Genomic DNA, 60,088 nt, shown 5'->3' with positions numbered 1-60,088 from the left:
GCAATCTTTTTAAATAAGAGATATTGTTATGATTATTATTTTTTTCTATTTGAAATGGAAGTTTTAATGGAATTATTTTTTCAGCTGTGTAATATGTATATGACTATATGAGTATATCACCAGTCACTAGAAAATAAAAGTATGAAAGCTTAGGATAAAAAATAACTATTTTTAAAATGAATAAAAATGTTATTTTTGATTCTCAAATTTATTGATTACTACTAATAAGTTACAAGAGATTAATGAATATTATGATTAAAAAATATGTATTAAATTTTTGCACTTTATTTTTATTTTTATTATTATTATTATTATTATTATTATTATTATTATTATTATTATTATTATTGTTATTATTATTATTATTATTATTATTATTATTATTATTATTATTATTATTATTATTATTATTATTATTATTATTATTATTTTGTTTCAAATTCAATCACTCATTTCAAGAATTTGAATTTTCAGATTTTATTTGTTCCGAATGAGTAATATGTAATATTTTGAACTTAGAATGATTTTTTTTCCATAAAATATTAATATTTGATGAATAATAACTTTTAAATTTTTTTTATCAATAAACATATATCTGATTGTAACTTAAAATTTATTTTCGTGTCGACATAATCATTTGCTAAAATTCAAAATAACAACCTCTCCATATGACAGGTAGAGTATGCCAACGTTGACTTCACGTTCCCATTTGCTAAGTCATCCTTAGAATCTGCACTCTTATTTGAACTTATCTTTTTCAATATATATATATATATATATATATATATATATATATATATTTTCATGGGATTAAATTATATATGGAAGACGAGATTCCTAAAGATTGTGTTTAAACTGAATCTTCCACGGTTAGATGATGAGTACCCATTGTATGCGACTTTACAAAAATGTCACGCTAAAAAAAAATTAAAAATAGAGGGTAATTAACTCAATTTTATAAATTTTTAATAAAATATACGTGTAATTAACTCAATTTTATAAATGTTTAATAAAATATACGCGTAATTTACAAATTTCTCTTTTTAACTATATAGAAAATACACATGTAATTTGTATGGTGCAAGGGAGTTTATATTCATAGTTTGCGTAATTTCACGGGAATTCAAGTTAGTCAAACACACACACATACACACACATAATTGCAAGACAAGAAGACTTGACTTTAGGAGTCAACCATTTTGCAAGCAATTTTGATTATTACTATTATTAAAATCTTCTTGCCAAATACATAATAGTTATCATCGACCGAATGATTTATTGGGTAGATAGATTTTGCATCAAATATATTATAGCAAATTGTAAAATAAATTATGATTTATATTCTTTTCTATACGATTTGTAATATAAGTGATTTTTTTGAAATTTATTTATATAAAAAAAGGAGGGTTCGCTATTGGCTTCACTGCTTTAAATTCTTTACGATTCCCACTTCAATGGCACGTTCTCAATCAATTCACACTAAGTGGAATAAAATGTAGTTGGAGTTTAGCAGGTGATGTTTATTTAAAGATGGAATTGATTGCTGGGATTGGAATTTAGTTGTGAACTTATTCAAAAAAGAATACGAGTTTTGGAAATTTGTACTTGATTTATTATGGTATTGTAGTCTAATCGTGACATCATTTGTATGAAAATGAAACTTTTGATTAGTCAAAAGAAGTTGATTCCGTGACCATTTAAAAATAATGCTGCCATATATTATTATTATTTTTTTGCTAGCATATATCTTAAGAATTATGTCAAATAAATAAACCCCAACTTATTATTCTATACTCTATTACCGAGCTATTGTATCATTAAAATAACTAACTTTTAGGCACTATTTGGTACACGGGGATAAGGGTGGGATTGATAAATATATCCCACGTTTGGTACGTTTTTAAAAAGCCCATCCTTGATAAATACATTTTTAGAAGGATAAAACATCTTTAGTAAGAGGTGTAATAGTTTTAATCCAATGATAAAATATACTACAAATTACTTAATTACCCCCATTTATTTAAATGCATTTAAGTTAATGTTAAATGTTTATTAAATACATACATATATACAAATATATAGATGTATATATATACACACACAAATAGTTACTAGGCCCCTTCGATATGAAAAAGATTATAAAAAAATAAAAAAAGGCAAAAATCAAATTTGATCGATGATCACCTTTGAAAAAGGAAAAAAAAAATGGTTTAAATAATTTCCAAAATAAGACAAAAGAAACGAAAATCATATATATATATATATATATATATCGTAATTTAAGAATTGAGATATGCAATTACAAGATCTTAATTAGGGTTAATTTTGTCATTACATGTCAATATATAAATTTAATCACTCTTGTTAAAATCATACCAAACATTCAACATATTATTTTATCATTATATTTATCCTTGATTTATCCTTAGACTGTATATCCCTTACTTATCATATCCTATGTACCAAACTGTACCTTAGAATATATCTAATAGATGAGTATTCACCTCATCGATGTTCAAAATTTATCATATTTTAACATGTTGACAAATTAAAATAAAATTATTAAATGAAAATTTAAAAAAAATACCAAGTACGGATCATCGAGTTCTACAATTCGTTTCTGAATCCAAATGGTCCATTTAATCGGGGCTTAATCTTTAATGGGCCGGAGAAGTGTTTCGAGAAAACATCCCGTATTCGGCCCAATCATAATATCTCTCATCCTCAGTCCACGAGCACCTCCTAAAGTAAATTTTAGCATGGAATGTCATTTTAGTTTATTTTTACAAGGGGATTTACTATTTAGCAAGATTGTTTATATTAAATTTGTTATATTTTTTTACATATTTTTTTATAAGGAGTGACAAACTATCTATATTTTTTAAAATATAGATAAAAATAAGATTGATTTATAGATAAATAAGTTGCATAATTAAAATTTAGTTAATATAGGACCTTAACTTTAATTAAATATAGTTAATATGGTGGGGGGTGTGCATTTTATGAAATCTACTGGTGTTAAAAACGTGCGATAAGTAACAGACTCAAAGTTGCTAGTTGCATGGATAACAACTATGGTTTTTACATGACAAAATTTAGTAAAATTTTAGTTTACAGGATAAGAGGCTAAACTCTGAATATACCATTCAAATTTCAAAAGGTGCATTTTTGCTCACCATAAAGTGCGCAACACTGGTTAATTTCAACAAACAAACAACACATCTCATCATCAACACGCATATTTATCTCCGAATTCTGTACATATGTTTGTTATAAGTTATAACATCAGCAGCTTTCATATCCCTGATCAAGATGTTGTGGAGACAGTTCTTTCATAAACATCGTATGGCGTATGTGGAACAGCCACGCGAGGCTCGAAGGAACGTCTTGGAGCACCAAAGCACAAGTACTGATTCGTCAACCTCTTGTTGACGGAACCATGTTTGTGGATCGAGTTTTTCGTCCCCACGGTCAGTTTCGAAATAGCATTATCAATCTGGCCTTCTTTTGCTTCATCGACAGAACTTTGTGAAGCTGATGACAATTTAGAGAACAAACTTGAATGCGGTCTAAGAGAAACAGCCTGCATTTCACCATTCACCATCCCTGAAGCTAGTTTCTTCCTTGCTGTTGGGCTCGGTACGCTGCTCCTCACAGAAAGTGCTCGTTTGTTGTTAGGAAGTGATGATGGCTTCGAAAATCTTTGCCTCAACGGGGTTGGGACCCCTTCTGAAGCACTTGCATAGGTTGCATCCACCAATTTCTTGAGCCGGTCTGATGTTTTCTTTCTTTTCAACTTGGACCAATAGAGGAAACACTTCACCTTTTCAGCTGAGCCATGATTTACAGCCTTCGAGTTTTGTAGACTTACTTCAGACAAATACGTGTTTCGTTCCACACTGCGGCTACCACCATCTGATGCACTGTCCATGCCTGTGTACAAGAACATTTCAGTGTCACTAATGGTGAAGGAAGTGCCTGGACTGTTGCCAATACTTTGCCTCTTTATGTGGGATGCAATCGCTTTTCTTGCAGAGTAATCTTGAGAACTAAAAATCCCACCAACTGATACCAAATGCCTGTTTATTAGTTCAGTCGACGCAGAACAAGGCCGTTGCCGCAGAATATCAAGGGGAGTCATGCCATTATTATCACGAATATTTACGTCAATGCAGCTCACATTCATTAACAACTCCACAAGATCAGAATCAATGTTCCCTGTAATGGACAGATGAAGAGCAGTACTACCATCATTACTAACGGCGTTAATTATCTGTTCAATCTTGAAAATATTCCCACTTAACAAGTGTTTCATGAGTTCCATCTGGCGATCTAATCTCCGAAATCCAGGAGTTTGAAAACCCGTGACAACCGAGTGAAGAAATGTTTCACCGGCATTGTTTCTGGCTTCGATTAGTGATGGCGATGAAAGAATTAAAGCTTCAACCACAGCTAAATGACCTGTGTGCGCCGCCAGGTGCAACGCTGTATTGCCGTGGTTGTCTGTGGAGTTGGTGATATCCAGGTACGATGATGTAAGATTCTTAACTACCTGAATTCATATTTAGACTCAGTTTTTAGCACAAGACAGGAAATCGCCACCAAGGATTCAAGAAAAATGTATCCAAATCACAAAAACCTAAAGAAAGACAGAATCAAAATCGAATTCTTACCTCAACTTGACCTCTGGCTGCTGCAGCATGTAAGATGGTTGCTCCATGAATATCTCGATAGGCCAATGGGTCATCCGAGGAATTGCAAAGAATCTCCTGCATCAGCTTCAAATTCCCTCCTCTTGCTGCAGCGTGAAGAGCTCTATTCATGATTTCCAACTTATAAGCAGAAGGGATCTCCCCAGCTTGTTCCTCCGCCACCCCGGAGAACCTCGGGAACGCAGCAAAATCATAAACAACCTTAAAAACCTCAGAATCCTTGCTTCTTGCAGCAGCGTATAAGATATCAGTCACGCCATATTCGCCCTCTCCGAACACCAAAAGGGGGTCCCTTTGAAGCAATTCTTGAACAAACACCAAGTCTCCCGCGGAGGCAGCGGTGTACAAAAGCCATCCTCCATAACCAGCTCCTATCAGAGAGTTTTTCCCTTTCTTGATTTCACACTCGGAAAGAAGCTTTCTCGCAACCTGGGACCGGCACTTTGCGACATCGTGGAACTGCTCTTCATCGTCCCATACTGTCTCAAGGCGGCGGATCCTGCGAAGGGAGGTGAGTTTGATAAAGTGGTTGCCGTCCAGGAGGAGAAGTTCCCGGACCACGTCGTAGTGTCCATTGGCAGCCGCCCAATCAATCGGAGAAGCGTACCACCAGTGATCTCCGGTGCTTTCCCACCGTAGAGGGAAGAACGAGGGAGGAGGCATTTTAGAGGGAAAAAAAAGGGATTTCAACTTTTCAACAACAAAGAGCTGAGAGCAGTAAAGCCTCACCCCACCTCTTTGTTTTCAACACCAAGATTCCTTGGTCAAATCGGAGAATTCAGCTTTTTTAGTTTTTGATACAAAAATAATGATATCCAGATTCTACGGTCAAAATCATTTCAGTGAGACAAAAACTGAAAAAACACCCATTGTTTTTCAGAGTTTAATATAGAAAATAGTGAATTGCTTAAGAAATTCACTATTTTCTTATGAAGTCCTCCCGGATTATATGCATAAATTTGGCGTATATTATATTAGATGATATGGTATTTTTACGAGAGTAAAGTCTTATTATCAAGATTCTAACACCATAATAGAAATAGCATAAATAAAAGCCAACCATTATTGTGAGCAACCTAAAACACAATTACATACAGTTAAACTACCAGCGGTAGCAATTATTACAAGTTAGAATGGAATCAGAGAGATGTAAACAATAATTAACTATATCAACATTGGCGATTCGAGGGAGACAATAAAGAATGAAACATTATTGTTCTAATTAAAGAAGCACGACCCACGTACGGAAAAACCATCAAAAGAATTATTATTATTTAAAAAAAAAAATTAGACAGTTCACAGTGGAATGGACAGAAGACAAAAATCTTGTAGGAGAATGATTCCTTGTTGCAATCGATTATTCTTTTGGTGCTTAATTAATTAATAAAGTTTTGATATAGTGGGAAATTTCAATTATTTTTACGCTTCATGCGCAATATCCTGATTAAAGATCAATCTAAAATCATGTGATCTCCACTCAAATAAAAAAAAGTGTTTTTTTAAAAGTTAAAATTTATGTTTTCTAAGTTTCTGTTTCTAATTTTTAAAACAATGTTTTTTAAAGTTACGTATCCAAACTAGACCTAAATATTTAATCTCTATTTAACTAATAGCGTAGACATAACAGCAAAATTTATTATAAGAAACTAGGTATCTGTTGAAGATAACGAATAAGGCCTAATCACTTAATTATAGTAAAAGTAGCACGTTACAAAAGGACAGGGCGGTGACAGATCTCAATAGATATATTCATCCTCCACCGGTTAAAGAATTATTTACTAGTTTGTCGACTCCTTCGACCACCTCAAATTTCGTTTTTAATCTATTTTATCAAATTTCAATTTTATTTTAATGTTGCTCAAATGTTCTCATCGCCACGGATAAATTTTCTGATGCCAAGTAAAACTCAGATATCTGTTTGTCATGCATGCGCAATGTTTTCAAGGGTATTAATTCCTTTTGGAGACATTAAAGAAGGAATATATAATTAGAATTCACAAGTTACCTCCTGGAAAGTTTGTCGCATATATATATATATATGAATGTGTCATTTTAATGTCATAACTGCGATATGGAAGCACGTGAAAGACCAGACCACCTTTTGACTTTGCAGTGATGAAATGAAATATGATGCATGCCACTAAAATGCATGTGATCCTCTCAAAAACTATGTACTACCACTACACGGTCTTGTGTTTTCTAATTTCAGCTCATAGTTGAAAGGTAAAAAGTAAGTCTAACACCACCCTTTGTTCAGATTTCATGAATATCACCAACTCGTCTCTCAAAAAGAATTACTAACTCGGCGTGTTACATTCAGTATCGTAGACAATCAGGGCTGTAAAAATTATATTGTTTATTCCTCACAAATTTTAGTATTTTATCAAAATAATATAAATATATTTCTAACTTTTATTTTCGAATTATGCGCCAATATGTTGAATATTTCGAGCCAACCTCGTTTATGGTACATCAATATAGAGATATGGCAAATCAACCCCAACCGAACTGGGCTTGGTTGATGAGAAATTGAAACAAAAACAAAATAAACTTGTACTAACAAAGTAGCCATTGTCGAAGAAAGTTATTCCAGTATTTCCATATGTAATTATTCATTTCGGGAACATAAATGAAACATAATTCTGGAACATAACATTCACTGACTGTTATAAAAAAAATTGAAAATTTGATCATCTACAGGACACACTCCTCAGTCCTCCCCCTGATAATAACTCACATCACGCATCTATGCCACATCCTCCATTCTTGACGCCTTCACTTCCGACAACACCTTCTCCACAATCGCCTTCAAGGCGGGAGCACTTACATGACATTTACCATCATCAAAGCAAGATCTTCCTTCTTCTGCAGCTTTACACAGCTGAGGGTCCAAGGGTACCTTTCCAAGAAAGGGAACCCCCATGTCTCGACACATTTTTGCGCCACCACCAGCACTACTGTCAAAAACTTCACTAAAAGCGAACAAATTCAGCATTTCTGGTGCCTTCTCCTTCAAGTACATCATAGCCCACTCAGTCATGTCTTTTTGCTCGCCAGCATCTGTCAGGCTCAAGAATCTGAGATCCGACAATGGTTGACACAAACCACTCATATTCTCCACGACTCCAATAATCGGTAGCTCAACTTTCCTGCAGAAGCTGACTTCTTTCCTCACATCTATAAGAGATACCTGTTGTGGAGTGGTAACTATAATGGCACCATCTATTCCGGTTGCCTTAAGGAACTGGACAACTGAAATATGCTCATCTGAGGTCCCAGGTGGTGCATCGACTACAAGAAAATCAAGCTCACCCCAGTACACATCCTTCAGGAATTGCTTGATGAGTCCATTCTTTCGTGGCCCTCTCCATACGACAGCCTCATCAGCGTCGGGGAGCATGAAACCGATAGACATGACCCCAAGGTTAGACTCAACGTAAACAGGAGACCAACCAAGGTTACTCTGATGAATCTGTTGCCCTTCAAGACCGAGCATCTTCGGGGTGCTTGGACCGCAAATATCAATATCAAGAAGACCTACCTGATAATCCATACCAGCTAAGGCAAAAGAAAGTTGAGCTGAGAATGTACTCTTCCCAACTCCACCCTTGCCGGATAACACCAGAATTTTGTGTTTTACTGTTGCCATTCTTTCTGCTATAGAAACCAAGTCTGCAGATAAAATGTCAAGAGTAAATTAAAAGCACAAATTCGATAACTACAGGAATATATAACTAACCAGTCAGAACACAACACAAAAAGGATGGTCTTTTTCATATTTTAGCATCTCTATGATTATGGAGAAAACCCAGACATTGATTTTAATGGTACTCACTATTAAAAGAGATCCAATACCACAAAAATCAGATCCAACAAATTAGATACAACTTATAAACTCAAATAAATAATTTATACCTGGGTCGGGTCCTTTCGGAGCAGTAGCGCAAGCCTCCTGATTAGGGCATCCTTCACAAGAATCAGATTTTCCAGCTGATTCAGATTGAGGCCCTGGGCAATCTGAAATTTTCACCAGAAAAAGATTGATTAAAAAATAAGCAATCTCAACAAAATATAAACGGCTAAAATCTGAAATTGCATGTGTAAACAACAGCTAAGAAGATTCACATACGTTCATTGGCGTTTTCAGGTATTTCGTTGCCTCCGTTTTCCATCTCTCTTACTCTTCTTGTCTGAAAAATCAACCCCTTGAACCCTAGAAAGAAATAGCACCTTAGATAACCGGGTAGAGTCGGTGGTTGTTCTTAGTGGACTGGGCCTTAAACAAGTCCCTCAGTTTCGAAGCCCAAATAATAATAGGCCCATATTTTAAAACATCATAGGGCCAGATCAACTAATGTAAAACCACCTTAATGTGCATGTAAGTGATCCTATCTCAACATGACCTATGATTTCCAATTTGATGTGGAAACATTCATGCAAGTGTTGGAACAAATGGCGAAGTCATTACACCAAGTTGTATAGATTCACTGAGTGACTATATGATTGGGTGGATTAGAACTCAACAACCTGCGAGAATAACCCTGAGAGCCACATAAGACAATGTGCATGGTAAACTTTTTTACAATCGAAGTAAGCGTGCATGTGCCGCCTGTCGGCAATTTACGACTTCGCAAAAAAAAAAAAATCAAACTGTTTTTATGACTTTGTAAAAACTACTTTCCATTTTATTAAGTTTCACTTCCTTCTGTTGAACTTTGTCAAAAATTTGTTACAATTATTTATTCAGTTCTTATAAATTATCAAATATAAATTCACATAATCAACTATATTTCTAATAAATTATTACAATCAGCATCAATCAATATATAAAAGCAAATTTTATAATTTAAATAAAAGTGTTGTTGCTGCTGCTGTTAATGATTGTTTGATTTTTGATTTACTATGTAGGGGGTAATGACAGGCCTCATATCAGGCGATTATCATTTCTAGATTAGTTTTATACTTATAATTTTCTCTATATTATTGGTTCTAATATCTGGTAATTAAAATCTTCTCTGCTTTGTGATGTTGTTTAAACATCTTCTTCTTCATCGTCTTTTTTTTTTCCTGTAATAGTAGAATCTCAGACGTTATTTCAGTTATGCAATTCTCTTATTCATTGCCCATTATCTTGTAAAATTGTATGTATCTTTTGCTAATTAACTTATTCTTGCTCAGTATTTGGTGAATTCATACATCTTTCGAAGAAAGAACAACAGAGTGGACATGGACGGATCCAGGAATAAGAGTTTGGGGGGCTTGAAAGGCAATGCTTTCCTGGACAGTGTGACCCAAATCTTCCAAGAAAGTTGAATCTTTCAAGAATCTTAAGTGCTTAATTAAGTTTGCCAGAAATTACAAATGAACAAGGTGATGAGGTAAGTTATCAACAAGCACAATTTTCAGTCTTCAATTCTTGGTCCAAATCACAGTTGAAATAATATTCTTCCAAAGACCAAGTGAAGGCAAGACGGCAAGAAAAGTATGACATTTTGTGGATTTACTCCCAGAAAAACAGAAAGAAAACACTACTAATACCACACAAGGAACAAAATACAGGACAATGATGTTGTCTTATAGGCAATCTGTTGGTATGCAATTCTTTTAGGCCAATGAGCTTCTAGACATTGCGCTCTTATTCTGTTCGTTAACCACCAATTATGCTATTGAGCAAAACTGGAAAACATTCAACACTTTGACTTTCCGCACCTGTGATAAATATAATTTACAGTCACAATGCTCGACTTACCATATCTCTCGGTTATTTGTTGGCAGGAAAATAGCAAGAATTTACATCCAACAATTATTGTGTCCGTTATAGTAAAAAAAAATCCAGTATCTAAATAACAGAAGCCAAGTTTACACAACAGCCAACAATTCCGTTACGCGACTGCAAGACACGTGCTCATCTAATCCAATATACGCGTATCACACAAATCAAATTTCAATAGCACAATAAGAAGGGTGATCGGCATTTCATCAAACAAGTCATGGCCAACAGAGAAAAAAAGCAACCAAAAAACCACAAATCACGCACAGAGAAACCATCAGAAACAAAATCAAACATGTATAGCCGATTCTTACCTGGATTGTTGCCCTGCCGGATGAGCAATTCGATTTCTTGGTGAGTCCTATTGCGCCTTGTTTCTCTCGCTAAAGGAGTTGGAGAGATTATGTAGAATTGATGTTGGCTGAAATTTTGTATAACTGGGCTGCTGGGCTGGGCTGGACTATTTTAACTAAGTATTAAAAAATGGGCTGGGCTACAGCCCACTATTTTTGAATCCGTTGCTTCATACTATTTGATTCCAAGTTTTGCGTCAATATTAGTAGCATCTGGGCTGTGTATGGGAGTAATTTATACACTAGTTCATCAGTTCATGTGTATTTGTTTGAGCTTTTATTAAAAATAAAATAAAATGTAAAACTTAGACTCTTTGGTTCGTCTTTAAATGAAGTGAGATGTTGTACATTTTGGCCCAAGTGCTTTGTGATTCAAAGTATAGGTGGTCGAATGTGATGGTAAGGGACAGTGTTTGTGGCTTGATTAGAACCCAAGCCTGTTTAGAAGTAATGGATTATCATATACTTCAATCAACCCCATTTTACTGATCGTTATCGATCGAGAAGCTATGTTTCGCAAAAATAAGATGTGCTTCATTGTAAAGAAAACAAACAATTTGGTACTAGAAAGTGGAACATACAGACTTTTTGTGCAGAGGACAATTTGCTTACTAATTGGAAAATAAACTATTTTCGCTTGGCAGTTCTCAATAAGTCACCGAGTTTATTATTTGAGGCAGCCTCTGGATAACTTCATCAAACATACAAGAAATTAACATTATCCTTGTGGTGAGATACCATACTCTAAAATGTTATAAAAATTATTTCATATTGCTCATGCAGCATAGACCATAAACAAATAGTTTCTATTTGTTGTATTCTACTGTTGACTGCATATGCGTATGAGTATCGAAGACGATGAATCGACCTATAAATATGCCCATAAGGAGATCCATGCAGCTTAAAAGTTCATAAACCTAACAGTTGGAGCTTTGAGGTGGTTGAGGTGACAAAACTTGCGTCGTTGATTTGAATGCGTGGACTTGTCCTTGTGATGCATAGAGATTTTCATTGCATGCATCGCTATGACGCTATTGAGTCGATGTCTTTATAACTGATACTCTAAGGTCGAAATACATCAACAAATATGTCTAGAAATTGTCAGCTTGTTCCGACTTTTGACATGCATGAGTCATATCCCTAAGAGAAGAAATGCCATTTATGGTCATGATGTAGATAGCCAGCGTAGCTGTAGAAGGAAGCAAAGTTCCCACGACAAGGACTGAATGTGATACTCATGCAAGCTTCGCATACATAACAATCCATCAAGCTTTCCCATTTTATCGCATTTCCGGGATAAAAACATTCATCACATTTTAGTATAGATAGGCCGAGCTTTGAGTATTACTCAATTCAACAAGTAAAAAGCGCCAAAATCACACATAATAATACATTACAGATACATTCCAAGTGAATCGACGACAAGGACCCGAAAATGTGATCCTCACTGGTTGTGCTTGGAAACTTGGTTACAAGGTTGGGGGAATCCATATATAGCCATGTGTTTGAACGTAGCCTGCCTTTTCTAGCAGCTTGTCTGCTTCAGCGGGGCCTCTGCTCCCGGGCTTGTATGGAAGTGACTTGATCTCTCCATCATCTACTCGGTGCAGAAGTGGCGTAAAAATCTCCCAAGCAGCCTGAAAACGGACAAGAATTCTCAATATGGTTGTGCTAAAAAAGTTGGGTGAAGTATTTTATTGTTACCTTCAGCTCATCTCTGCGGACAAAATGCTGTTGATCACCTTTAATTCTGTCAAACATAAACATGTGCCCGGTTATTACTTATTATTTAACCGAATTTTAAAAAACGTGTTCAGTTTCTTTCTCATAATATTCATAGTGTTTATCTTATTTAACCGTACGTGTCAAGTATCAGACGTTCATAAGCCTCGGGAATGACAACCCCTTGGTACCGTTGGTTATAGGACAAATCTAATTCGCTCTGAGCAGTGGACATTTCCAACCCGGGCTGCTTCACCTAGACAAGAAAAAACAAAAAGCATGATTCAGTGAGCGTTCCATGAAACTCAATACCAAGTTACACTTACAGTTAGTTTCATGTATATGGCCTCGGAAGGTTGTAAGCGAATTACAAATTCATTCCTTCCTTGCTTTTGACCTATTACAATTAAAGTTTCCCATCAGGTTTATTCAAACAGAAGATGGCGATCAATGGGGGTATGGGTTTAAGTACTTACATTTAAATATGTCCCCTGGAACGTCCTTGAACTGAACCCGTATCTCCGCTTTTCTTGAATTTAAAGCTTTCCCAGCCTTTAGTATAAAGGGCACACCTACAGCGAGTCATTTCACAACAGATCAGATTAAATGTTGTAAACTTCTAATCTTACGAAAGATGTAAAATGATGTCAAAAGTAACTCTCTGTCTCACCTTCCCATCGTTCATTGTGAATATGTAGAATGACTGAAGCAAAAGTAGGAGTATTTGAGTTGTCTGGAACCGTTGGATCATCCTTATAGCCTTCATATTGTCCAAGCACCACCTCTTCATCTTTGATCGGAACAACAGATTGAAGAACCTGAGTTCCAACTAAAACATAAGTGACACTGAAACTCTGAAAAGACCCGCCAAATCGAGGTTCAAGAACAAAAGTCTAAAGCAGTGTCTTGTGGATTCTTTCTTGTGTAGAAAGGTTAAGGCAGTCAAGCAAATAATAGTTGTATACAAGGCATCTTACAAGAGCCAATAATAACCCTACACACCTTCACTTTCTCATCTCGGATATGCTCAGGCTTCGTGGAAACAGGTTTCTCCATGGCAACAAGGCAAAGAACCTTAAAATTGAAAGAGAATCAGTCATACCAGAAAAATCTTCCCGTCTTATTAATGAAAATGCAAAATCAAGTGAGATTTGATAAATTGGAAGACACTATTAAATGAGAAAAACATAATGATTGACACATTTGAGGTCAACAATTTAGAAAAGAAAAATACAATTTTACAAAGAATTAGTACTCAAGAGGATACGATCAGTATTAACAAGACTCGCCTGCAATAGGTGGTTCTGAATAATGTCACGGATAATGCTGCCAAGTTCAAACGAGCAAAACAGGTAACAAACACAAATTAGTCATTTTTTATGGAAGTGGGTACAAACTGAAAGAATAATGCTTATTATACAACATTATTGTAACCAATAACAAAAAAATACATTTATCAAGATTTAATTTCACAATTAAAGCACTCAGAATTTCAAAGCATACCCGTACTGATCAAAATATCCACCACGACCCTCAGTTCCGAAATCTTCTCTAAACACTATCTGCATAAAAAAAAGTGAATTTTTAATCTGTGTGAATTGGGAATAACCACAAAAATTCCCAACCATCTAGTCTAAGACACTAACCTGAACATTAGCAATGTTGTCGCGATTCCAAAGAGGTAAAAAGAAACGATTCGCAAAACGAAGCACCAGCTGAAAAATTTAAAAGACAAGTGGATATAAAATGTTTCCTTTTTGGTGTCATGCAGTATATGTGTACTGAGTAACAGGGTGATAATAACATGAGACGATTTAGGTAAGAAATTACCAAATTTTGCACCAATTCCTTTCCCAAATAATGATCAATACGATAAATTTGTGATTCCTCAAATAATTCTCCAATCTGTGAGCTCAGTTCCTCAGCTGATGCCAAATCCTTTCCAAATGGTTTCTCAACAACTATACGAGTCCATCCGCCAAGATGAGCTGCACATAAATATATATACAGGAGTCACATGAATTTGTACTTAGTATATCATACATTAATCAAATATTAAGAAGTTGCCTAAACTTGTACAGATATATTGCACAAATCGCATGGCCACGTCATTCATAGTAACACCCTAAATCAAACTATTTTTATGCAAAAAATTCTTACATTTATTCATGGCATACTTCTTGATCATTTTACAGACTGGTGGATACACAGATGGAGGAAGTGCAAGATAGAAAAGCCTCCTAGATGATCCATCCGTACTGTTTTTTGATATTTCATGCTCAGATATAGCTACATCTAACACTTGAAAGCCTTCTGGAGCATCATAAGTGCCACTCACATATTTAATCTACATTGTCAAACAAAGATTCGCATGTGGTAAGAATACATACTTCAAGGATGCGCATATGAATATGTAGCAAGCGGCAATCACTTACCAACTGCAGAAAGTTTGAAACATCTTCTGTTCTTTCTTTGCCTCCAGGAAGATATCTATAGAAAAAGGTATATTTATTGGCAGCAGAATAAAATACAAGCAGGAACGAGATAAAATGTTTATAGTAGAATTATCAACGACTCGAATCAGGCAAAAAAGTGCAAGGTTTTCAATCCTCAGCTTCAGACTTGCCAAGTATACATGCAACGAACCAGAGCACAAATGTTCTGAAACAAAAATTATGTCCTTCAGTAATTAATGCAGATGTCGTACCCTTGAATTCGATCTCTCAATTCTTCATCAGAAATCTTGGTCCTTGCATAGCCAAAAATGTGAACTTCATTTGATTGCAAAAATCCCTGAATATTCCAGTCAGTTAAGTCCAAAATCACCATGAGTGAAATAATAATAATAGTAATAACCAAACACCAGCATGCTTTTGATTTGCTGCCTAAGCAATTTTATTGGAAAAAAAGCAAATATCAAACCATGTATTAAGTATATACATTCATGAGAAAATTAAAAACAGAACCAAGATCTCAATTGCAGTAACCTGCCGGTAAAGGTTAAAGAGTGCAGGAAATGTCTTTTTTTTCGCAAGATCACCAGAAGCACCCAGAACAATGATTGAGAGGCATCCACTCTCGAGCACACTCTCATTCTCTCTCGGAAAAGATTCATACTTAGAAAGAGTTCTTTTTTCACAGTGCCACTCACCGGCCATTTTCCCAATTCACAGGAGCTAAAAAAAGCTGAATTATAGCTTCCAACCTGCACGGCACATTCAGAAAGTTGATCATTCAATTTTCAAAATAACAATTCACTGTCCTATAAGAGAGTCAAGGTTGCAAGTTTTGGAACCTGATAACTAGATCACTATCCTTAAAACATTAAATAATATTAAAAATAAACAAAAACTTCAATATCACACCATCTTGATGAATGCAAACGATTAAGAAAAAACCCACCAAAAACAATGGCATACTCAAGCAATTACATGCCTCAAATCCAATAACCAAGGAAATTCAGATCATGATCACAAGTAGCCAAATTCAAAAATCTAAAACTTTACTCAACTGTGATCAACTGAACACTCGTCAGTGATTCAAAGAGAGAACCATTTTTTGGATCCAACGAGAGCAACAGATGAATGCCAAAATTACAGAAAGAAAAGGAAAAGGAAAGAAAAAATGATCAACGAAATCGAAAAAAGGTTAGTATACCTAACAAAATCAACAGCAATTGGGATATCTTTTTTTTTCTTTCTACAACAAATAATTAGGTAACCGAAAATGAAACAAGGGAGTGTAACTAGAAGCAGTCGGGGAAACAAATTTACAACAATTTGAATCTATAAGGAACTTCTTGATGCTAAGTAAAAGAGACAGCAAAAAGTACCTTTCTTGATACAATCTTTTGACAGAAATGAGGAGATCATATGTGGGTTGGTGACCAAATTTGTAGATATTATGTGTGAAAACTCTCGGTGCCAACCAAACTATACAACGTTGTCTGGTGCTACCGAAATTTGACTCAACAATGGGGGCTGTGTTGAGTATCAGAGTCTGTCAACTTGACTTTTTCTTCTTTTAAATACAATTTTATTTTATTTTTAATTAACGATAATATCCGTACAAAAAATCGGTTTTTTTTTTTAAAAAATATTTAATCTGAGATAACAACAAATCTACTAAACTTTTACATTATCGACCGTATGTCTGAACTGTATTTTGAGCTATTTTGTTTGTGTAAATCCAATGCTAAGATTTTTTAATAATTTTTTTAGTAAGTTTTTATTCAAAAGAATAGTGTGCTTGTATGAGATACAGCATGTATTTGCCCCCAGTTGTTGGAAAAGGCAAGATCTTGATTAAAAATGGTTAATGATTCTTTAATCCCAATGTTGACCACGCATGGTGTCAGCCGTGTTTACCGTTATTAAATAAAAGCAAATTAGAGTGGGTCTTGTGAGATCGTCTCACAAATCTTAATCTTTGAGATGAGTCAATCCTACAGATATTCACAATAAAAGTAATACTTTCTCTCATGGATAATCTAAATAAGAGATCTGTCTCACAAATACGATCCGTGAGACCGTCTCACACAAGTTTTTGCCAGCAAACAATTATGCTTATTCTTTTTCCACATATTGTTGCTGGAGCATATAAATTTTTCATGTGCTTAACATTTTATTTATATTATTCAATATATCATTTGATTTTCATGTAACTTGAATGTCATTAAAATAACTAAATACGATTATTATTTATTATACTTTAAACATAGTGAAATTAATGATTAATAACAGTAACATGCATCATTTGCTTTTTTCTAACGCCTTAGGATTGTATACATGGCTTTATGAATTGATTTAGTGATTTTATACAATATTTGTCGGAAATATCATCCTTATCATTCTTTTTCTACTTTTCGGTATAAAGGCCAAAAATTGGCAGTAGCTAGGATATCACAATGCATGAAACAATATATTTAACCAGGAACATCACACGGCAAAATAAATTATCAACCATATCTGTACTCATCGTCCATGTAAAACAAGTAATAACATTTTTCACATTTTCAACCACTTTGGCTTCATCTTCTTTTTGTCAGCAGGTTTTTGTTCCATATCAACTGATAGACTGGGTAGATTCTATTTGCTCTGGTGAGATCGATTCTAAACCTAGAAAGGACATGAGACTTCCTCTTGAAGCAAGGGTCCGGAGGCTGAAATACCATTGTTACCTGAGAGAATATAAAAATGAAAATAAAGTTATGTACATGATTGAATGATGTATAAAGGAAGATGCTGCTTGTAAATATTAGCTCAAACATAGAGCTAAGAGGAACATAATTATGTATGTCATTTGTCAAAATGCCACTTCTTAACTATACTTCAGATTTTAACAAGCTTTACGAGCATTATTATGGTCCACCCTTAAAATAGATGATAACGAGAACAATCTTATTATTGCTGAGAACCTCAATCCAAATGTTTAACTAATTTGCTGCATTCGAGAAAGAAGACCTCAACTAGTCACCTTGTGTGTCATTAAATATATAATGATTCAAATTTATAAACACAATCAAGACAAATTTTGAGATCTCCATAACTTGGAGGAGAGAACGTCGTTCACATCTTTTGAACCCATGATACTCTTTATCATCAACAAATGCTGCCTTTCACCGCTCAATCTCATATGGGAGACAAAATCCCCACGTCTGAGTTGTAATTATTAAAATAGAAAACAAATATCAATGGGCTTTTCCAAGCTCAAAAATTCATCATCAAATGGTCCACTGACATTTCATTCCGGCCCAATTCCAATTTCAAGTGACGTATCTGACCCGTTTTATCGGGTTTCTCGCCCAAACCCAACAAGGGTCCAACAACTATACTTCAACACAGTTCCATTAATTAAGAATCGAATCAACGCTACGATTTCCGCGATATATTCTCACATCTTCGATTTCTCCCACTTTTAGTCTCTTCGTTTTTCTCTCACCTGAAGGTACGTTACTTTTTCTTACCTTTTCTACTGTTGCGATTGGTTTTTTCCGTTTTTGAGCTTCTAGTAATGTGATTTCCGCCGTTATTTTGATTCCATTTCTGCTTATTTGTTTCATTTTTTTTCAGATTAATGGCATAATTTATCTCTGTGAACTGATTCGCATCTCTTTGCTAAGACTTCCAGTTAACTGTTGTGGACTAGATGTACATGTCGGCATTTCAATGGTTGAGCTTCTACAGCTTATTATAATATTTTTCTACTGACATTTTTTTTACTTTTTGTTTGATTTGTTTCGCTTGGTGTAAGATGATATTTGCCACGTCTGATTTACTTGTTTCATCTTGAATCTTTGGTTGTTTACATAGTTGGGAGCGTCTGCGTGCAGCCGGTGATTGGACAATAGTTTTTTGAGTGGGAATCAGAAGTGTATTCCAGATATGAAAGATTTTAAACCTAAAGTTAGAGTAGCAGTTGCTGCTATCTTTGCTGTATCGATAGGTCTTACTGGTCTTTATGGTTTATTGAAACCAATATCAAATGGTTGTGTAATGACATACATGTATCCTACATACATTCCCATATCAATGCCAGAAAATGTGTCTTCTACAAAATACGGCTTGTATCTATACCACGAAGGGTGGAAAAAGATTGATTTTTATGAGCATCTTAAAAATCTTAATGGCATTCCAGTTCTTTTCATCCCTGGAAATGGTGGAAGCTACAAACAGGTATGCATCTCTCTTTATGTGGAGTTTTGATGCTATCCTGACTCTCATTAGTATTTCCTTTTTATCAGGTGAAAATTTGGACAATATAATGATTTTGACATAGTTGTTGCATTTATTGATGGGCATATATTAGGAAGCTTTTGGTCTATATTATACTATACAACATGGATTTTGAAATATCGGTCAAGTGGTTGACATGCAGCCGCATGAAGGGCAAAAATTTTGAGTAGCCATGTAGCCACTCTTACGATGCTGTCGTTGATTTGAATGAAATGGTGTATCATGATTGGATTGCTTCAAGAGGCCGGAATGTTAGATTTCATATTCACTGTTGGACACACTTGCTTATATGTTTGCCTGCTCTGATGCAGGTCAGATCCCTGGGTGCCGAGTCTGACAGAGCTTATCAAAATGGTCCACTTGAACTGGATTTTTACCAAGATTTCCCATATTTGGAAGATGAATTAGATGCTAATTTGACTGGAAATATGCTACCAAATCAATACACTTCTATGCTTGATTGGTTTGCGGTGGATCTTGAAGGTGAACATTCTGCTATGGATGGTCGGATACTTCAAGAGCATTCAGAATATGTTGTATATGCCATACACAGGGTATCATTTTGTCACTTTTGCATGAAATCCGATAAGCTTGTGTTGTGAATGGCAAATTCAAAATACATGGCAGGTAGTTACGCAGAAGAAAACTTAGTAAAAGAAATAAGTCTAGTAAAGATGAAGTAATCTATCTTCTTCGTTGGCATAAACCATGTTGTTGTTGGGGAATTACCCGAAGTGAAAATGCGGAATAAAACAACCAACAAGAACACAAAGATTTACGTGGTTCACCCAATATAGGCTACATCCACGGAGCACTGCAACTTTTATAACCGAGAGAAATATTACAACAAGTGTATACACCAATACACTCAATATCTCACGATCCCAACCCCGAGTATACCGAGAAAATATTTTCTCTAACTCACAAAAGAGAATTCCTGCACTCAAGAAAAAAATACACTCCTTTTTTCTATGCACTCTCTTTTTATCAAAGCTGAAAAGCTTTTGATTTTGGGATACAATAACTGAAGGAATTGAGCTCTATTTATAACTAAAACCTTCAATCATTTTTCTAAGTTTTTCGATGTGGGATTCGTTATTACGGAATATAAAATTCAGCGTGGGCCCTACATTATTTAAAAACTCACCTAACAATTCTCCCACTTGAAGACTTGATTCCAATCATGTCTTCACACCATCAGTGCAGCAGCTCATACCTCCTTTGTGTTAGTCCAGGAGACCAACTGAAGTCAAACACAACTTCAGTTTTTCCATGATAACAGCCTTCGTGAGCATCTCAGCTGGATTCTTGCTTTCAGGAATCTTCTCAAACTTCAAGACTCCATTCACTCGATCTCTAAGGATCCTCATTCCAAGGATTTGTTTTGCAGCACCCAAATCCTTCAAAGCAAATTCCTTTGATAACTCTTTCTCGAGTTTATCAATCTCCTCCAGACAAGCTCTTGCTATCAACATATCATTTACATATATCAGTAGTATGATATAATAACCATCAAGCTTCACATAACAACAGTGATCAGCCTGATACCTCAGAAAACCATCATTATTCATTACACCATCAAACTTCTTGTACCACTGTCTTGGAGCTTGTTTGAGACCATACAAGCTCTTCTGAAGTTTGCACACCATTTTCTCTTTCCCTCGTACTTCAAATCCCTGTGATTGATTCATTTCTTCATCTAGCTCACCATGAAGAAACATCGTCTTTACATCTAACTGTTCAAGATGTAAATCTTCTTTTACCATCAATCCAAGTACAGTCCTGATAGTAGTTAACTTTACCATCAGAGAGAAAATATCAGTGTAACCAATGACTTTCTTTTCACCTTTTACAACAAGTATTTCTTTGTACCGCTTGCTACCGTCATTTTCTAACCGGTACTCCCACTTGCTCTGTAAAACCTTTTTACCTTCAGGAAGTTCTGACAACCTCCACATGTGATTGGATGACAGCAAATCCATCACATCTTCCATGGCTAACTCCCACTGTTTAAAGGTCTCATAAACATCCGATTTATTTTTCACAAAATAAACCCAAAATCTCCTGCTCGAATCGTCAACAGTAGTGCCATAATATCTTGAGTGATCTCCAAGGAATGTCACAGGAGATGGTCCACATACATCAGTATGTACCAGCTCCAAATCCGCCGATATCGGTTCTCTGACCTCTTTTGAAAAGCTCACCTTTTTCTGCTTTCCAAAAAATACAGCTTCACACAGCTTGTGCTCAACGATCTTTAATCCCGGTAGCTTTCCGTTTGAAACAAGCATCTTCATTCCCTTTTCACTCGTATCCCCAAGCCTACTATGCCATAGACTTGAATTAGCTCCAGCATCCACAGCCGCTAATTTATTTCTCAAACTGGAAGTCATATAAAATGTTCCAGTTTTCTTTCCTCGAGCAACAATCATGGCTCCTTTTTTCACTTTCCAAGAACCATCACCAAAGGTCACCTTATGACCTTCGTCGTCAAGCTGTCCCACTGAAATCAGATTGTGTGTCAACTTTGGTACATGCCTTACTTTGTTGATTTTCCAGACAGATCCATTTGTCATCTTCATCCGAATATCACCCATACCAATTATTTCCAAAGATTTTCCATCAGCCAGGAAAACTTTTCCGTAATCTCCCGCAATGTAATTATCGAATACATCACGATTACCAGTGGTATGAAACGAAGCTCCCGAGTCCATAACCCAAGAATCAACAGGGCTTTCCATGGATAATAGCAGAGCATCATGTACCTCCTCAGTAACAACATTAGCGTTGTTCTTTGTTGATTTGCAATTCTTTTTCAAGTGACCAGTCTCACCACAGCTCCAGCACTTCACATTCTTTTCAAAGTTGCTTTTGTCTTTTCCATTTCTTGACTTGGACCCACCATGCCATTGGTTAAAACTCTTTTCGCCACTCCTGCCCTTTCCTCTATTCTCGAGATTTAGAGCAGAACTTGATGATGTTCCTTCACCAGAATCCATCTTGCGAACTTCCTCGGCAAGAATTTGATCTCTGACATCATTAAATTGTAGCTTTCTTTTTCCAACAGAGTTGCTAACCGCTGCCCGCATTGGTTCCCAATTGTCTGGTAAAGACGCCAAAAGAATAAGTACCCGAATCTCATCATCAAATTTAATTTCAACAGATGTTAGCTGTGAAACAATCGTGTTGAACTCATTGATGTGTTTAGCCACCGAAGCACCTTCTCTCATCTTCAAGTTAAATAACTTCTTCATGAGATGGACTTTATTGCTTGCTGATGGCTTCTCGTACATGTCCGATAAAATGGACATCATCTCCTCCGTTGTTTTTGCCTCCGCCACGTTATGTGCCACGTTCTTCGTTAGGGTCAATCGTATTACTCCTAACACTTGTCGGTCAAGAAGCTTCCAGTCATCATCCTCCAGCTTTTCTGGCTTCTTTCCAGATAGAGGTTGATGCAACTTCCTGCTATACAGATAATCTCTAATCTGTAACCGCCAGAACGAAAAATCTGTTCCGTCGAACTTGTTGATTCCCGGTCCCGATCCATCATCTCCGGCCATCACTTCTCTAGCCTTAACAGAAAATCAAAAAATCTTTTCTGATGTGGAAGATCAGACAAAGCTGCAACCACAGAGCATACTCAGAATTTTTAAGAATTTTCACAACAAGGCTCTGATACCAGTTGTTGGGGAATTACCCCGAAGTGATGCCGATCACGATGATAATAGTACCCAAAAAAATGCGGAATAAAACAACCAACAAGAACACAAAGATTTACGTGGTTCACCCAATATAGGCTACATCCACGGAGCACTGCAACTTTTATAACCGAGAGAAATATTACAACAAGTGTATACACCAATACACTCAATATCTCACGATCCCAACCTCGAGTATACCGAGAAAATATTTTCTCTAACTCACAAAAGAGAATTCCTGCACTCAAGAAAAAAATACACTCCTTTTTCTATGCACTCTCTTTTTATCAAAGCTGAAAAGCTTTTGATTTTGGGATACAATAACTGAAGGAATTGAGCTCTATTTATAACTAAAACCTTCAATCATTTTTCTAAGTTTTCGATGTGGGATTCGTTATTACGGAATATAAAAATTCAGCGTGGGCCCTACATTATTTAAAACTCACCTAACAGTTGTTTAGGCTGATGATGAAGTAGTCTATATGTATAACAATTTTTCTCAATGTTGGGGGTATGAAGTTGGTTATTATTTTTCTAAAATGAGATATGAGTTCTTAAGTTTCCTCATTTCTCTTGTCCTCTTGCAATGTTTCACTATTTCTGGTAGATACTAGATCAATATAAAGAATCTCAAGATGCACGGGCTAAAGAAGGGGCTGCTCTCTCTGGAAGTCTGCCCAAAAGTGTTATTTTGGTTGGTCATTCAATGGGAGGTTTTGTTGCTAGGGCTGCAGTTGTGCATCCCCGTTTGAGGAAGTCTACTGTTGAAACTGTCTTGACACTTTCGACCCCGCACCAGTAAACTATGTTTTTCTTTTTGTTTTTTAGAGTTGGTTTAATCACTGTTTATAGCTATCAGATACATATGAAATATCATATTTTTCCCAGATCACCTCCTGTGGCATTGCAGCCATCCTTGGGTCACTATTACTCTCATGTGAATCACGAGTGGAGAAAAGGGTATGAGGTCCAAACCTCTCAATCTGGAATAGCAGATCCTTTGCTCTCGCATGTTGTTGTTGTATCCATTTCCGGTGGTTATAATGATTACCAGGCAAGGTTAACATTTAAGATTAATTATTGAAAAGTCTAGATATTTGTTTTAAAGAAACAACTAGAAATTTGGATCAAGGCAAATTCATGAAGTTTTTATGTGATAGCGAACACAATGATTTGTGATATCGCATAAACTTTCTTATTACTTTCTTGCTTCCCCAGAAATCCAGCATCAGCATTTGCATTGATGAATGGTGAAGGGAAATTTATTCCGTAGTTTGTCTATTTGTGTCAGTATTGCTGTTCCTTACCGGCTCTCTTAAGATGTTTATGATATAGTTTGTTTTTTCAAGAACACCACAGCATCTAGACGTGCTAGCCATTGTGCAGTAGATTTTGGATACCCATCGATTTAATTATTATCTTTTGACTGATATTTTACTTTGCTCTTCTTGCTTTGCCCAATGCTTTATGCATGACTTACTCTGTTAATTTTAGGTCCGCTCAAAGTTGGAGTCTCTTGATGGTATAGTGCCTCCGTCACATGGCTTTATGATAAGTAGCACTGCTATGAAGAATGTTTGGTTGTCAATGGAACATCAGGTTATCTTATGGTGTAATCAGCTGGTTGTGCAAGTGAGTCACGTTGTTCCATTGGATCTATTAATGCTCGAGGATGTATTGCCCTGAAATATGTCCACTTTTCAGGTGTCACACACTCTTCTCAGTCTGGTACACACGAGGACCGGGAAACCTTTTCATAATGTAAGAAGCAGACTTGCAGTATTCACTAAAATGCTTCATAGTGGAATACATCATAACATTATTCCATCGAGACATTCAACACCGACACAAAAGTCTGACCAACTACATAATCAAGACAGAAACGTTCATTCTGGTATTTTACTGATATTTTTTTTTCCTGTATAGAATTAGAAGCTGGCCTATTCATTTTCAAATTATGCTTAGAAATTGACAGTTTTTTCCTAGAGGCAAATAAACTCCGGTCACTGCTCTGAGCAACCTGCATATTTGTCTGTAAAATGATTTCTTGACCTTTTTCCTATTTCGAGATGCAGCTAATTAAATAGGCAGATAATATACTATTGATATTTTTCATAGAGAGCAGTAATCTACGTCTGTGCTTGATTTCTATACTTGTAGCAGATAGAGGTTTTTTTGGCTTAGTAGTTGATAAGCTTTTTAATAACTCAAAACTACGGACAGAAGCAAAAGCTCTTGGCGTATCTGGTTGCCCAAGTAATCTAAAGTGGAGTGAAGATGGACTTGAAAAGGACCTTTACATTCAAACTAGTACTGTCACAGTTTTAGCCATGGATGGGAGAAGACGGTGGTTGGACATTCAGAAACTGGTTAGCTTTATTTTTCAGTTCAAAAACCTTTCCTTGCTCTTTTTCATCAGGGTGAGATTGTACAGTAAAGTTTACTGGTCAACATATCTTCTTATAGCTCTACTATATCTTCTTCTAATATGCATTTTATATTTTTTCCAAGGCTCAACTTCTCCAATAGGTAAAACATAGAGTAGACGCTCCCTTAACTTGTATAATTTTTTTCCTTATAGATCTGAAAGATGCATAACCTGAATGACAAAAGAGTCTCCAATAGATAAATCAGTAGGTCATAATGTTTATACAATATCATGTAAGTTTCATAGAGCTTTTGTAATATTCAGGGCGCAGACAGGAAAAACCACTTTATTTTTGTGACAAATCTTTCACCATGTTTTGGAGTGCGACTTCATCTTTGGCCGGAGAGGGGAACTTTGGCGTCGAAATTGTCAATGAACAATCGTGTTTTAGAAGTTACGTCAAAAATGGTGCATATTCCTTCTAGACCAGCACCTAGGCAGGTATTATATTTCATGTATTGTGATTATACCGATTTTTAATAACTTAGTTTGAATATATATGCTTTCTGATCATGGACATTTTTCTCTAAGATTGAGCCAGGTAGTCAGACTGAGCAAGCTCCTCCGTCTGCCTTTGTTTGGTTGGGTCCTCGGGATCTGAATGGCTTCAGATTCATGACAATTTCAGTGGCACCTCGCCCGGTACTGTTTCTTACAAATTTTAGTCACTCTTTTTTCTGATTTTCAAATCTTATGGTTTGTTTCATAAAATGTGTAGGATTTGCAGACTTTGGTAATTCTCATGCTGCAATAGCTTGATGTGAAATAATTTTGTGAATCGGGACGTTAATCTTATTCTGGTGTATATTTTTCCTCAAAAGCTCCTTTTTAAGTAGTTACAAGATGAAATTACTCCATGATTCTTAGGATTGTAACCTGCCAAATAGTACTTTTTCATTTAGGATCTCTGGGAACCCTCTGAAGATAGGAAAAGGGAATTATACTTATTAGACAATTCTTTTCCTGTTTGGCCTCTGTTATGAAATGATCAATGAAACATTCTTATAAGATGATTAATGAAATTAAGAGATTTTTTTCCTTCAGACTGTTTCAGGTAGACCTCCACCAGCTACATCAATGGGAGTGGGACAATTTTTCAATCCAAAGGATGGGGAGCAATTATTCCCTCCTCACTGGTTGATTCATTCATCATATTTGGAAAAGGTTGAGATTTTTAATGTACAGCTTACTGAAATTCCTAATGCTCTTTTACTGATTGTTGCATAGCTCTATTGTTTGCAGGAAATAACATTGAAAGAGGATCATCCTCTTGCATTCAATCTAACATTTTCTGTTAGCTTAGGTCTTCTTCCTATTTCGTTATCTCTCAGAACAACGGGCTGTGGAATTAGGAAGTCAGAATTTCCTGGTTTAGATCCCGGAGATATGGAAATTGGCAGTAAGGGTTTCCCATTATTGTCTTTACGTTCATCATATATCACTATTTGATAGTAAGGTTCTCTTGTGAGCTGTGTGTGGATGCATGAAATTCTTAATATTTATGATTTTATTGTTATAATTGTTGTTATTATTATTATTAATGAAAAGCTATCAGGAACCTTTTCTTGAGCATATCTGAAGATGTTTTCTCACCTCTGTATCTAGCTGCGTTGTCATTCCATTTTCTGATTGCTGGGATGTAGGGTTTTGTCGACTTCGCTGTTTTCCACCAGTTGCACTTGCTTGGGATGCGACATCTGGTCTCCATGTTTTTCCAAATTTGTATTCTGAAATAGTTATCGTAGATTCGTCTCCTGGACTCTGGACTTCTTCGCAAGAGTCTGATAAGACGGCGGTTTTGTTACTGGTAGCTCTTGGCACTAAAAAATAATTTTTAGTCCCAGTAGCACTCGCTAATGGTACATTTCTTTGTTTCACGACCTTTCTTCTTGTACTTATAACTGTTGTTATTCTCCATGAATCTTCCAGGTAGACCCACACTGTTCATATAAAGCTGCTATTGGTGTTTCTATCATTGCCGCTGCTGGTAGATTCTTGCTTTTGTATTTCTCTCAGGTTGATTCTCACATCACCCTTCTCAGAATATAGCATTAGTAGATGAAATCTACCTGTTTGTCAATTCTCTGTGTGTAAGCATTTTTATTTCCCGTTAGTCTAAAATATATTCCCCTTATTTGTCGAATATCTGTTCATATGCATGTTTCTCTCTCCTCCAGTATTATCAATATTAAACAGAACAATTTTGTTTGCGAGTTGATTATGAGTGTTATGAACACATTATGAGCTTAGTAAATTTAATATTCTTTTCGCTTGCTTTCTCTTGACTTAAGTTGACATTAATTTTAACAAAACCGTTAAAGAATAATTGCTTAAATTTACCCACCCCGCTCTTTCTTCATTCTTCATTACCTATTTGCTAGCTTGATCATATTTCTCAATTTATATGACGAGTTCTCACAAGTTTAGGTTTGAATGGAACTTGTTCCATGCAGATCAGCGGTTTTAGCATTGCTGTTATATTTTTTGCCCTGACGAGGCAAGCACATGCGTGGGAATTTGATCAACCAATACCTTCACTGCTATCAGCTGTCGAATCTAATTTGAGATTACCGAGGCCATTTTTCTTCCTTGCCACAATGCCTCTTTTATTTGCTTTGCTCTATTCTTGGCTAAGCTCTCAATTGCTCCCTCCAGTTATAAACTTCATTCTTGTGTCATCGCTTTGCTATATTTTAGCAAATGGGGCCGTGATCTCGTTGATATCACTTTCTCAATTACTTTTCTATGTTGCTGGCACAACCCATGTAATCACAAAGAGACGGTTAGTAGCTTTTCCCCGTTTTGTTTCTGCTTTTCTTTGTGTATACATCTGTATGCAAAATCATGTGTGCCAACTACAAACTAGCGAGAGTGGTATTTTTCCTACATGATGTCTGAGCTATGTAAGCTTCAACAATTGATTCCTATTGTTGGAACATTCTTGTAAAAGAAACATTCTCTGGTTTGGGATGTTTGTATTTTCGTACTTGCTAAAACAAGATCATTGTTTAAGGTGGGAGGCATGGGAAGGAAACTTCGATTTTCAGTTTCTCCAATGGTTTTCTAACCTATTATCCAGCTTTGCATCTGCTAAGGTGATCTTTCATTTGTTGTTGTCGCCTTTCTATCTTTTTGTTTAATATGAATTGATGAATCTTCCAACATACAATCCTCTATTCCTCGATAATGTATTTGACACCTTGTTTTAATATCACGGAGCAGGTGGTAAGGATTATGAGGGTGAATTCACTACTTCTTATGGCATTTGTTGCTGTTGTGCTGGCTTGTTTTGTCCATCCTGCCCTCGGACTTTTTGTATTGTTCTTATCTCATATTCTGTGCTGCCACGGTGCCCTCTCGAGGTATCAATAAATTTAGTTGTCACTCATTAACTTTTTTTAAAATGAAATCTTGAGATTCCCTTGAGGCTTGAACTGAGAAAAATTATGTATAAAAGGTTTTCATACAACTAGGTTTTGGTTATTCTCATGTGATAGTCAGTTGCCCACAAGTTTTACTCTTTTGCTTGTGTTTATTTTGGTCAGATCTCTTTTCTTGAGATTTTGGTGTTTACCGTTGAATTACGTACTGGCATGTGATATTTATTTGGTGTTTCAAGGTATATCCATGTTTAAAGTGACCTTAATGTCAGTTTTGTTGTCTTTGTGAACAGTTTTTTGATGGCTTCATTTCGCAGCCACGTTCAGAATGAAGAGTTACGTGAATCTGGAAATGAGTGTAAAAGTAACTCAATGCAATACGACTCCAGGTCTGAAGGTGACATAAGCAAGCTATTTTCTAGTGCTGTAAACTGCTCTAGTAGCCCAGAATCTACAAGAAGCTATAGTGACAGACAATTAGAAACCTTCAACCATCGCCATGGCTTGCTTATTTTACATTTGCTTGCGGCACTGATGTTTGTCCCTTCTCTTGTGGCTTGGCTCCAGGTATGTTTGGTTTATTACAATCTTTCCATTTGAGTTTTGAAGCTTATTCTAGTTTTCATTAAAGAATATGAAAATAACTCATGAACAACTCATTGCGAACAGAGCTCATCATTTTAAAGCCAATTTATTGTAGTGATCATATTTAACTTGAGCTGGTGTAGTTTGGAATTATGACTCCTAGAAATAAATTTAGGCAGGGTTCTTTCTTGTCACGGTATTATTCTTCACAGTCTTGCACGATCCATCTTATTTGACAGCAATAAATCAGGGATAGTCCTGAGTGAATATGCAAAGGTTAGTCTTGAGCCAGTATATGCTCAAATGATGGTCTCATTTTTATGGAATATTATGCTGTATATGACAGCATTCAGAATGATTTACGTAGTTCCTGTGAGCTTTTGATGTACTTTTATATCCTTGTATAATGTATTACCGTCTTTCATAATTTGCAGCGGAATGGTATCTGCCAAAACTTTCCACGTTTTTGGGATTCTTTACTTAGCACTGGTGTCATCTTGCATGGTATATGTGATCCAAAGCCCGAATTAAATTTCTTTTGGTTTCCTATTCCGGGCTTCCCTTTGTGGGAAATCAGGTTAAGCTTTGGTTATCTCCTTGCTGGCTACTTTTCGTTTGTTTCTGCGTTGGCATTGGCCCCATATATGGTGTTTTATCCTATGGCTGCAATTGGAGTTGTTTCCTTCACTTTTAGAGTCATGCAAAGAAGGAACAGAAAGAACGGTGAGACTTACCATGGCAGCAGAAAGCATTCCCATAGACATTAGTGTTGGTCTGCCATACTCAAGATCACGTGTACTTCTGTTTGACACGATGTAATGAGATATGAAATATAGCTTTGTGCCATTCCTTCTGCACTGATTTTTTGTAACGCATATTTTGATTACTGATTAACGTTTGAAATTCATTGCCCTTTTGCCCGGACTCTCGGAGATGGTTTAGGCTCACTTACAAGCTGCCAACGGAAAGAGAATGACTCAATTTGAGGAGCCGTAAGTTGCCTACTACCTACTACTCTTGAGGCATCGGTGTGTTTCTTATACCTTTTTCAGTTTGCGTTATTAATTTTTATAGATCAACTATTTTTGGTAAAGGTTCCTCATCATACTACTAGGTTTCCCTAAATTTATTGAATTTTTGGATCAAAACTTTGCGGGGTCAAAATCCATGAACACCAATATAAAATGTGATGGACTCATGGTAATTTATTGATTCAAATCAGTACTCAAAATAGATCATATATATCACAGTAAAAGACAATTTTGAAAAACCATAACAGCAACAAATAGCACAAAAAACAACCCCAAACAAAAACTAAATAACTGAAAATGCACACTAAAAAGATTTAATAGAGCAAAGAAAAGCAGTATGAGATGAAAGCTGGAATTAGAATCGATACGAAGAAACTTTCCGAAAATTTAGCAGCAGCCGAGGGAGGGCTCCATGTCCAGATTGAGAAGGTGGAGCAGGTGAAGGCGCCGGTGTGGGTGCATGATGTGCAGCCTCTGATACGGATATAAATGCCATCATTGAGAGGATGATGCACAAACGAGTATATTGAGACAAAAATCTTATTGATGTCATTTTTACTCTTTAATTAATGTTTAGGCTTAAAATGGAGAATATTTTGTGCGCGTGTACTTTCACAAGGTCGATACCAGGGACAGTTTATACCGACTTTTTCTTGCATAGGTGACAACTGGCATTGATTGTATCTGTCACTATTTCTGGTCATCACACATCACATTTATGAGAACTAACTGAGTCAATTTTCATGCAATGTTAGGTTGAGTCAAATTTCTAGCATTTTGCAATATTTTGAGAGATTTCGAGTCTCTTTTAGTTAAGGACTACTTAAAAAATGTTTTTCAAGAAACTCCCATTTTATTACTCTGTCTTTCTCTAAAGTAAATCAGTTTTGGTTCTCAGAATCTCCTCCAGTTTACTTGAACCTATGATTATTAAGATTGTACTTGCAATATGTTTACCAATATATTGTTTTATCTTGTCCAGAGTTTTATATTCGTGAAGATGTCACAATCATGTATTATTTATTAATAATATGTTAGTGAAAGAAGTCTATAATCCATTCAAGCATCCCTGACATCTTCACATGTTTGTCTTTGCTTGATTCTGATACATGTGCATCAGCGACATGTTAGTCTGTTGTTCATTTTGTCTTTTTACATGTTAAATATGTTGTTATTTATTTTATTAGGTGACAGCTGATAAAATCCTCGACTTTGTGAGAGATTAGTTTTTCTACAACCAAAACTATTTTGAGGAGATTATGAAGAGAAAAGATTAGAGTTGAAAATGGGTTTTAGATTCTTTAAAATACATGAACCATAATGAAATGATAAAGATGATAGTAAAAAAATTAGAAATTCTTTTTTATATAAAAAACATAGCAAATGTTTCTGTTACTAAAATATGCAAAATAACAAAATTGTTTAGGAAAATATCTAAAGATGGAAGGGCTACGAAAATTGTATCCAACCTCCCTATAAAAACTCGAAGTTGCATTAAACCCCTATAATCATGGCTCGCTCTATAGTCTACACTAAAAACAGATGTCTTGTTCAGTATTCTCACTTTCAGGTTTGTGGTTTGTGGTTCTCAGCTCAGTGAAGACAACTAAGAATCAACAAATATAAGAATGTCATATATGTCTGCCCCTCAAACGAACCCTTGATGCCATAGCAATCAAATTTGCTCTAGCCTGCGCAAGTGAGCTTCTTCTGTGCTCATCGGGTACCACACTAAACGCCTCCATGAATTCTTCCCTCTGCAATCTCAAAGCATCCTCATCCTGGCTTGGCAAATCTCTCCTTAAACTAGCTTCTTCTCCTCTGCCTAAAGTACCAGAAATTCGTGAACTTAGGCTTCTGAGCCGACGACGGTTTCTTCTATCCGAGTCTGTGTCATCTGTTTCCGGACTGTTTAAAGCTTGAATAGATCTGTTTCTCCTGCTACGATGTCTAGTTCTGGCTGGACTATTTTCCTCTCGAGTCGCTCTAGTAGTAGTACTAGTATCCGAGGTAGTCCCTGCTTTTCTTGCTTCGACTTCTCTTGGAAACAGGAGCTGAATTGTATTCCAGAGAACTGTGTTCACGGTGCAGTATCTCCAATTGCTGTTTGGTACATAATTAAATTAAACCAACCATTCTTGTATTCTTATCACTTTGATACTTTAAATAGCATGCAACTACTACTGTCTACTGCCTTGTATACCTGATAAGTTGCCTGCACTTTGGACATCGCTTCCCACATTTGTCAGCAGCAGAACGCAAACATTGTTTGCAAAAACTGCCATAAATTAAAAGTAAATGATTCAGACTCTATTCAAATCACATGTTTTTGATTAATTGAGAGAAAGATTGTCTCACTAAACATCACAGTCCAAGTGGGCTTCAATTCAAACATCTATATTAGGCATCCTCTCCAAGAGACGAAATCAAAATCGAAATAGTTGAGCTAGAAGGTTCTTTTACCTGTGTCCACAAGGTGTAGTACTGGGTTCATAACATATCTCCAGGCAAATCTGCCCGTATAACCCAATTCTCAAGTTAGAGCTCAAGATTATGACAAAAAATATGACCATAATACAAAGAAAGCAATTCTAGATTAGGCAACTCTTACTGCACATGAAAGTTCTTCACGAAGCTGATCAAGGCAAGGGATAACAGGGCTTGGGCTAGAAACACCTGAGTCCTTACCATCCTCTTTAATCGATTCTCTATTCGGCTCTACTTTTGCTACAATATTCACCTCTATATTCTTTTTATCACCGCCTAAAATAATCAAAACCAAAAAAATAATGCAACTCCCATAACCCTCTAATAAATGTAAAAGAATAGATAGCTAAAGTCATCGAAAGTAAATCAAACCTTGTTGATATGATGTTGAATCATCTTCTTCTTCAAGATCAAGACAGGTCTCAGGATTGGAAACTGGACTATTCCTATGAGCCCTGCGTTTTCTGTAAACACCACACAATTTAGCATCCCAATGAATTTACTAAAGAAAAATAAAAATGATTGTACTTGACTGGGACTGCAAAAATTTACGGCACTAACAATCACAAATCAAACGTGTTATGAATAACACACTGTACATTATACCTTCTTGAATTTGTTGGTGAGGTCTTGAGATGCTGTATATCCGATCTTCTCCGCTGCTTGCACAATCTATCAGGTGTATCTTCAACGATATGACTAGCGATCAGAAGTGCTTCTTCATCCCATCCGGCCATGGCGGCGACCGATCGAAACCTTGGGCTGAACAAATTTTGATTTCCCGGACAATCTTCAGAAATCTCTGGCTGTTTTTTGGATGTATTTTCTGGGTTATCGGCACTCTTCTTCGGAACCTCGGTATCTGACATTTTCTTGTAATCTTTCCTACAGGATTTGCAATCTTTACAAAATTGGGGAGAGATGAAAGAGGTGATAAAAGGATTTGGCTCAACGGTCATATTTTTGATATTTAAGATTTAAGGGGTTTTTAATTCGCTGGTCTGGGTGAGTTATTTGGTGTGATGCGGGTGCAGAGGGGATATATAATCTCATAAATGGGCTTGTGCAGACAATAATCAAGGATCCACTAAATAACATTTTATGGGCTGCCCATGGTCTTATTGGGCTGAGAATTGGTCGTTTACGTTTCAAATCGATTTTTACGATTAATAATAATACGAATGGGATAAAAATAAAAAACGATACAATTAACGATCTAATTCAATTATTAGATGCTTTCGGAGAAATCTCAATTCAGATGAATCTGCAAAAAATTAATATTTCCAAGAAAATCAAGATCAATGATATTGTCTAAAAGGTATTGAAGTTTCTTAATTTAGACCGGGCGTAAATATGGTAACGGTTATAGATTTTTTACAGTTATAAATTTACAATTCTTGTTTGGAAAAATAATTACTATGGAAGCTTTCATATGGGGCAATGTTTATTTATGGTAACTGCATGCGTCCATAATATTAATTACCGTGGTGGTGACTTGTATTCACAAAATGGTCATATATCTGATAATCTAAAATTCAAAATATTATTATCAAAAATCATATATTTTAAATCAAAAAAATCCTATTCAAATAATTATTCATTGAAAATATAAAATATATATTATTAATTCTTATTTTGAAATAATTTTTAAATTTTCAATGTAAAAAATAATTAGCATAAGAAAAAGAGAAAATTACATTTTTATCTCATGATGTGAACGTTTTTCAGTTTTGGTCCTATATAAATCAATTTGAAGTCTTAGTACACTAACTCGATTTCAAACTTTTTTTTATAGGAACCTTAGACATTTATTATAATATATCTTACCATATTCTTCGTTTATTTTTTTTTTTTAGAATATCATTTAGATGGAAACTTACTAAATCTAACAAACAACTCTACTTTGATAGAATAGCCCAAAAATTCCCCCCGAAAACAATTGGAGATTAGGGTTCGTGTTTGGAGGGAAGACACGGCACTGCTAGAGAGAGAGGTCAGAAATTTCTGGATTATCTTTACAAATTATCGACTGACTTTTTTTGTATTTATTAATTTTACAGAAGGCTCTTGTCGAGTTTCATCACAGTTCCTCTTATCATAATCGTTTCTCAACTCTTTTTCTGTGTGGTCTCCATCATATTTATTGAAGGAAATCAAATCTTTTTGGCAATTTAGGAGTTACGGTAGGCAAAAAATGTGCTAATGGAGATATTTTAGGATTTCTTATTGTAAAAGCTGCCCATATTTGCGAGAATATGGGTGTGGTTTTGGTAGTGCATGAGTATAATATTTGCTACCTACTTTTATCCAAATCCACGAAATCAATCTTATTTTTTGTAGCGTATCAATTGTTTTGCATCTGACTCGATGTGGGAATCCATGCCATTTTTGAGGTTTGCAGTAACTTTTTCGCTTTTCGTTAAAGCCACTGGGAACATTGCTATATATCTTTACACGATGAAGTTGGAAAGGAAAGCAAGGAAAAAGATTGAGGATGAATCAAGGCATCGCATTAATGAGAAAGAGATTTAATCAACACTCACTCAAATATGTCGCTGATAAAAAGTTATAAGAACTAGGTAATGGTATGTTGTGCAAGAAAACCTTTTGGTTTACCTTCCGTTAGGACTCATAAATTTACTATTCAATAATTTATCTATGGTGGTGCTATTATCGTGAAATAAATACATAAGTGCTTTTGTTCTTGATTACGAACGTTGATTGTCAATTTCCCATGAATATTGAACATCATATTCTACATCATTATTTACTTCAACGTCAAGGGGTGCTTCGGCTTCCAGTAACATGCACATCATGCAATTCCTTCTCAACTCTTTTTGCAATATGGCTTGAGATTTGGAGTCTCTTTTAGGGAAGGACTACTTTAAAAAATATTATTTTTCAAAGAAACCCCCATTTTATTATTCGTCTTTCTCTAAAATGATAATTACAACCAAGGTGAATCCAATTCTAGTAAAAAACTCAGTAAAATTAAAATTAAATAAAATTAATTGTGCAATAAATGGGAAAAAAAATCAATTGCAAACAAACACATATAAAAATGAAAAAAAATAAACTTTTCAATCACAAACAAGAAAAACTGGGAAAAAAAAAACTTACAATTATTAACCTATTCGTGGAAAAAAGAAATTTTTACAATGGAATATTGTTCTTGCCTCATGGTCTTGATTCTTTGGTTAAGAAATGTTGAAGTTCATGAAAGGGATATAATCCATTTGTAATTTATCAATTGTTTCCACAACTTTGGACCATCTATGACAAATAATGATCCTATTGATTAGGTTGGTATCTTGTCTAATGATTGTTAGATTCCTTCAAATTGAGTCGAGGATTTAAAACACGTCACTTCAATCCTCCTCATCTACCCGTCTTTTGTTTTTCAACTCGTCCATAGTAGTAATTAATTCCAAGCTAACTAAAATTCTGATGTTCTTTCAAGAGGTTGACTCGACTTATAATTTTTTTTACTACGACCAAAGGTGGGATGAGAGTGAATGATTTTTTTCGCTGAATCCACATCTTTCTTCAAAAAGAAGAGCGATGGTGGCTCTCTCTTAATTGATCATACTAAAAATGAAGTACATCATCCACATCATTTATTTATATGATTGTATAATGTTAATTTTCTGAATTTTTATTGCCTATCTTATTATAATTAGACTTGTAACAAATATTCAAATTGTACATGATGAGAGAAACAGCAGAAATAGTCGGGAATGTATGATGCATGTAAAAGTTAGGAAAATACGGTGTGTGATGGTGTAAAAATGAAAGCTTCAATTCTTTTCTAATAAGCTTAAAAATGACTTCACAGCACATGTATTATGAAGTATTGGTTCAAATTTATAAGTTGAGAAGTTGGATAAGGTATAAAATGATAAAAGCAAAGGATAATTAATATTATACATTAAGAAAATAAAAAAGTGGGAAAAATTCATTTTTGAATTTTGATACATGAATAATTTGACTATTTCCAGTAGAAAACGAAGTGTCGGCATCTATGCTATGTGGATTCGAAGACTTGAATTATTTCGTATAATAATACGTAAATATAAATAATAATAATTATAAAACTATATTTTCTTGACTTTGAACCCAAAATGTTGAGAAATCTATTTAGCTGTCGTGCTTCGAGTTAATATACCGAGTAGTTGGGAGCATGTAGTTTTGAGTGCATGAACCCATTATTTTACTTTGTTACATTATCCACGTTTCCTTCTTTCTTTTCCCAAAACTAAAAGTCTTTAGTTTATAGATTAACCAAAGTCATGGTGCAATAATTTGTATGAATAATTAAATTAATATACTAAGTTTATGTCTTTAAACTCGCAAGTATCCACAAGTAATATTCCATGTACTTGAAGATTTTGGAAGTAATTACGAGAAGAGATGCTCTTAACGACAAAATTAGCCAGCTCTGATGGCACCAAAAGAGAATCCCATCATTAATTGTCATTAGTTTTTCCCCTTCCGAACAAAAAATTAAGCCTTTTTCTTGTTAGAATAACACGTGGGTCCTTGATTTTAATAGATTCTACCAAACTAATACTAGTTTTATATTTTAAAATACATTCGAACATATAGATTAAGACTCAAGAAGTTCCGTGTTTCAAACTCGATACTTGAAATTATTAGTTATTCAAAAAAATTAATTTTGCATTCTCGATAGGAAAATTTACATTTTGAGCTCATTAACTTGCACTTTTTCTTTTTAGTTCTTTTTCAATCGGTGTGCGATAGGAAAATTTACATTTTGAGCTCATTAGCTTGCACTTTTTTTTTTTTCTTTCTATTTTAGTTTTTTTTTTGAATTGGTTTGCTGACATGACATCATACATAACGTGACCATACTTTCGGAAATTTAATTAATAGTTTGAGTTGATATATGAAACGACCGACAATGTATATTTTTGTAAAGCAACAAGATTTAATATTTGGTTCTTTCTTTGTCTAAAAATTAATATAGGATTAAATTTTATTCCATAGCCTCAAAAACAAAATAATCATATTGCCGTCCCTCTCCTTTATAGGCCTTAGCCATCCATGCTTTAGCATATTCAATAATCTCTCGTTTCCCCTCTTAAGCAGCACATTTTCATTATTTAAGTCACTAAATGATCTGTGAGAATCTTCTTTCCAATATAAATTCTTCCATTTTGTCCACAACATTGAAATCAACCCTTGTCAATTTAGTTTTTCTGGACAAGATCAAATGGGAAGACAACCTTGTTGCGACAAAGTCGGTCTGAAGAGAGGTCCATGGACTGTAGAAGAAGATCATAAACTCATGAGTTTTATTATGAACAATGGCATTCAATGCTGGAGAATGATACCCAAGCTTGCAGGTAATAACTAAACACTTGAGTTCTATTTCAGATTTATTTGATATACGAACGCGATTTAATTTTCATTTTTACTACGAGATTAAGTTTTGTGAAAAGAATGGTCATTTGATACATATATATTTCTTGAAACATTGTTATAATGTAGGGTTGTTGAGGTGTGGAAAAAGCTGCAGGTTGAGATGGATAAATTATCTGAGGCCAGACCTTAAAAGAGGGGTTCTATCAGAAATGGAGGAGAATCAAATTATAGAGCTTCATGCTCGCCTTGGGAACAGGTCTGCTTTTAGCTCTAAATTGCTACTCAAATATTTAAATAATAGAAAATCTTCGGCTAAAGCTTTGCCAACATGTTGCAGGTGGTCTAAAATTGCATCACATTTTCCAGGGCGAACGGATAACGAAATCAAGAATCACTGGAACACTCGAATCAAGAAACGGCTGAAGCTCCTCGGACTAGACCCTGTCACGCACCAGCCCCCCATCCAGCAAAAAACACGACAAAGTCATGAAGAGACTAACAAAACAGGCCGCATCGACTCAAATTCGCGAGACGAAAACGAGCAAGAGGAGATCAAGATCTCTCATGCACTCAAAGATCGTCCATCAGAAACAGAAGTCCAAACAAGCTGCTGCAATGATCAGGCCAGCACCAGCATCGAAAGTGAAGCCACACATCTCATCAATAACTATGAGATGCTGATGCTCACAAGTAATATGGACATGGACTTATGGATGACAAATCAAGAAATGAGCAGCATCTCGACCGGTTACTGCCCTTCGTTTTCTATAGAAGATTCAGTGAACTGTTACCCGAATGCAGGTGGCCAATCGGCCTGTTCGATTCAAGAAAACAGTGCTCTATTTCAGTGTGTCGAGACCGCAGATTCAATGGTTTCTTGGGATTTTGTATTCAATCAATTTGATCAACAATTTCTGTTTCCTGAAACAATGGGTTGAGACATGCATCTTCCTGGAATTCTTGATTTATTCCGAGTCCACCATTAATGTAATTATTTAATCATGTGTTCATAATTAATATCGGCTCTCTTTTTGCTCAATTAAGTACTTTTGTTTGATAAGAGGTTAACTTTTTGAGGAAATGAATTCTTTTACGGCATTATTATAAATTAACCATCTACTATAATCCTATATATGCTTAATCATTTTGTTTAGGACTTGGTGTTCTCCTTTTGACGAAGTTGTCAATTTGGACATCGACATCAAGTTGGTGGAAAGAAATACAATCTCAAATTTAAGTCATCGCCGTACAGGTGATAAAATATTTAATGATACTGACAAATATAATAATTAATTAATGACCACTGAATGTAATGAGGAGTTAGTAGTATTATAGAACTAATTCTTTTTTGACAAGATAAGCTAAAGAAATTAGTTCAATTAATTGTACTTACAACTCCATATTTAAAAGGCCAAAAAAGTAAAAACAAAATAAAAAGGGTTAATTAAATTGCTATCTTAAAGTTGTTGGAATTTTTTTATATAAATTTAAAGATCTAAAAATATTTTGGAAGTTTTTAATTTTGTATAACAATTTTTAATATTTTGTTAGATATGACTATCTAGATTTTGAACTTTGTTAACAAATTTTTTTTAATATTATTATAGCTTATTTGATTTTTTAAAGAACGAAAAATATTTTATACACACATTTAATATGTTTAAAATTTAAAATATATTATTTATTATATTTAAACGCTATTTTAAGATTGATCAGCTATTTAGTTATAAAAAAATAACGTGGGCGTAGTAAGAAATCCTCCAGACAAATGTAAACAGCTATCATCCTCTGTAATCGATTCTCGTTCTTCTGTATTCACCTCTATGTTATCTCTCACAGCCTATAATAATCAAAGGCAAAAAAATAATGCAACTCCCAAAATCCTCCAATAAACGTAAGAATAGAGAGCTAAACTTATCGAAGTAAATAGAACCTTGTTGGTTTGATGTTGCTTCTTCTTCAAGATCAAGAACAATCAAAGGATGGAAAGTGGACTAGCATCTCCACAAATTTATTGAAGAAAAATCTAAATGAAAGTGACGGCAAAAATCCATGGCAACAAGAAGGAAAAATCTCCACACAATGAAAACAGATGGCAATGATACAAATTATAAGAACTTTTCTGATCAATTTTCATTTATGTTAATGATTAATCTTGTTGGAACAAAGAAATTTCTCGACAAGTTTGTGGTAGTATTTATTGATGTCATTCTTGCATATTCAACAAGTGAGGAAAACCACAAGGAAGATCTTCGTCTTACTCTGTATATGCTCAGAGAAAAATAATTATAAATTTAAGAAATGCGAATTTCGACTAAAAAACGTCACATTTCTGGGTCATATAATATCTGAAATGGGCATATCAGTTGGTCACAAGAAGGTGGAGACAATCATAGACTGGCCTTGATCGAAAACTGGAATAGAAATTTGAAACTTTCTGGGATGAGTTGGCTATTAAGAAAATGTGTTGAAGGATTTTCTTCCGCTCACTCCGAGGAACTCTAAATTCAATTAGAGTGAATAATGTGAGAAGAGTTTTAGATCCTGAAAAAAAAAAAGAAACTTGCTTCTACGCCATTATTAGTATTTCCCGAATGAGGCATGAATTTCACAATTTACAATGACGCATCAAAAGAGGATTGTGATGTGTTCTCATTCAAGAGGGACAAGTAATTTCCTATGCATCGAGAAAATTAAAACCATGTGAGCAAAATTATCCAACACATGATATTGAATTAGCCACAATTATATTTTTGCCAAATATCCGGAGATTCAACTTCTTTGGTATCAAATGAGATATTACCGATCACCAAAGCCCCAAATATTGTTCATACAAAAGGAATTAAACATGAGGCAAAGACGGTGGATCGAGCTATTGAAAGATTACGACATAAGGATAACAAGATATCTAATGCGCTAAGCCAAAAGGACTACATAGTGTTACGACAAGACTTTTGTCCAATAGACACCCAAAGTTTTTTTTCCCGAGTTTGGAAAATGTTCTCATGAAACCATGAGTACCAAGATAACTCTCAACACGACTTGTCAATCCTAAAGTGATGGACAAATTGAGAATAAAAATACAGATTCTTGAAAATATTCTTAGGGCATGTGCCATAGATTTCAGAGGAAGTTGAAGTAAATACCCACCTTTAATTGAATTTACCGATAACAATAATTATCATGGAAGTATTAAAATAGGACATAAATCTATCATGGAAGCTGAACTGTTCAAGTAAATGTTGATAAAGTATCTATTATTAAGGAAAAACTCAAGAAAGCTCTAGATCGACAAAAGAGCTGGGCTGATTTAAAGTGAAGACCGTTGGAGTTTGAAATCGATGAGAAAGCTTATGTTAAAGTTCCCTATGAAAGGAGTGATTCGATTCAGTAAATATAGAAATCTAAATCCAATGTATGTTGGACCCTTCGAAATACTGGGAAAAGTGGGAAACCTAGTCTATCGTTGGCTTTACCACCAGGCACGTCAAGGATTTACAACGTCTTCCATGTCTCATAGCTAAGGAAGTATGTTTCAGATCCAAGTCACATTCTTGAAGTTGCACCGCTACTAATCGAAGGAAATCTGAACGAGAAGCTGAAGTATTAAGAAGTTCCCATTCGAATAGTGGACATCAACGACCAAATACTTCGGCGACAAACCATTCCATATATCAAAATACAATGGTCTAATCATACCGAAAGAGAAGTTAATTGGGAACTTGAAGAAAGAATGCGCAGACATCACCGCTACCTTTTCAAAGACCAAGATAATTAAAGTTTTGAAGACGAAACTTTAAACAAAGAGGGAAGGATGTGAAGACCCAAAATTTTACTATACAAAGATACAAAGTACCAAGTTGATTTTAGTTTTGCATTGAAAATGAATTATGTCATGGAAGAGAATAAATTACATGTAACATTTGCCATGGAAGGGGAAGGCCTAAAGTCACATTGGTTATTACATGTCATAAACCATGCAACCTTTGACATGGAGGGGGATGTCTAAAGTTACATTGATTATTACATGTCATAAACCATGTAACCTTTGAAATGGAGGGGGAATTTCTAAAGTCAAATTGGTTCCTTAAATAGTGGTTAAAGAATGAGTGAAATCACACCAAAACATCAAAAGTTCTCCCCAAAAGTTGCAATTTTCGAGTATAAAAAATTCTGCCCAATTTCAGAAAGTTTTGCTCATTGTTTTACACTTTTAAATCCGATCTTTACCGTTCAAAATATACCTACACGTGGTTGGAGCAACATATCCAAAATTCACATCGATCCAATGGTTCAATTAGGCGCAAACATTTTTGCAAGGTGACTGATTTTTCAGTGTCAAATTCCAACTTGTTCATTCCAAGATTTTCAGAACAATCTTTTAGGTAAGTGGGTTTTTGCTATACTCTTATGTACACTTGATATATATATATATATCGACATACTTGTTCCTTGTAAGTATGTCCACATTTGCTTAAAAAAACGTTATGTATGTTTCTTGAAATTTGATCGGCATGATATGTTTGTTCCTATTTGTTATGAACATTCTTGAACAATTTGTTGTTGAATATTAGTTATAATATTTGAAAGCATGTTTGAAATATTTGAAATGCACTGTAATGATTTGAATTAGAAATGACAAAGAAATTCCGATATTTGATATGTTTTGTTTAAGGCCCTGATGAAATGAGATATAATAATCGTTCTTTTGACATCGTCCCTTAGATTAGTAACACATAGGGAACTGATCAGTAAACCATGAAAATGAGATGATTTTCAATGCTATGTTTGTACTGTGCTTATATTCGACTCAACATGCTTACTATTGAAATTATGATAATATATTCGTATAATTATCACCTTTATATTCGTTATGCCCGATCCCCTAGCAAATGTTTCTGTTACTAAAATATACTAAATAAAAAGTGTTTAGGAAAATATTTAAAGATGGAAGGGGAGGGAAAATTGTATACAACCTCCCTATAAAAAATCAAAGTTGCATTAAACCACTATAAAATATTAATAGGCATTTAACCTCACGTGTTTTTAAAACTCGAGTTCATACAACCTCAAGCCTATAGATTTAAATTCACACGCCCGAGTGCACCTGATAATAAGTAAATAAAAATCGATGTCTTGTTCAGTATTCATGATCGGTCTTCAGGTTTGAGGTTTGTGGTTCTCAGCTCAGTGATGACAACTAAGCGGAGTCAATTAAAACCAAAAAAACAAAAAAGAATCAACAAATATAAGAATGTCATATATGTCTGCCCCTCAAACGACCCTTGATGCCATAGCTCTCAAATTTGCTCTAGCCTGCGCAAGTGAGCTTCTTTTGTGCTCATCAGGTGCCACACTAATTGCCTCCATGAATTCTTCCCTCTACAATCTGAAAGCTAACATGGCATCCTCACTTTCCTTAAACTCGCTTCTTCTCCTCTGCCTGAAGTACCAGAAATTCGTGAACTTAGGCTTCTGAGCCGACTACGGTTTCTTCTATCTGAGTATGTGCCATCTGTTTCCGGACTGTTTAAAGCTTGAATAGATCTGTTTCTCTTGCTATGATGTCTAGTTCTGGCAAAGACACGTGTTTTCCGTGAAATGCATTAAATGTGTGTGTTGTCAAATTTGAAAGTTGGAAGCAGACGGTTGGTCGCGAAAATTTCATACGCAATTCAATAAATGCACGTGGAACATCAAAATTCGATTATAAATAGATAATGCAAAGAACACAAATCTAGATTAGGCAACTCTTACTGCACATGAAAGTTCTTCACGAAGCTGATCAAGGCAAGGGATAACAGGGCTTGGTCTAGAAACACCTGACTCCTTACCTTTATTCAGCTCTACTTTCATCTGATATGTCGGCAACAGTTTTTACATAAATTTAGTCCAACTGGAAAACGTTTCAGCTAGTTCCCCTACTTTAAAACTTCCACAGCTATTTAGTTTGACTCCAAATTCTTCAGGAGAAGGTGGAAACACACGAAAGCGAAATACTGCAACTCAAATCAACCCAATAAAAACCACAGATAAAAAGCCCCTGGAGCAGCCTACTTCAGTCAGTCATGTGGATAGTCCACTACATTGCTTTGTGATTTGTTCTCCTTCTTGGCACACGAGATAAAGCAAACCCTGAAGCCCAAGAAACAAAATGATAGAGCCCATAGTTTCAAGCCCATAAGATATATGGCAAGCCCATCGTTTAAGAATAATCTAGATTAAGAATATTCTAGATATATACATATATATATATATATATATATATACATATATATATATATAAATCTTTGCTTCATTTGTAAAAGTACATAGGAAAAGAAATGAATTTCACGTTGCCTCTCTCTTTCTCCCGTATTCCGTTTTTCTAATCACGCAGACATGATAGCAGGCATGCTTACCTTTTCTGTTTTCAATCATTTTTGCAGATGAAGATTATTGTTTACTTGCAAAACTTAAAGAGATCTGTCGGAGAAGCTGCCCTTTCATCTCAATCACGGAACTTGGAATCATCCCAAGACAGTCGTTCTGATGATAGCTCTGAGCACTTCTTTGTTACACTTTCTGGGTCTGGGTTCTCCCGTCCTGGCCTCCTGGGCAAGTTAAGATGCCTGATTCACTAAAGGGTAGGCAGTCATTCAAATCTCAAGAAAATTCTTCCATGCTTCAAACCCATCCAAACAGCATTCATCTCGGAAGCAAATATAGTGGAGTGGCAGATATGTTAAATGATTTGGACACACTTAATGAATATGACGGGGTGAACATTTTTCTCTCTGCGGTTGGGTCAAATTCATCAGTTTCTGATGCACATAGGTCCTTCTATGATACGGTTGAAGCTCAGGATCAAGTTTTCTCTCCTCCTTTGCTAATGGATGTAGAACTTATGGCTGATTCTTACGAAGATCTACTTGGTATGTTGATTTCAGATTTTGCGGCATTACAATCTTATTGTTAGCTTACTTATTTTCTTTGTAAAAAGTATTTTTGATTTTTTTTCCAGTTTTGAATGAAAGCTGGTTAGTTCCCAGTTAAATAGGTGTGTAATAATTCATTTCTTGTTTTATTAAATATTTTCCCTATAGGTGAATATTTCTCCGATACTGTAATTGTTTAATCTAAATATCCTGTTATTGCAGGCGCAGCACCCTTATCAGAGACTGAAAATGCTTTGATGGAACATCGAGAATAAAAATATTGAGCAGATTGCTGTGTGTCTTCAAGAGAGAATTTCTTTAGTGGAATTCCTTCTCTCGTCGTTGTTTAACTGGGACTTACCTCCCTGATGTTTTACTTGTCTGGTTCTGTCTAATCCTTCTACTGTCGCATGCTTGTGGATAGCTGATCTGGTTTTACTTGTACAGTTATACAGATAACCTTTTACTACAGCAGTAAACTGGGCTTGCAGATTTACATTGTCTTTGAGAAAAGATTGGCACGCGTGTCTGCTCAGGTTCACATTTTTTAAGGAAAGACATGAGGTAACTGATGCTGTGATATAAATCTAAGAAACCTGGCAGGCCAGGTTTGATCTCTTCATGAATCATGTACCTGTTAGTTTGTATGATTCACGCTAATCTGCCAGCTTGACATACATTAATGTATTAATTAGTGTATTGATAGTTGCTTTATTTGATGACTTGTTGAGTGAATTATGACAGCAGGTGGCTTCTACTGAAAATTTGTTTCCCTTCTTCCAACACTTGTCTTTAGTTTTTGTTTCTGGTGGCAATCCAACTATATATACTGTGCAAAATTTTACCATAAAGAAAGTTGCACATATTTATGGAAACTATATGAACAATGTGTATTCCACATTTTCTTGAAATTTTTTCGTGAAGTGTTGGACTTTTATTTAGAGTCTCGATTTATATCTATGTTCTCTAAGAAATGCCTAATGGTCAAGGATACTTGGATTGCGATACTTGTGTCGATAAATTTGGCCGAACCCTTGAAAAAATTGGTTTCTTCTTTTATTCTTTGTTCAGCATACACTTGATTTAGCGGATAAATTTGCGTTATCTTATGATTATTATAAATATAAGTTCGAATATTTGGGCGGTGGTTACCAAAAGATAAGTATGAGAAGGGCGAGGGACTGCTTATCAAGATTTTTAAAATATATTTTAATCTGAAAGTTGGTTGTCCGTACTCGTTTTTTGGAGGTTCCAAGTTCTTTTTTTTTTCCAATTCCAATTCCAAGCGACGTATCTGACCCGTTTTATTGGGTTTCTCGCCCAAACCTAACAAGGGTCCAACAAATATACTTCAACACAGTTCCATTAATTAAGCATCGAATCAACGCTACGATTTGCGCAATATATTCTCACATCTTCGATTTCTCCCACTTTTAGTCTCTTCGTTTTTCTCTCACCTGAAGGTACGTTACTTTTTCTTACCTTTTTCTACTGTTGCGATTGGTTTTTTCTGTTTTTGAGCTTCTAGTAATGTGATTTCCGCCGTTATTTTGAATCCACTTCTGCTTATTTGTTTCTTTTTTTTTTCGGATTAATCGCATAATTTATCGCTGTGAACTGATTCGCATCTCTTTGCTCAGACTTCCGGTTAACTGTTGTGGACTAGATGCACATTTCAGCATTTCAATGGCGTTGAGCTTGTACAGCTTATTATAATATTTTTCTAGTGACATTTTTTTTACTTTTTGTTTGATTTTTTTTCGCTTGGTGTAAGATGATATTTGCCACGTCTGATTTACTTGTTTCATCTTGAATCTTTGGTTGCTTACATAGTTGGGAGCGTCTGCGTGCAGCCAGTGATTGGAAAATAGTTTTTTGAGTGGGAATCAGAAGTGTATTCCAGATATGAAAGATTTTAAACCTAAAGTTAGAGTAGCAGTTGCTGCTATCTTTGCTGTATCGATAGGTCTTACTGGTCTTTATGGCTTATTGAAACCAATATCAAATGGTTGTGTAATGACATACATGTATCCTACATACATTCCCATATCAATGCCAGAAAATATGTCTTCTACAAAATACGGCTTGTATTTATACCACGAAGGGTGGAAAAAGATTGATTTTTATGAGCATCTTAAAAATCTTAATGGCATTCCAGTTCTTTTCATCCCTGGAAATGGTGGAAGCTACAAACAGGTATGCCTCTCTCTTTATGTGGAGTTTTGATGCTATCCTGACTCTCATTAGTATTTCCTTTTTATCAGGTGAAAATTTGGACAATATAATGATTTTGACATAGTTGTTGCATTTATTGATGGGCATATATTAGGAAGCTTTTGGTCTATATTATACTGTACAACATGGATTTTGAAATATCAGTCAAGTGGTTGACATGCAGTCGCATGAAGGGCAAAAATTTTGAGGAGCCATGTAGTCACTCTTACGATGCTGTCGTTGATTTGAATGAAATGGTGTGTCATGATTGGATTGCTTCAAGAGGCCGGAATGTTAGATTGCATATTCAATGTTGGACACACTTGCTTATATGTTTGCCTGCTCTGATGCAGGTCAGATCCCTGGGTGCCGAATCTGACAGAGCTGATCAAAATGGTCCACTTGAACTTGATTTTTACCAAGATTTCCCATATTTGGAAGATGAATTAGATGCTGATTTGACTGGAAATATGCTACCAAATCAATACACTTCTATGCTTGATTGGTTTGCGGTAGATCTTGAAGGTGAACATTCTGCTATGGATGGTCGGATACTTTCAAGGGCATTCAGAATATGTTGTATATGCCATACACAGGGTATCATTTTGTCACTTTAGCATGAAATCCGATAAGCTTGTGTTGTGAATGGCGAATTCAAAATACATGGCAGGTAGTTACGCAGAAGAAAACTGACAGTAAAAGAAACAAGTCTAGTAAAGCTGAAGTAATCTAGCTTCTTCGTTGGCATAAACCGTGTTGCTTAGGCTGATGATGAAATAGTCTATATTTATAACAATTTTTATCAATGTTGGCGTATGAAGTTGGTTATTATTTTTCTTAAAATGAGATATGAGTTCTTAAGTTTCCCCAATTCTCTGTGTCCTGTTGCGATGTTTCAGTATTTCTTGTAGATACTAGATCAATATAAAAAATCTCAAGATGCACGGGCTAAAGAAGGGGCTGCTCTCTCTGGAAGTCTGCCCAGGAGTGTTATTTTGGTTGGTCATTCAATGGGAAGTTTTGTTGCTAGGGCTGCAGTTGTGCATTCTCGTTTGAGGAAGTCTGCTGTTGAAACTGTCTTGACACTTTCGACCCTGCACCAGTAAACTATGTTTTTCTTTTTTGTTTTTTAGAGTTGGTTTAAACTTTAATCACAGTTTATAGCTATCCGATACATCTGAAATATCATATTTTTCCCAGATCACCTCATGTGGCATTGTAGACATCCTTGGGTTACTATTACTCTCATGTGAATCACGAGTGGAGAAAAGGGAACGAGGTCCAGACCTCTCAATCTGGACGTGATATAGCAGATCCTTTGCTCTCGCATGTTGTTGTATCCATTTCCGGTTGATATAATGATTATCAGGCAAGGTTAACATTTAAGATTAATTATTGAAAAGTCTAGATATTTGTTTTAAAGAAACAACTAGAAATTTGGATCAAGGCAAATTCATGAAGATTTTATGTGATAACGAACACAACGATTTGTGATATCATTTAAACTTTCTTATTACCTTCTTGCTTCCCCAAAAATCCAGCATCAGTATTTGCATTGATGAATGGTGAAGGGAAATTTATTCCGTCTTCAGTTTGTCTATTTGAGTCAGTATTGCTGTTCCTTACCGGCTCTCTTAAGAAGTTTATGATATAGTTTGTTTTTTCTAGAATACCACAGTGTCTATACGTGCTAGCCATTGTGCAGCAGATTCTGGATACCCGTCGATTTAATTATTCTCTTTTGACTGATATTTTACTTTGCTCTTCTTGCTTTGCCCAATGCTTTATGCATGACTTGCTCTGTTAATTCTAGGTCCGCTCAAAGTTGGAGTCTCTTGATGGTATAGTGCCTCTGTCACATGGCATCAGGTTATCTTATGGTGTAATAAGCTGGTTGTGCAAGTGAGTCACGTTGTTCCATTGGATCTATTAATGCTCTAGGATGTGCCCTGAATTATATCCACTTTTCAGGTGTCACACACTCTTCTGAGTCTGGTAGACACGAGGACCGGAAAACCTTTTCATAATGTAAGAAGCAGACTTTTTTTTTTTTTGATAGGAAACTAATAATATATAGAATCTGTAAAATAGTCTGATACAAAATAAGCGAAAGAGTTTTCCGCCATAAAAACAGCTGAAAAATAAAAACGACCAAAATAAAATTACAACATTACGAACTTCCAATCCCTAACCACATCTGAAATAGCTAAATGACCTAGGCCTCTGATAATTCTGATTGACTGCGCCACCCTGAATTTCAACAAATCCCACACTCTGTCCTCCGAGGTTGCTAAGTCATTGAAGATTCTGTTATTTCTCTCAAGCCATATAGTCCAGAATGTGTAATGAACTACCGTATACCAGAAAGTATTGACGACTGGATCATTTCCAAATCCCGGATCTATGATAAACATGTCTTTGGCCCTCTTTGGAAAAATCCAAATTAATCCGAACTCTTGCAGCACCTTTATCCAAATACTTCTTGAGAACACACAGTGCACCAGTAAATGATCCTGATCCTCTTCATGGTCGTGACATAAGCAGCACCACTGTGGCCTCAAAGCACAAGATGGCCATCTTCTTTGCACTGAATCCGAGGTCTGTAACTTGCCCAGAGCGACGATCCACGAGAAAACTTGAATCTTATGTGGGACAGGCACTTTCCATATTTGATTATGAGGTTGAAATGCAGGAAATAAATTAAAAGGGAAGAAAGACTCGTAAAAAGAACTGACCGAGAACCGACCCGAAGAGTCACCCAACCAAACCCTCCTATCCTCCGAATTCAACTCGATCCTGACCGAATGAAGTACTCCCAACAAATTCCCAAACTCCCCCAACTCTCTGTCACTAAGGTGTCTCCTAAAACGCACGTCCCAGCGATAGTTATGACTCTCACCCGACTCGAAGACCTCATAAAAATTACGAATAGGTTTATTGATGACTGTACAAATCGAAAACAAAGAAGGAAATCTCACTTTGAAACAAGGTTTCTCTCCCCCCCCAAACATCCTCCCAAAACCTAATGGAGTTCCCCCCTCTCAACACCAACCCACTCAGCCGCTGAATTGCCGGGAAAGAACGAGAAATACCTTTCCAAGGGCTACGAGAAGTCGTGTTCCTAGCCAATCCCAAGTCCCATCCATTTTCTTGAAAACCGTAAATGCTTTGAATAACACTTATCCACAACTGTCCCTTCTCCTCTACACCACGCCACCACCATTTCCCTAACAACGCTTTGTTTCTCAAACCAATATTCCCCACTCCAAGCCCTCCCCTATCCTTCGGTCTGCAAACCATTTCCCAACCCACGACGTGACATCTCTTTTCCCCGTCCGTTCCATCCCACAAGAAGTCTCTCATAATTTTTTCCATTATTTTCGCTACTTTTGTTGGCACTTTAAAGAGAGACATGTAAAAAGAAGGCATAGCGCCTAACACAGCTTTTATGAGGGTCAATCGTCCACCTCTAGATAAGTACGATTTCTTCCAGCTTGACAATTTTTTGGACATCTTAGTAAGGACCGGCTCCCAAAAATCAATAGCCATCGGTTTTCCTCCCAAAGGTAGCCCTAGATACTTAATCGGCCAGTCATCTTTTTTGCACCCAATTGTCTGGGCCAAAGAAAGCACTTCCTCTTCCTCACAACAGATCCCCAGGACTACACTCTTATTAAAATTGATCTTCAAACCCGATTTCAATCCAAACAAATTGATTATTTCCACAAGTCTCCGCACATGAGTTTCCTTTTGAACTAAGAAGAACGTGTCATCGGCAAATTGAATGTGCGAGACTTCCACACTACCCCTCCCGACCACCAAACCTCTTACTTCATTCAAAGCCTTAGCTCTGTCAACCATCCTACCCAGTGCATCGATGACCAAGTTAAAAAGAAAAGGGGACAGAGGATCTCCTTGACGAAGTCCTCGTTCCCCTCTAAATTTCCCCCTCGGTTTACCGTTAATAAAAATCGAGAACGATATGTTAGACACACACCCTTTTATCCACCTTCTCCATCTTAATCCGAATCCTTTTTTCTCCAACACAAAATCCAGAAATCTCCAATCAACATTGTCATACGCCTTTTCCAAATCAACTTTCAGCACCCACCCCTTTTTTTTCTTCTTTCGGTAATCTTCGACCACTTCATTTGCAACAAGACAACAATCCAAAATCTGTCTTCCCTTGATAAAAGCACATTGATTGTTTGCTATTGTGAAGCTCATCACCCTTTGAAGTCTGTTAGCCAATACTTTCGCAATGATTTTGTACAAACTCGTCGTCAGACTGATAGGTCTGAAGTCAGTGATCTTAACCGCGTCTTGTTTCTTGGGAATAAGGCAGATGTAAGTTTCATTAGTGATGCCGTTCACCACTCCCCCACCATGGAATTCAGCCAACACCTTAACTAAGTCTTCCTTAACTGTAACCCAATTCTTTTGGAAAAATGCTAAAGTGAAACCATCCGGACCCGGCGCTTTCGACCCTTCACTGTGAAACACTGCTTTTTTAATTTCTTCCTCGGTAAAGGAAACTTCCAGTTCATCTCTTGCACTGCTATCCAAGGGGCACCACTCCATATCCTCCAACCCGCCACCTTCCCCTTCCGATTTCCTATACAAATGCTTATAGAAACTGACAATGTTTTCCTCGATCTCTCTCTCCCCCGTGACCACTGTACCATCTTCCAACTCCATCTTGTCTATAATGGACTTATTTCTTCTGTTGCTCAACAATGAATGAAAGAACCTAGAGTTTTGATCACCTTCCCTCAACCACTTCACTTTCGCTTTCTGACTATCCAACTGCCACTTATTAAAATTCAAAGTTGCCAACTCACATTTCACGTCTTTTCTTTCTGAATTTAAAACTTCAGTCCATCGTCCCTCGGCTTCCAGCTCGTCCAAAAGCTTAACCCTAAGCTTCAACTCCTCCAATCTAACACCCACATTGCCAAAAACTTCTTTGTTCCAGATTATGATATTAGCTTTCAATCTTTTGAGTTTTCTCATAAACTTGTAACCCTCCCACCCTTGTTCCTCCCCCTCAACCCACCACGTCCGGACCAAATCTTTAAATATATGATTTGACAACCAAGCATTTTCGAATCTGAACGGTGTTGGTCCCCATTTTACCTTCGTGGTGTCAAGTACCAGTGGAAAATGATCCGAAGTAATCCTTGGTAATACATTTTGTCTGAAATATGGAAAAAAGTCCCCCCATCCAATCGAAAATAAGAATCTGTCTAACCGGCAACAAATCGGTTCGTCCCTGAAGTTTGACCACGTGTATTGAGCATTCAAGAGAGGAGGATCATAAAGGCCCAACTCACCTATCAACATATCAAAACAGAGCATGCTAGTAGTGTTTGAAGTGCTATTCATCTTTTCTCCCGTGTTTCTGACGACATTGAAGTCTCCCCCTAAGCACTTCAAACACTACTAGCAGACTTGCAGTGTTCACTAAAATTCTTCATAAAGTAATACATCATAACATTATTCCATCGAGACATTCAACACTAACACAAAATTCTGACCAACTTCATAATCAAGACAGAAACGTTCATTCTGGTATTTTACTGATACCTTTTTTTTGTATTGAATTAGAAGCTGGCCTATTCATTTTCAAATTATGCTTAGAAATTGACATTTTTTTCTTGGAGGCAAATAAACTCCGGTCACTGCTCTGAGCAACCTGCATATTTGTCTGTAAAATGATTTCTTGACATTTTTCCTATTTCGAGATGAAGTAATTAAAGAGGCAGATAATATACTATTGATATTTCCGATAGAGAGCAGTAATCTACATCTGTGCTTGATTTCTATACTTGTAGCAGGGGGATGCTACCCTTAGGTTGTGCTTGCTATAGAGGTTTTTTTTTGGCTTAGTAGTTGATAAGCTTTTTAATAACTGAAAACTACGGACAGAAGCACAAGCTCTTGGCGTATCTGGTTGCCCGAGTAATATAATGTAGAGTGAAGATGGGCTTGAAAATGACCTTTACATTCAAACTAGTACTGTCACATTTTTAGCTATGGATGGGAGAAGACGCTGGTTGGACATTCGGAAACTGGTTAGCTTTATTTTTCAGTTCAGAAACCTTTCCTTAGTCTTTTTCATCAGGGTGAGATTGTACAGTAAAGTTTACTAGTCAACATATCTTCTTATAGCTCTACTACATCTTCTTCTAATATGCATTTTATATTTTTTTCCAAGGCTCTACTTCTCCAATAGATAAACATAGAGTGGATGCTCCTTTAACTTGTAATTTTTTTCCTTATAGATCTGAAAGATGCATAACCTGAATGACAAAAATGTGTCCAATAGATAAATGAGTAGGTCATAATGTTTATACTATATCATGTATGTTTCATAGAGCTTTTGTAATATTCAGGGCGCAGACAGGAAAGACCACTTTATTTTTGTGACAAATCTTTCACCATGTTCTGGAGTGGGACTTCATCTTTGGCCAGAGAAGGGGACTTCGTCGTCGAAATTGTCAATGAACAATCAATCGTGTTCTAGAAGTTACGTAAAAAATTGTGCATATTCCTTCTAGACCAGCTCCCAGGCATGCATCATATTTCATGTATTGTGATTATAACAATTTTTAATAACTTAGTTTGAATATACATGCTTTCTGATCATGGCCATTTTTCTATAAGATTGAGCCAGGTGGTCAGACTGAGCAAGCTCCTCCATCTGCTTTCGTTTGGTTGGGTCCTCGGGATCTGGTTGGCTTCAGATTCTTGACAATTTCAGTGGCACCTCGCCCGGTAATGTTTCTTACAAATTTTAGCCACTCCCTTTTATGATTTTGCAATCTTATAAGTTGTTTCATAAAATAGTACTTAAAAACACAATAATTAGTTCCTTAATTAAATAGATTTTATCAACTAATAGTAGTTTTAAGACTAATAAATTCGATATTTTAAACTCTGACGCTCGAAATTTAATAATTATTCAAACTAGTTAATTTTCACTGCTAATATATATTATTTCCAATTTTTAACAGTTTCTGATTCATAAACGTCAATAATGAAAAATCTGTGTTGAGCTGCAATAATTTACTTTAGTAGAAGAGCCATCAATTTTATGTTTTATAGAAAACTGTGCAGAAAAATATATTTCGTATCTAGCTACATGATCAAATGAATAAGAATAAAATATTAAGTGGAAGAGCAGAGAAGTCACTGATCAATCAACTCCTCCTTGTCCTTTTTCTGTCGATCTTTTTTGTTACAATTTTTAATCCAAAATTTTCTGTGTGAGTTCAACGTGAGCTCGTTGAAGTTACACATGTTCCACTGTCTTCTCCAGAATGATTCTCGCAACTTTATCCTTCTCCTCCTTCTTTTTCGTCTAAGCATTTTCATTCAAGATCTCCTTCACACCGGATCTGATAGAAATCGCGGAATGCACGACTATCATTGCACCAACCGTGACGTCTTGGTACTTCATCTTATCATTCCACGCTAGGGACGATCTGCGATGAATACATAAGAGCTTCAGGGCGTGAAGTAAGCCCATGTTGATTTATTTATGTATATAACCTCACAAACATAAATTTGATAAAATATTTTCAAAAATAAATCAACATGGGATTTTTTCATGGTTTGAGGCTCTTATGGATTCGTTGTAGATCGTCCAACGTGGAATGATAAGATGAAGTATTGAGACGTTACGGTTGGTGCAATGATAGTCGTGGATTTCACGATTTCTATCAGAACCGGAGTGAAGGAGATCTTCAATGAAAACGCAGAGACGAAGAAGGAGAAGGATAAAGGCTCGAGAATCGTCTTGGAGAAGACGGTGGAACATGTGGAACTTCAACGAGCTCACATTGCACTCACGCAGAAATTTTTGGATGAAAAATTGAAACAAAAAGGATAGACAGAAAATGGACAAGAAAGAGTTGATCGATCGATGACTTCTCTGCTCTACCTTTTAATATTTTATCCTTATTCATCTGATCATGTAGCTAGATATGAAATATACTTTTCTGCACAGTTTTCTAAAAGCATGCAATTGATTGCTATTCTACTAAAAAAATTATTGCATCTAAACACAAATTCTTCATTATTGCCGTTTATGAATCTGAAACTATTAATTAAAATTGGAAAGAATATATATTAACTAGGTTGAATAATTATTAAATTTCGAGTGTGTTGAACTTATTGAGTCTTAAAACTACTATTTAGTTGATAAAATCTATTTAATTAAGGAACCAATTATTGTGTTTTTAAGTACTATTTGGCACGTAGTTACGCAGAAGAAAACTTAGACTAAAAGAAACAATTTTTCTCAATGTTGGGGTATGAAGTTGGTTATTATTTTTCTTAAAATGAGATATGAGTTCTTAAGTTTCCCCAATTCTCTGTGTCCTGTTGCGATGTTTCACTATTTCTTGTAGATACTAGATCAATATTAAAATCTCAAGATGCACGGGCTAAAGAAGGGGCTGCTCTCTGGAAGTCTCCCCCGAAGTGTTATTTTTGTTGGTCATTCAATGGTAAGTTTTGTTGCTAGGGCTGCAGTTGTGCATCCCCGTTTGAGGAAGTCTGCTGTTGAAACTGTCTTGACACTTTCGACCCCGCACCAGTAAACTATGTTTTTCTTTTTTTCTTTTAGAGTTGGTTTAACAACTGTTTATAGCTATCAGATACATTTGAAATATCATATTTTTCCCAGATCACCTCCTGTGGCATTGCAACCATCCTTGGGTCACTATTACTCTAATGTGAATCACGAGTGGAGAAAAGGGTACGGGGGCCAAACCTCTCAATCTGGACATGATATAGCAGATCCTTTGCTCTCGCATGTTGTTGTATCCATTTCCGGTGGTTATAATGATTATCAAGCAAGGTTAACATTTAAGATTAATTATTGAAAAGTCTAGACATTTGTCTTAAAGAAACAACTAGAAATTTGGATCAAGGCAAATTCATGAAGATTTTATGTGATAACGAACACAACGATTTGTGATATCATCCCCAGAAATCCGGCATCAGTATTTGCATTGATGAATGGTCAAGGGAAATTTATTCCCTCTTCAGTTTGTCTATTTGTGTCAGTATTGCCGTTCCTTACCGGCTCTCTTAAGAAGTTTATGATATAGTTTGTTTTTTCTAGAACACCACAGTGTCTATACGTGCTAGCCATTGTGCAGCAGATTATGGATACCCGTCGATTTAATTATTCTCTTTTGACTGATATTTTACTTTGCTCTTCTTGCTTTGCCCAATGCTTTATGCATGACTTGCTCTGTTAATTCTAGGTCCGCTCAAATTTGGAGTCTCTTGATGGTATAGTGCCTCTGTCGCATGGCTTTATGATAAGTAGCACTGCTATGAAGAATGTTTGGTTGTCAATGGAACATCAGGTTATCTTATGGTGTAATAAGCTGGTTGTGCAAGTGAGTCACGTTGTTCCATTGGATCTATTAATGCTCGAGGATGTATTGCCCCGAATTATATCCACTTTCCAGGTGTCACACACTCTTCTGAGTCTGGTAGACACGTGGACCGGAAAACCTTTTCATAATGTAAGAAGCAGACTTGCAGTGTTCACTAAAATTCTTCATAGTGGAATACATCATAACATTATTCCATCGAGACATTCAACACTAACACAAAAGTCTGACCAACTTCATAATCAAGACAGAAACGTTCATTCTGGTATTTTACTTTTTTTTTGTATTGAATTAGAAGATGGCCTATTCATTTTCAAATTATTCTTAGAAATTGACAGGTTTTTCCTGGAGGCAAATAAACTCCGGTCACTGCTCTGAGCAACCTGCATATTTGTCTGTAAAATGATTTCTTGACATTTTTCCTATTTCGAGATGAAGCTAATTAAAGAGGCAGACAATATACTATTGATATTTCCGATAGAGAGCAGTAATCTACATTTGTGCTTGATTTCTATACTTGTAGGAGGGGCATGCTACCCTTAGGTTGTGCTTGCTATTGAGGTTTTTTTGGCTTAGTAGTTGATAAGCTTTTTAATAACTGAAAACTACGGACAGTAGCACAAGCTCTTGGCGTATCTGGTTGCCCAAGTAATCTAATGTAGAGTGAAGATGGGCTTGAAAAAGACCTTTACATTCAAACTAGTACTGTCACATTTTTAGCTATGGATGGGAGAAGACGGTGGTTGGGCATTCGGAAACTGGTTAGCTTTATTTTTCAGTTCAGAAACCTTTCCTTAGTCTTTTTCATCAGGGTGAGATTGTACAGTAAAGTTTACTAGTCCACATATCTTCTTATAGCTCTACTACATCTTCTAATATGCATTTTATATTTTTTTCCAAGGCTCTACTTCTCCAATAGATAAACATAGAGTTGATGCTCCTTTACTTGTAATTTTTTTCCTTATAGATCTGAAAGATGCATAACCTGAATGACGAAAATGTGTCCAATATATAAATGAGTAGGTCATAATGTTTATACAATATCATGTAAGTTTCATAGAGCTTTTGTAATATTCAGGGCGCAGACAGGAAAGACCACTTTATTTTTGTGACAAATCTTTCACCATGTTCTGGAGTGGGACTTCATCTTTGGCCGGAGAAGGGAACTTCATCGTCGAAATTGTCAACGAACAATCAATCGTGTTCTAGAAGTTACGTAAAAAATTGTGCATATTCCTTCTAGACCAGCCCCCAGGCATGCATCATATTTCATGTATTGTGATTATAACAATTTTTAATAACTTAGTTTGAATATACATGCTTTCTGATCATGGCCATTTTTCTATAAGATTGAGCCAGGTGGTCAGACTGAGCAAGCTCCTCCATCTGCTTTCGTTTGGTTGGGTCCTCGGGATCTGGTTGGCTTCAGATTCTTGACAATTTCAGTGGCACCTCGCCCGGTACTGTTTCTTACAAATTTTAGCCACTCCCTTTTCTGATTTTGCAATCTTATGGGTTGTTTCATAAAATAGTACTTAAAAACACAATAATTGGTTCCTTAATTAAATAGATTTTATCAACTAATAGTAGTTTTAAAACTAATAAGTTCGATATTTTAAACTCTGACGCTCGAAATTTAATAATTATTCAAACTAGTTAATTTTCACTGCTAATATATATTATTTCCAATTTTTAACAGTTTCTGATTCATAAACGTCAATAATGAAAAATTTGTGTTGAGCTGCAATAATTTACTTTAGTAGAAGAGCCATCAATTGCATGTTTTATAGAAAATTGTGTAGAAAAATATATTTCGTATCTAGCTACATGATCAAATGAATAAGAATAAAATATTAAATGAAAGAGCAGAGAAGTCACCGATCAATCAACTCCTCCTTGTCCTTTTTCTGTCGATCCTTTTTGTTTCAATTTTTCATCCAAAATTTTATGTGTGAGTGCAACGTGAGCTCGTTGAAGTTACACATGTTCCACTGTCTTCTCCAGAATGATTCTCGCGACTTTATCCTTCTCCTCCTTCTTCTTCGTCTAAGCATTTTCATTCAAGATCTCCTTCACACCGGATCTGATAGAAATCGCGGAATCCACGACTATCATTGCACCAACCGTGACGTCTTGGTACTTCATCTTATCATTCCACGCTAGGGACAATCTGCGATGAATACATAAGAGCTTCAGGGCGTGAAGTAAGCCCATGTTGATTTATTTATGTATATAACCTCACAAACATAAATTTGATAAAATATTTTCAAAAATAAATCAACATGGGACTTTTTCATGGTCTGAGGCTCTTATGGATTCGTTGTAGATCTTCCAACGTGTAATGATAAGATGAAGTATTGAGAAGTTACGGTTGGTGCAATGATAGTCGTGGATTTCACGATTTCTATCAGATCCGGTATGAAGGAGATCTTCAATGAAAACGTCGAGACGAAGAAGTAGAAGTACTCACATTGCACTCAAGTAGAAATTTTTGGATTAAAAAATGAAACAAATAGGATAGATAGAAAATGGACAAGAAAGAGTTGATCGATCTATGACTTCTCTGCTCTACCTTTTAATATTTTATTCTTATTCATCTGATCATGTAGCTAGATATGAAATATATTTTTCTGCACAGTTTTCTATAAGCATTTGATTGCTCTTCTACTAAAAAAATTATTGCAGCTAAACACAAATTCTTCATTATTTTCGTTTATGAATCTGAAACTATTAATTAAAATTGGAAAGAATATATAATAACTAGTTTGAATAATTATTAAATTTCGAGTGTGTCAAACTTATTGAGTCTTAAAACTACTATTTAGTTGATAAAATCTATTTAATTAAGGAACCAATTATTGTGTTTTTAAGTACTATTTGGCACGTAGTTACACAGAAGAAAACTTAAGAGTAAAAGAAATAAATCTAGTAAAGCTGAAGTGATCTAGCTTATTCGTTGGCATAAACCGTGTTGTTTAGGCTGATGATGAAGTAGTATATATTTATAACAATTTTTCTCAATGTTGGGGTATGAAGTTGGTTATTATTTTTCTTAAAATGAGATATGAGTTCTTAAGTTTCCCCAATTCTCTGTGTTCTAGAAGTTACGTCAAAAACGGTGCATACTCCTTCTAGACCAGCTCCCAGGCAGGTATCATATTTCATGTATTGTGATAATAACAATTTTTATTAACTTAGTTTGAATATACATACTTTCTGATCATGACCATTTTTCTATAAGATTGAGCAAGCTCGT

The 60,088-nt window shown here is 35.6% G+C and overlaps 6 protein-coding genes and 1 pseudogene across 14 annotated transcripts; 3 read left to right on the top strand and 4 right to left on the bottom strand.

Moving 5' to 3' along the window:
• Nucleotides 1–3,124: 3,124 nt before the first annotated feature.
• Nucleotides 3,125–5,589, bottom strand: LOC140806359 (uncharacterized). The gene is made up of 2 exons (XM_073162971.1): nucleotides 4,674–5,589; nucleotides 3,125–4,552 (listed from the first exon to the last, which is right to left on the bottom strand). Exons 1-2 carry the CDS (start codon nucleotides 5,373–5,375, stop codon nucleotides 3,308–3,310), a joined length of 1,947 nt encoding a protein of 648 aa, XP_073019072.1. The 5' UTR covers nucleotides 5,376–5,589; the 3' UTR covers nucleotides 3,125–3,307.
• A 1,669-nt stretch (nucleotides 5,590–7,258) lies between these two features.
• Nucleotides 7,259–10,846, bottom strand: LOC140806358 (cytosolic Fe-S cluster assembly factor NBP35-like). Its single transcript, XM_073162970.1, has 4 exons — nucleotides 10,797–10,846; nucleotides 8,842–8,925; nucleotides 8,628–8,729; nucleotides 7,259–8,384 (listed from the first exon to the last, which is right to left on the bottom strand). The coding sequence occupies exons 2-4, from the start codon at nucleotides 8,882–8,884 to the stop codon at nucleotides 7,459–7,461; spliced, it is 1,071 nt and encodes a 356-aa protein (XP_073019071.1). The 5' UTR covers nucleotides 8,885–8,925; nucleotides 10,797–10,846; the 3' UTR covers nucleotides 7,259–7,458.
• Nucleotides 10,847–12,096: 1,250 nt separating this feature from the next.
• Nucleotides 12,097–16,547, bottom strand: LOC140806357 (glucose-6-phosphate 1-dehydrogenase, cytoplasmic isoform-like). Of its 3 annotated transcripts, none has more exons than XM_073162966.1 (16): nucleotides 16,390–16,547; nucleotides 15,545–15,762; nucleotides 15,265–15,350; nucleotides 14,993–15,047; nucleotides 14,718–14,904; nucleotides 14,388–14,545; nucleotides 14,204–14,272; nucleotides 14,061–14,119; nucleotides 13,847–13,883; nucleotides 13,560–13,631; nucleotides 13,228–13,375; nucleotides 13,034–13,129; nucleotides 12,884–12,954; nucleotides 12,698–12,813; nucleotides 12,540–12,585; nucleotides 12,097–12,472 (listed from the first exon to the last, which is right to left on the bottom strand). In XM_073162966.1, the coding sequence occupies exons 2-16, from the start codon at nucleotides 15,713–15,715 to the stop codon at nucleotides 12,305–12,307; spliced, it is 1,539 nt and encodes a 512-aa protein (XP_073019067.1). In that variant the 5' UTR covers nucleotides 15,716–15,762; nucleotides 16,390–16,547; the 3' UTR covers nucleotides 12,097–12,304. The 3 variants fall into 3 exon arrangements, with proteins under 3 accessions (XP_073019067.1, XP_073019069.1, XP_073019068.1); XM_073162968.1 differs by lacking the exon at nucleotides 16,390–16,547 and adding an exon at nucleotides 16,215–16,349; XM_073162967.1 differs by lacking the exon at nucleotides 16,390–16,547 and adding an exon at nucleotides 16,069–16,191.
• A 1,824-nt stretch (nucleotides 16,548–18,371) lies between these two features.
• On the top strand, nucleotides 18,372–30,292 carry LOC140806350 (uncharacterized). Of its 7 annotated transcripts, none has more exons than XM_073162956.1 (20): nucleotides 18,372–18,503; nucleotides 18,629–18,706; nucleotides 18,869–19,231; nucleotides 19,603–19,845; nucleotides 23,600–23,790; nucleotides 23,881–24,046; nucleotides 24,487–24,624; nucleotides 24,697–24,886; nucleotides 25,216–25,361; nucleotides 25,685–25,861; nucleotides 25,952–26,062; nucleotides 26,465–26,584; nucleotides 26,663–26,819; nucleotides 27,064–27,227; nucleotides 27,350–27,436; nucleotides 27,874–28,202; nucleotides 28,434–28,515; nucleotides 28,643–28,782; nucleotides 29,094–29,367; nucleotides 29,820–30,292. In XM_073162956.1, exons 3-20 carry the CDS (start codon nucleotides 18,941–18,943, stop codon nucleotides 30,150–30,152), a joined length of 3,339 nt encoding a protein of 1,112 aa, XP_073019057.1. In that variant the 5' UTR covers nucleotides 18,372–18,503; nucleotides 18,629–18,706; nucleotides 18,869–18,940; the 3' UTR covers nucleotides 30,153–30,292. The 7 variants fall into 7 exon arrangements, with proteins under 7 accessions (XP_073019057.1, XP_073019055.1, XP_073019053.1 ...); XM_073162954.1 differs by having other exon boundaries at nucleotides 18,629–18,727; XM_073162952.1 differs by having other exon boundaries at nucleotides 18,629–19,231.
• Nucleotides 30,293–31,810: 1,518 nt separating this feature from the next.
• Nucleotides 31,811–33,894, bottom strand: LOC140806353 (uncharacterized). Its single transcript, XM_073162964.1, has 6 exons — nucleotides 33,510–33,894; nucleotides 33,276–33,367; nucleotides 33,028–33,179; nucleotides 32,880–32,929; nucleotides 32,620–32,694; nucleotides 31,811–32,519 (listed from the first exon to the last, which is right to left on the bottom strand). The coding sequence occupies exons 1-6, from the start codon at nucleotides 33,860–33,862 to the stop codon at nucleotides 32,048–32,050; spliced, it is 1,194 nt and encodes a 397-aa protein (XP_073019065.1). The 5' UTR covers nucleotides 33,863–33,894; the 3' UTR covers nucleotides 31,811–32,047.
• A 4,057-nt stretch (nucleotides 33,895–37,951) lies between these two features.
• LOC140805057 (myb-related protein 315-like) lies at nucleotides 37,952–39,285 on the top strand. The gene is made up of 3 exons (XM_073161242.1): nucleotides 37,952–38,269; nucleotides 38,415–38,544; nucleotides 38,626–39,285. Exons 1-3 carry the CDS (start codon nucleotides 38,137–38,139, stop codon nucleotides 39,224–39,226), a joined length of 864 nt encoding a protein of 287 aa, XP_073017343.1. The 5' UTR covers nucleotides 37,952–38,136; the 3' UTR covers nucleotides 39,227–39,285.
• A 5,307-nt stretch (nucleotides 39,286–44,592) lies between these two features.
• LOC140806354 (GPI inositol-deacylase-like) lies at nucleotides 44,593–53,948 on the top strand (annotated as a pseudogene).
• Nucleotides 53,949–60,088: the final 6,140 nt, after the last annotated feature.

The sequence above is a fragment of the Primulina eburnea genome, chromosome 11, assembly GCF_022965805.1.
Source record: "Primulina eburnea isolate SZY01 chromosome 11, ASM2296580v1, whole genome shotgun sequence".
NCBI lineage: Eukaryota > Viridiplantae > Streptophyta > Magnoliopsida > Lamiales > Gesneriaceae > Primulina > Primulina eburnea.
This window is presented reverse-complemented; position numbering and strand designations above follow the sequence as displayed.

Bases quoted from the DNA above. Each gene is read 5' to 3' on its own strand.
- LOC140806358 (XM_073162970.1), bottom strand. From the start codon at position 8,884: ATGGAAAACGGAGGCAACGAAATACCTGAAAACGCCAATGAAC. The intron at 8,730-8,841 runs GTATGTGAATCT...TGAAAATTTCAG, and splicing joins ACCTGAAAACGCCAATGAAC to ATTGCCCAGGGCCTCAATCT. The intron at 8,385-8,627 runs GTATAAATTATT...TTTTATCTGCAG, and splicing joins TCCGAAAGGACCCGACCCAG to ACTTGGTTTCTATAGCAGAA.
- LOC140806350 (XM_073162956.1), top strand. From the start codon at position 18,941: ATGAAAGATTTTAAACCTAAAGTTAGAGTAGCAGTTGCTGCTATCTTT. The intron at 19,846-23,599 runs GTATCATTTTGT...TATTTCTGGTAG, and splicing joins TTGTATATGCCATACACAGG to ATACTAGATCAATATAAAGA. The intron at 24,887-25,215 runs GTATTTTACTGA...AACTACGGACAG, and splicing joins AGACAGAAACGTTCATTCTG to AAGCAAAAGCTCTTGGCGTA.
- LOC140805057 (XM_073161242.1), top strand. From the start codon at position 38,137: ATGGGAAGACAACCTTGTTGCGACAAAGTCGGTCTGAAGAGAGGTCCA. The intron at 38,270-38,414 runs GTAATAACTAAA...GTTATAATGTAG, and splicing joins AATGATACCCAAGCTTGCAG to GGTTGTTGAGGTGTGGAAAA. The intron at 38,545-38,625 runs GTCTGCTTTTAG...AACATGTTGCAG, and splicing joins CATGCTCGCCTTGGGAACAG to GTGGTCTAAAATTGCATCAC.
- LOC140806357 (XM_073162966.1), bottom strand. From the start codon at position 15,715: ATGGCCGGTGAGTGGCACTGTGAAAAAAGAACTCTTTCTAAGTATGAA. The intron at 13,884-14,060 runs GTATGCTTTGAA...TGAACTTGGCAG, and splicing joins GGATATTTTGATCAGTACGG to CATTATCCGTGACATTATTC. The intron at 13,376-13,559 runs GTGTGTAGGGTT...GTTGGAACTCAG, and splicing joins TCCGAGATGAGAAAGTGAAG to GTTCTTCAATCTGTTGTTCC.
- LOC140806359 (XM_073162971.1), bottom strand. From the start codon at position 5,375: ATGCCTCCTCCCTCGTTCTTCCCTCTACGGTGGGAAAGCACCGGAGAT. The intron at 4,553-4,673 runs GTAAGAATTCGA...ATATGAATTCAG, and splicing joins CAGCCAGAGGTCAAGTTGAG to GTAGTTAAGAATCTTACATC.
- LOC140806353 (XM_073162964.1), bottom strand. From the start codon at position 33,862: ATGACCGTTGAGCCAAATCCTTTTATCACCTCTTTCATCTCTCCCCAA. The intron at 32,930-33,027 runs GTAAGAGTTGCC...TTATACGGGCAG, and splicing joins GTGAAGAACTTTCATGTGCA to ATTTGCCTGGAGATATGTTA. The intron at 32,520-32,619 runs GTATACAAGGCA...TGTACCAAACAG, and splicing joins AAGTGCAGGCAACTTATCAG to CAATTGGAGATACTGCACCG.